We start from the raw sequence: 72,089 nt of genomic DNA on the forward strand, positions 1-72,089 counted from the left end.
TACGTAAGTAATAGTATGCATCTCTTTTAGATTAATATAGTCTACTTATTAACTAGGCTTAGGCAATATACTAAACGCCTAAAATTAAGGGAAGTTGGCTATATACCACTGCCAGTTATCCTTATATTTAAGTTCCTTAAAAAAGTAAAAGCTACTAAACCTAAACTAGGTAGAGGCGTTAGTAAAGAGATAAATGTGGATACGCTTAACATCGTTAAAGAATAATACCCTATTACTTATAGTAAGTAGGTTAAGTTAGATATATAAGTTACTTTATAACTTAGTGCTAAATCGCCTAAGTTTATACTTATTTACTAAAGTCTCTAGCTAAGCAGTAATAAAGATCTAGAGGGATCTAGAGTAAGATTAACTAAGTTTAATTATATAGGCGCATTATATAAGGTAGCCTATAAGCTACTAGGCTTAAAGGAACAATAATAAGCCGTATTAGAGTGTGGTAGTAACTTTCTTAATAGCACGTAATTATTTCTATGGTAATAATCGCGTTTACATTTATATAGTGTTAATAGTATATTCTAGAACTTTAATAATAGTTCCTACTATATCTTTAGAGCTATTTTAAGGGATACTTAGGGAGTTAGTAATAGAGATATAAGTCTAGGTAATAGCCACTAAGTCGTTTAGGTTAGTAAGGATAAAGATAAAGTTATCTAGGTAGTGTTCTACCTTATGAGGTAGTTATAAATAGAGTATCTAGTATAGGCTTTCCGTGAAGAGGTTAAATATAAGCGGCGTAGTTCGAAGACTAAAGGATAGGCAGTATTCTTAGTAGGTAATACCTTCCTAGGAGAAGCCTATTAATGTTCTTACCCTATAAGATAGGGGGACTATACAGAACGCGTCTTTAATATCTCTTTTAAGCAGCAGATATTTATAACCTATAAAAATAACGTAGGCTTAAATAGCGGTAACTGTAGTATATACTAGTGCTCTATATTCTTCTAGGATTATATTATTAACTAAAGATGCTAGTAAAAAGGAGAGATTATAAATTCGGCGGTATCCTCTATCCGATTTTAGCACTAGGCTAAGAGGTAAAACTATAATAGGCCCTATCGCGATTCTAATGTGTCCTTTTTTAAGGTCTAATATTATCTTCTTAGAGATAAGGTCGGTGTTATCCTAAGAGGAGTTATAGTTCCTATAAGATCTTAGGGTAGAAATAGACTTAGCTCCTATCTCGCAGCTATAGGTTAGGATGCCTACTAAGGTGGCTAGTAGATTGCCCGGGTAGTTAAATAAAAGAAAGTGCTACGCTAAGATCCTTAGGGGTAATAGAGAGTAGTAGAGAGCCTTCGCCTTTATAAAGGTAGAAAATAATAGTAATGTATTAGGCCTAGGTCCTAGGCGTATAATTAAAGTTAGTATTATTATTAGGCTAGACCCTACTTTATAAGGTTCGCCTTACTATTCCTAGGCGCAAGCTTTAGATAATATAGTATAATCTTTACTATACTTTAAGCACTTCATCAGGAAATTTTTTTTTTAGGCACGTTGTCGCAAGCGAAAATCGGGGTCTGCAAAACCTGCGTAAGTCGCGATTTTAGCGATTTGCGGTAACTTGCGGCGATTTGCTACAAATACATAGGCTACCCATGTAAATCGCCGCAAATTGCGACTTAAGTAGACCCTAATTTTCGGCTGTAATAAAAACGCAACAAAAATACTATAAAGCTCTACACGAAGCTCTACACAAAGCTCTGCACGAAGCTCTGCACAAAGCTCTACACGAAGCTCTGCACGAAGCTCTGCACGAAGCTCTATACGAAGCTCTGCGTATAGAGGCTCTGTACGAGGCTCTGCACGAAGCTCTACACGAGGCTCTGCACGAAGCTCTACACGAAGCTTTGGCACGAAGCTCTACACGAAGCTTTGCACGAGCTCTACACGAGGCTCTACCACGAAGCTCTACACGAAGCTCTACACGAAGCTCTACACGAAGCTCTACACGAAGCTCTACACGAAGCTCCTACACGAGCTCTACACGAAGCTCTACACGAAGCTCTACACGAAGCTCTACACGAAGCTCTACACGAAGCTCTATACGAAGCTCTACACGAAGCTCTGCATAAAGCTCTACACGAAGCTCTACACGAGGCTCTGCACGAAGCTCTACACGAAGCTCTGCACGAAGCTTTGCATAAAGCTCTACACGAAGCTCTACACGAAGCTCTACACAAAGCTCTGCACGAAGCTTTGCGCCGAGGCTCTACACGAAGCTCTACACGAAGCTTTGCACAAGGCTCTGCATAAGGCTCTACACGAAGCTCTGCACGAAGCTCTGCACGAAGCTCTATACGAAGCTCTGCGTATAGAGGCTCTGTACGAGGCTCTGCACGAAGCTCTACACGAGGCTCTGCACGAAGCTCTACACGAAGCTCTACACGAAGCTCTACACGAAGCTCTGCACGAAGCCTTACACGAAGCTCTGCACGAAGCTCTACACGAAGCTCTGCACAAAGCTTTGCACAAGGCTCTACACGAGGCTCTATACGAAGCTCTGCGTACAGAGGCTCTGTACGAGGCTCTGCACGAAGCTCTACACAAGGCTCTACACGAAGCTCTACACGAAGCTCTGCACGAAGCTCTACACGAAGCTCTACACAAAGCTCTGCACGAAGCTTTGCGCGGAGGCTCTACACGAAGCTCTACACGAAGCTTTGCACAAGGCTCTGCATAAGGCTCTACACGAAGCTCTGCACGAAGCTCTACACAAGGCTCTACACGAAGCTCTACTACATACGGAGGCTCTACACGAAGCTCTGCACGAAGCTCTACACGAAGCTCTACGTACAGAGGCTCTGCACGAGGCTTTGCGCGACATACGGAGGCTCTACACGAAGCTCTGCATCGGGTCCCCGCTATATTCCCGATAGCCTCTACACGTGCCTCTGCCAAGTGTACCCCTTATCTATATACCTAGGTAGCCACCTTATTTTTTACCCTTCCTTCCTTANATCCTCCCTACCTAGGGAGGCACCAGAACGGCAGCCAGCTGAGGACCGTCGCCAGAACNAGACGACCGTCGACCGTCGCCAGAGCCAGACGACCACCGTTCGAATATACAGCCAGCGAACGGCCGTAGAGAACGATTTGAATTAATACGATTAATCGATCAATTAAATCAGGCGGAGCCTTCGATTGGGCCGACCTTTCCCCCAAATTACAGACAGGTAGGCATAGATAGTAGCACAGATAGGAGGCACAGACGGTAGGCACAGACGGTAGGTATAGACAGGTAGGCATAGACAGGTAGCACAGATAGGTAGGTACAGACAGGTAGGCACAGACAGTAGGCACAGACAGGTAGGCACAGATAGTAGGTATAGACAGTAGGCATAGGCAGGTAGGTATAGGCAGGTACAGACAGACAGACAGGTAGGTAGGCAGGCAGGCAGGTAGGCAGGCAGGCACTAGGCCTAGTTAGGAAATTAGTATATAGCTAGCAGATCGTTAGGAATACCGCCAATTAATAATTTAGAGCCTTTGTAAAGGGTATCCCCCTTATCTTAATTACTTAATAAATAGCTCTATATTTTATATAGTTATATAGAAATATAAAATATGTAAAATATAAAATGTATAAAATATGCAAAATGTGTAAAATATATAAAATATATAAAATATACAAAACGTATAAAATATACAGGCTCTACGCGTTTGCTGCGAGTTACTATAAAATACGTAGGCTCTGTGCAGTTTGCTGCAAGTTGCTGCAAAATACGCAGGCTCTATGCAGTATACTATAAAATGTGTAAACCGCACAAGACTATATACGACTGCCGCGACCATACAGTTTGCCGCAAATTGCCGTAAACTGCAATAACGAGCCCGAAAAAAAATTTCCTAATGTTATACGGGTATTTATAAGCTGTATTATTATAGCCTCTACTATTAAACCTGCGGCAGGTATTAGAGGTATAGGAGATATCTAACCTAGGTCTTTTTAAGGCGGTAAAGCTAATAGCACTAGACATTATAAGGTATGGCGCTATATACTAGGCTAGTATTTGCCAATTAGCGGGCTTTAGTTGGCCATTAGTTATTATAAAGGTATAATAGTTAAGTACTAAGTTAAGTATATAACCTATCTAGATATACTAGGTTAATAAGGTACGAATTATATTTATCTAAAGAAGTATGCTAGTAATAAGGTCCAACGGGCATGTATAGAGGGTGCTAGTAATAACTACGTAGTTAGTAAAACCTTTAAACTAGACGCCTTTATCTATAAATAGCTTCCTATCTACCTTTGCCTTCCTTATAACTAAAGTACTATTCTTAATCCATATCTTATTAGCGATCTTAATTTAAGCGGTATAGACTTAAAGATAGGCGAGGTTTACTAGATTAAAGGTACCCTTAAAAATATTTAGGTAATCCCTTTTTATAACGCCAAGAAGGCGGAGTTTAAGTAACTTTATGCTAGGAGGGAGAGGCTTACCAAGGATATTAGCTATAGTAGCTATTATAGTGGCCTATAAGGCCGAAGCGGCCAAGCCTAACTATAATTAAGCCATTTAAGCTAGGTAGTATTTATGCTAGCGAGCTTCCTCCGCTAGGCGGGCTTTACGCTCTTCCTTATACTTCTAAATCTCCCTTTTATCTTAGGCTTATTCCCTTTACTCTTTAGCAATTTCACGCTCTTCTACGGTAGCGGCGTGTATATTAGCCTTAGACGGCATTATAAAACTAGTAAAGGAGAGTATAGCGGTTATAGACGATGGTGTAGTTAAGGTAAATTATCTAGGTGGGTTTACTTATTGGGATTATACACGCGTATAAGTCTCCTAGTTAGTTATAAGTGGTAATAGCGTTATAAAATAATTCTTAAATAAATAGATAATAAATGTATAATAAATATTAATAAGTTTAGCGATATTAAAAGCGAATTAGCTACGTAGTGACTGCGTTTAATATTCGCGAATATTGCGGGAGGTCTCAGCATTATGCGTTGCTGAGGTAGATGCTGCCAAGTAATATATAGACGCTAGTATATATTAGTACAAATTATTTACCGATATCTCGCGATAGCCCGCATTATCCACTACTAACCTATAACTAGATTAGCGTAAGCAGCAACGCAGATATTCTAGTATTTGCCGCTTATACTAAATACTAGATTATAATATAGTATGTTTTTTTTAAGTGTAATTACCCTGCTCCTAACCTTAATCTTAATATAAAGCGGATTATTTTCAGTCTTATTGTCATTAGAGCCTATTTTAGACTTAGGAGTTAATACTAACATTTAGGTCCAGTTTTTAGTACCCTAGAAGTTTCGCCTACAAAAGTTAAACTAGTATAAAAGGTAGGCTAGTACATAAGATTACTAGGTAAAACTAGCATATAAAGCGGACTAGTATTACCTAGCTAGAACTCTAAAACTAGTATAAATAAACTGGTATAGTAAATATACTAGTAAACGAGGTATACTAGTATATAAGGCCCATCACTATATACCGGTCCGCCAATTAGACCATTCCACTTTTTTCTTACCTATATATTAATATATCTTATATACTAGTCCATCTTCCTTATATACCCCTATTCTGGTTTAACGATGCTATAAGTACCGCTCTAACGTTATACACTATCTAATCACTTATTTAATCAATTTCCGGAACTTAGATAAACCGCTTTACTTTTAGAACTACCTCGGTCGCATAATTACCTTAATTACACAATTACCTAACTCGCACGATTTTCTAGCTCGCACGATCGCCTAGCTTGCACGATCGCCTAGCTCGCAAGATCTCCTAGCTTGCACAATTATCTAGCTTATAAGATCTCCTAGCTTATACGATTACCTAGCTTGTAAAATCGCCTAGCTCGCAAGATCTTCTAGCTCGCAAGATCTTTTAGCTCGCATAATCACCTAGCTCGCACGATTTCCTAGCTTGCACGATTTCCTAGCTCGTAAGATCTTCTAGCTCGCACAATTACCTAGCTCGCACGATTTCCTAGCTTGTACGATTTCCTAGCTCGCACGATTTCCTAGCTCGCACGATTTCCTAGCTTACACGATTACTTAGCTCGCATGACCTCTAGCTCGCAAGATCCCAGAGCTCGTACAATCCCTAAACTCGCATAATTGCCTAGTTCGCATAACCCTCCCAGCTCAAACTAGAGCGGAGAATGCTTATTCATATTAGTGCGCAATTAACAATTTATGCCTAGAACGCAATTGGTAAGAAAAATATTAGGAAAATACTAGAATTAGAGAAAGGCGGATTATACCGGAGATGGAGATTCTAAGAAGCCTAAGAAATGAGAAATTTCTTATAAAGAAAGATTTTCGCAACTACGCTTATCTCTTTTGGCATTTATTGAGAATTAAGGCGTTAATTAGGATTTCCTTAGCTTGGTATTTTATTTCTATCTAGTTGCTTCCATATTAAGAATATCTCGTTATTGTTTACGTGTAAAGGAACAAGTTTTCGCATATTAGACTAAAGTTAAGAAACTCGCTTATAGTAAGTTTAATAAGTTCTCCACCTTTATATACTTGGCAGCGATAAGTTAGCTAGCCTATAACTCGTTTAATCCTTTATAAAAAAAACTCGTCGCTTTCTAATCCAGATATCCCAGAATTAGCCTTTATCGGTCTACCCTCTTTAATATAGTTAAAATGTGCTAGCGTCTTCTTAACTAGTATAGGATAGAACTTTTCCTTTAAAAGCAGTTAGTAGTCCTATAGCAATAGAGGGGGGAGGGCCTACTAGGTCTTATAGATTTGGAGGCCATAAAGGTTAATCTATAGACGTATAGGTATAAAATCGACCGTTGTGCCGTATTAGGATATAGCAATCTACGTTATAATCTCGCTTTAATCTATTGGCCTTTTGTAAAAAGGTCTCCTTTTACTTTCAAAAATTCTCATTTATAGCTCGCTTTAACCTTAGTAGTAACCTTTACTTTAGATATATTACTATAATACTAGATAATTAATAGCCTACTGGCGTTTTATAGGGTAACTAAGGTGCGGGTTGACTCTAAATTTCATATTAATAGGGTGGGAATGTTAAGAATAAATAGAGGATCTACCGCTTAATATTGGCTTAAGTTTTAACTAAAAACGAGATCTTGTTCTAAAAACTAGATCTAATTTTAAAAACTATATTCTAATTCTAAAGACTATATCCTAATTCTAGGTTCTAGACGTACCAAACGTGACTAAAAATATATAGTATTGAGCTAAATAGACTATTTTTAGTTCTAGCTTAAATTGTAATCCTAAAAACTAGATCTAGTTTTAGAGACTAGATCTTGATTCCGGTTTTAGAATATAGGCTAATTAACTACTATAAAAAGGGCATAATTCTAAAAACCGGATCTAGTTCTGGGAACTAGATCCAGTTTTCAGGAAACAGGTCAATTAACTGCTGCGAAAAGAGGTTGACTGTATCTGTATTTGCATATTAGGTTTAGCTCGTTTTAGGACTAGCCACGTAATTGTTTATAGGCGCCCCCGCTGCATTAGAGCCTATACGTCGCGGAATAAAGTATAATTAGTTATAGACTAATAAACGCTGCCTACAACTTTCCGATAATACTGGAATCCCACATACATACTGCATTTTTAGCCACGACTAGAGACTATAAACGATATACCCGCACTTTAGGTTATTATAGCTTAGTATTTAACTAAGCCCCGCAAAGCCTCAGTCTAAGCCACATTAGATTAGCTTAACTTTTCCACGCCCAATCCTCCTTACATTCCGCTCGCACCTTACTTCCTTCCTTATACTTTTCTTCCTTATTATTTCCTTATTCCAAAACGCCACCGACGTGTCCTCGGCCTCCCTACACTTATTTACTTCTCTACTATTATACCGTCCGTTATATCCTAGTCTTTAATATCCCCTCCTCGCCTACCTACCTACTTACTACGTCGGCCTTCCCAATATAGCTTTCGGCGCGTTCGCCCGCGATAGTAAATCTCTCTAGATTAGAGACAATTAAAACGAAACCTATTAAAGAGGGACTAAACGGTTTTCGCGATTTATTTAACTTAACTTATAAGGATCTAGGTATCTCTAACTTATTAAACGCGTTGCATTAGATAGGTAATAAAGGTAACTATTAATTTACCTAGTATAAGCTCCATCTAATGCTTGTAGAACTAAAGGATACCTTACTTAATCTAATACTAGCTCTATAAAGCCTTCCCGCTTCTTATTTATTATTATCTAATAGCGGCAACAAAAGCCTCTTTGGTAATCTATTAAGACTTAATTTAGTGGTTAATTCTAACGGCTTTAACATTAAACAATTCATACCTCTTCTAAATACGATCCTTCGGATTGAACCTAACGAGGTTATCTAGAAAAAGGTATACGCTACTATTACAGAGTCCACGCCTCCCCCCCGACCGCTACTATTCTATATTTAAACCCCATATTAACGTAAAATAAGTAGCTTTGCTAACTTGTCTAAATATAGGAAATACGTAGATGATGTTCTAAAGGAGGAGCTAGGCCTTCTTTACGTGGGGATTCCTAGCTTATATAAAGCATTCTTTAGGGAAGTAGAAGGTCTTAAAGAGGCAAGTGCCGCCGTTTTTAAGAAATATAAAGAAGGGGACAATCCACTATACGCTGAGGACGGCTAGCGTGACTGGCCTAAAGGTGTAAAAGAACGTAGAGTCCTAAAGTGGTTTAATAAGCTAATTATATTATTTTTGGACTTTATAAAAAAGTATGGGTTCGTTTTAAAGGCATAATAAAGACTAGTAGAGTATACTTAGTAGCCCTTGTAAGGATCTACGGTCGACTAAAAGCTAGATATTAGCTTTATAGATAATCTAATAGCCGACAAAATACTATGGACTAGAAGTCCTAAAGAAGTCCCTGTCTAGCCACTATTTCTAGCCGCTTAATTACGCCTTCTAAATATTTAACGGCCCCCTATTTTACTATGTTATCTACTAATATTATTTACTATAAGACCTTATTGAGTATAGGCGTGCGATATATCTTAACCAGTACTATATAAAACGGCCCTTAAGTGTAGATAGAGAATACTAGTGGAGTTATAGGGGTAAGGCCTCTAATATAATGGCGCGCTTTTGGAAGGAGAGGCGTGTTAGGCTAGATTATTAAGGCCGTATTAGATTTTAAGAGCATAAGCGCTAAAGACTACGGCTTAATTCTCCGCTTTAAAAATATACTTGCCGGTTATATACGATTTACCTTTAATAACTAAAAACAGGAATAGTATTTAGAGTGCTCTTTAAGTTAGGACGTATATAAAGTTAAACGCTAAAGAATAATAGATTAAGACTATTCGCACTTACTATTTCCTAGCATTTCTTCTTAGTCTTTTAGATGTCTCTTCCTCTATAAAAGAAGTATCGGGGGTAGTATCTTAATTAACAATACCTAACTAACTGTCACGCTCTCCCGGTAAAGATTCTAGCTCCGTAAATAATTGTAAGAGATAATAACTTTTTAGCTTTTGTAATAGTCCGGATTTTAAAAGCTATAAGACTTTAAAGTTAAAATTAGATAGTAAATTATTAATAATAGAGCGAATTCTGTCTAAGTGCTTTGGCATCTATATATTATAGACATTCTTAGTGAATTTATATACCGTCCACTTCTTTTTCCTATTTAGTGCCGTGAAATTAAAGGTGTAGATAGGGTGGTAATAATAGGTAGTATCTTTTCCCTTAATAATAGGGTAGTGGCCGTAGATCCTTACTGTCTGATAATTATAGGAGACTAAGAAGGCTAGGATTTGCCAGTAGAGCTCTTTCTTGCACTTTACGAGCCGGAAAAGCTTAACGATAGCCCTAACTGCGAGAGTTATGCTATAAGCATTCTGCTAATTTATAACGTTAAGTACTATAGTACTGCACTTTACTTTGTATGTTAGGAATGGAAAGTATATATAGTATATAGCTATAAAGAAGGACTGGTTGCTAGCGATAAAGTTACTAATAAAGGGTAATAGCTTGTTAAGCTAATCTTCCGTAAATATAGTTTGTTTAAATCCTATAGTGTAATTAGGCTGTGGATAAGTTCTAATTAGAGGGACGGAGTTATTCTAGCCTTTGTTAACACTTTTAATAAGACATTTAAGTTTGGCGTTATATATAGCTAAAGCCTAAGCTAAAGGAACGAGTAACCAAGCGATATCTTAAATAACTTTCGCTTCGTTCCTACTATCGATTATATTATAAGTCTTATTAAATATATTATTATTAAATAGTAAATCGTTAGGGACTTTTTATTCCGTCTCTAATAGGGTTTAGTAAAGACGCTTACTGTCCTTATTAATGCCCTCCTTATTTATACCTATATATTTATATATAAAACTACCCTTAGTTTTAAGTAGAGTCTTATAACGCGGGTCTTAGTATAGTATACCTTTCTCTTCTCTTGGCTTCTAATCGCTGGGTATAGTAGAGCTAGCTACGAGAAAGCCCGACTCCGATCGTTTATGGCGAAGAAAAGGCGTTAACTTTTTCCTTATAAGCAGGTGACTTATTATATTATCTGGCTTAAAGTATTCCTTAGGCTAAGCTTATTCCTTCTACTAATATTTAATAGGATTAATTAGGGTATTCCTGCCACAAAATGGCACTTCTTAATCAATTAGTCTTTTAATGGCGGGGCTTAGAGGAGATATCCGTGGTCGCTTTTAGAGGGGCGCAGTTAGGATATTATTAAGCGGATTTTTAACTTTACGCGATCGCTTTTAATCCTTAAATAGCAAAGCAGTTAACTTACCCTATAGAAGTTAGCTTCGCTAAATAGCATAGAATAAAGTAGCATACCTCTTTATATAAAGTCTTGTTCGCTAGCAGAGGATATTAGTACTTAATATTTTCGCTATACCTGGGGTTTAGACGTACGCTTCTATAAAGAGGCTTCTACGCTATTACTTTGCTAACACCTTAAGGATGTTTCCCTATTAATAAGTTAGCGGCGGGTATTTAATAGAGTGGAATTAGCAAAAGGTGTACCTTAGTCCTTTAATATAGACCGTTACTATCTATCCTTCTAGGTGACTAACTTTTCGTAATAACGGGCTATATCAATTGGCAGTTGCGGGGGAAGAAGGATATCTTTATATTACTACTGCGTTTGAAGCTAGAAGTAGGATACGCACTAGTGAAATAGGAAGGAAGATAACGGAATATAGGTTTGGGTAATAGACGGTCTTAGCGTAAAGATACTAACCTATATTAGGGATAGTCTGGATAAATTCTTAGCGAGGTTTTGTCCTTTTTGTTAGTCTAACTTTACTACCGCAATAACTTAAGCCTAAAGGTAAGGTTAAGGATTATAGCGCGTTAAGTAGTAGGTTATATAGTCGCGGAAGCGCATGTAATTATCTATAAGGGGATACCCAGAACTAATAATGCAGCTTTGATATATTTAGATTTACGAAATTCCCAACTTTTCCTTATCTTAGGTGCCTTAGCCGCTTCGTAAAGAATTGGCGGTTCTTTCCCACGTCAGCCCTTAAAGAGTTAGCCGTCCACTCACTACTATAGTAAAGTAAGTTTTGTCCTGCATTTTAACACTAGAAAGCCTAACACTATTAGCTACCTTATCTCTTTAATAATAAGCGACTTAGACGCCATAATAAAGGATACCACATTATATTAGATTAAGGTGCGCTCTAAATATTAAATCCTTTACGGGATACCGCTAACAAAGCTAGGATATACCGCTTACTTCCAATCCCAAGGGCTCCGATAAGGCCGTTAACATAGTAGGGCAGGTATACAATAGCTGCTTCCCTATAGTTTTATCCGTTTACTAGCTTATTAGCATAAGTAGGATATTTAGTTAGCACTAGAATATAAGAGTGATTTAGAGAATAATAAGGCCAATACGGAAGGAACTGTAAGGAAATACTTACCCTATACTAATAAGATAAAGAAGTCGTCTTAATATAGTCCACTTGGTAACTCCTTCTAATAAAGCTTATTAACCCCTAGCTTACTCTAGTTAATTAACTCAGCTATAGGCTTAGCCAACTCAATAGGAAAGTTAGTAGCCTTAAAAATAACGACCGCTACATTATAAGTTATCTAGGGAAGGTTGATAATCGGATTAACAGCCTAAGAAGTAACTAGAAAGAAATAAGAAATACTATTAGGCGGTTTTAAAATAAAATCTACACTCTTAAGAGAGGCAGTGATAAAACTTCAAATTATGGAGATAAATGGGTTATAAAGACTGGAAACAATATAACAGTTTACCAGCACTACTAAGATATAAGATCGTCGCCTAAGAGGCTCCGAGATAGGATCGACCCTACCCCTATAAGTCTTAGATATGGTTAAATATTAAGTTATAGACTACGGAGTTCCGGGTCTACTTTTATATATTTAGTTTACTTAATTTCCATAGATTTAGAATTAAGTTGCTTATTTAATTCCCACACTATACTGTTATAAATAAGATTATGGCATTTAAGAGGAAAAGGGCACACTTAGCCTAAGGATGGAGAAGCCTACAGAATTAAGGAGGAAATTTATTGGCTTAAATAGTACGCTCTTTAGTTATTGCTTATTAAAGGAAATTTGTATATTAGATTTAAGCTAGAACTAGCCCTGCCCTTTATAGCGAGTGTTTACCGCATTTATATACTTAATTAGCAATAAGTTAGTAGATTTAACTAAGCTTAGCGTCTAAAGCGAGCAAAACCACGCTCCCCTATTATGTGTTTAAGTCTAGTCGCTCTCTATTAGCGTCTTCTTTTACTAGTAGAGGATAGAATTAGCCTTTGTTAGCCTACCCTCTTTAACCTAGTTAAAATATACTGGCGTCTTCTACTTAGAAATTAAAAGATAATTTAGTTATAGTTATGTTATAGATAGAATAGAGTAAAGTAGAATGAAATAGATGCGATTAATATATTGACATCCGGCTTACACTATACTATCCTATAAGCTACGTGTCAGCTAAGGATTGGTTAAGGTTGTTATAGTAATATAATCCCCTTTTCGTTTCGTTCTATTTTATTCTATCTTTTCTTATCAGCCTTCCAAATGCAAGCTATACGGCAATCTTACAGCTAAGGCGCGCACGTAGACAATATGCCTCATTTCGCTACTACATATCCTATAGCACCCATCTCGCACGCTATACGAATAATATAAACCGGCGATCGGTATATAAGCTGTAAGATACGTCATAGACGAAATAGTATACGCCCCACGACTTAACTCCCTCCTACTTGTTAATATAAGACGTATATCTAGCTCCTATATATAAGTAGGGCCGGAACTAGGCCCTGGCATATAGCCCTATACTTTAAGCCTATCACTTAGCTTGGAGTTAGGAGGATATTAGTATAATCTAGTACTCTAGTACTTGCTAGCTTAGCTATCTAAACGCCTCTATACCTATAGTAGCCTGCTAATAAATTTTTTTGCAGGTAATTAGCGTTTTATTCTTATTTTCTAGGTTGTTTAAAGCCTTCGATTTTAGACCTACGCATACTTTCACACGAATCTCTTCACTCTTTAATATTTTTAGTCTTTTAGTTTGTCCGAGTTAAGGTTAAGGATACAGTATATGGTTAATTAAAGACAATTATACGCTCGGCTTTAAGAACACTCCCCTAGCGTTTCTAACATCCACGAAATCGTGTCCCTAGTAATGTGTTCCGTATATAATATATAGAACGATTGCCAGCCTTTATATATAAGTTTTTATAGCTTTATATATTGCAGCTAATCTAGCTTCTAATGCTAGAATAAAGTGGGATTAGTGACGACTGGAAGAAGGAATTCGAGAGACAACGCGATATTATTTACTCTCATTTTAAAGGCCATAGGTTAATAATGGACAATAAAGAAGATAAGGCTTTCCAAAACCTTATTAATTACTATAACGCTTATAACGATCCAGAGAAAGTTTAATATTTAAAGGAGATACTGCTTAACCTCGTTTAAGGTAAGACCTAATAAGAGATACTTACCGAGAAAATATTATAGGAAGGATAGGAGATATTAAGATATAGAATTTAGATATACTGCAGGCCTTAAAAAGCTCCTAGATGTGACTTAGTAATAGTATAGCGGTGCTTGATAGATTGTCTCCCCCGTTATAGCTAAATGTGCAATATAACTTTTATTCAATTTATTTAAAGGGGTATTATCGCTAGGTATGCCGTGACATTATTACTTTAAATGCTTATTTTCTGTAGCCGGAAAACCCTCCTTTAAAGAGCGACCAAAACCTACCCCTTACTAATTTAGGCATTCTATTTTAGTGGGCAGAACGCCTAAGTGCTAAGACTGGCCCCTAACTATTAGTGCTAATAGGATATTAATAGGCGAGCTAGGCGATTCTATAAGCTAGGTAATCGTACGAGCTAAGTAATTATACGAGCTAGGTAATTGTATAAGCTAGATACTCGTAGGAGCTAGGCAATCCTATAAGCTAGGTGATTGTGCGAGTAGGGTAATTATAGGAGTACGGTGCTTGTAAAAGCTAGACAATTCTACGTTTTAACAGGTAACCTTATAATAAACGAAAAAGACGACAATCCTTCTTAGCCGGCATTCTTAATCGACTTCGATCTTGCGATTAAAGAGTAGCGGGAAGGGCCTTTAAGAGCGCGGGGCAAGACTAGTATAAAAGCGTTTATAGCGATTGGAGTGCTCCTAAGCAAGATATACTCAGCTTGGCATAATTTTAAGTTATTCTTTTAGGTTCTATTTTAGATATACATTTACTATAATAAACCTAATAAAAAAGGCAACGTTGTTAATAGGTTTAATAAGTGGAATTCTATAGATACGGAAGAGCTAGCTGAAATAAAAAAAGGGGCAGTGGCTAATAAAGAGGATTTTCTTAAGACTGTAGGTAATAACTTTTCACTATACTATTAGCCACTAATCTCTTAGGTCAATAGATTGCGGAAGGTGGTATTTCTAGGCGGTAGGAGGCGAAAGAAAAAGGATAAAAAACTTCCTTCTTAAATAAAGGAGGTGCTTTGGGAAACAAGGAAGGATTTAAAGGTACTAGCAGAGTAAATAGAATAATATTTCATTGCTCTTCCACCGCACGAGTGAAGTTTTGCGGAGATTCGGGCGGCTAAGGCCAGGCAGCAGCCTTAGTCGAAATGTATGTAAAATAGCGTAACGTAAGCAACGGGGTTATAACGGTCTATAGGGTTATAACGGTTTTAAACACCAAAATTCTGCCAAATACTTGTTCGCAGGCAAAATATAGGCGGTAAGGCCCCACCGTTATAACCCTATAGACTGTTATAACCCCGTTGCTTATATTAGGGCAAGTCGCCTAGGCTAAATAAACCCAGGAAAGCGGATAACCCAATCTTCCGCTAGATTATTAGGTCCCTACACCCTACCATCCTATATAGGCTTTATATTTCTATAAAACACGCAATCTACTCCCTAGCCTATTAGAAGTAGCCTTATACCGCCTAAATAAAGGCCGTAAGAGAATTAATCCCCTACTTTAACCAATCCCCTATTTAAATAAGTCCCCTACTTAAACAAATCCCCTATAGGAGCCAATGCCTATATATTTCGCCGCCCTATAGGAACCAGTCCCCTACTTTAATAAATCCCCTACGGAATCTAGTCCCCTACTCTAATAAATCCCCTACGCTAACAAATCCCCTACGCTAACGAATCCCCTATTCTAATAAATCCCCTACTCTAACAAATCCCTTACTCTAACGAATCCCCTATAGGTACTAATACCTACGTATTCCGCCGCCCTATAAGAACTAATCCCCTATGGCTTATATTCCCGTACAAGAGATCACCCCTAGAGGTAGCTCCGCGAAGCCTAAAGGAACTCTGCTCCGACGACTATAAACGAAAGGGTTGGTCTAAAATACATCAATGACGCCGAATTTGAAAGTGTAGGTATAATTAAGAGCCCTAGGGTTAAAAAGCCCTAGTTATAGGGCTAGTACTAATCTCTGCGGAAGACCCGCCTATAGAAGCGCCTATACCTTTAATATATATCCGTTGACGAGGATATAGGTTAGGGGTTTCGGTATGGTTTAGTTGACTTAGTAACCGCACTAAGCTAAACGCCGAGCAGCGGAGGCAGTATATTACCGCCATAACGCCACACTTAAGACCGTTTATTCTAACACCAACCACAGTTCCCCTATTTTCTTTATTCTTTAATCCTAAGAAGTAGACCCTTAATAAGGGTCTAGTTAGTGCGGCTTAGCCACCCTCCCTACTAGCGGGGGCGAGCTTAAAGTATTTTACGCTTTAATTATATACTGTAAATACCGCTAATTATATTGCCCGTCCTAATAAGCCTTTATAAATATTTGGCTTAACTTAGCGCTTAAATATGTATTTATGCGGTAAAAACAGTTAGCTAACCTAAGTCCGGAATAATTGCAGGACCGATATATATAGGCAGCAGCTTAATTAAATATAGGTGCTAACCTACAGCTTATATAAAGCCTTCAAAATCCGCTAAAGAGTATTAGAATTTAAGAAAGAGAGGTTTTAGAATAAACTGTTAATAAGAGTATAGTTAGTGAAATCGACAAAGTTTTAGGTCTAATGCACACCTATAGGTAGCTGGCAAGGCGCTAGTAATAGGCGAGCTAATTATAGGGTGGCAGAATATAGCAGAATTTGGCAGGTAACGCGCCCCAGCACCGTTACACGCATGGTGTTTATATACGTAATATAAAAAGGCGCTAAGGACCGGAACTAAGGAGAAAGATTAAGCCGAACCCACTATAGACTCTAGTCCTCAAATCACCTTCTTATTTTTGACAAGCAAAAATTTCGAAGGCACTGCCCCGCCTTTACAGCCCTAGAATTATCCCTTAACCCTAGTATAAAAGCGCAACCAAAGTCAAGAGCTATTAGCGTGGGAGTTAACTTACGCAACTTTATGCAATATATCATTATCTCTATTAGCTACGGTTAAACTTAATCCAATAGGTTAAGATATATGGGAGGATAGATTGTTTACGGTAGGGTTTAACAGCAACAAAACAATATTATTTTAGCTAATAGTGTAGGTATAGAGGGTAAATATTCCTAGAGTATATTCTAAATATTCTACTAACATACTTAGTTATAGGAAGTAAGTAGACCTACAAATACCGAGATATACAGCTACTGCTAACCTTGTCCTGTTTATTAGTGTAGTATATAAGTAGACCTGCAAATACTAAGATATATAGCTACTGCTAACCTTATCCTGTTTATTAGTATAGGTTGTAAGTAGACCTACAAATACTAAGATATACAGCTGCTGCTAATCTTATTCTATTTATTAGTATAAGAGGTAAGTAGACCTATAAATACCAAAATATATAGCTACTGCTAACTTTGTCCTATTTATTAGTGTAGTATATAAGTAGATCTACAAATACTAAGATATATAGCTGCTGCTAACCTTATCCTGTTTATTAGTATAGTATATAAGTAGATCTGCAAATACTAAGATATATAGCTACTACTAACTTTATTCTGTTTGTTAGTATAGGGTGTAAGTAAACCCTGCAAATACTAAGATATATAGCTGCTGCTAACCTTATTCTATTTGTTGGTGTAGTATATAAGTAGACCTACAAATACTAAAATATATAGCTGCTGCTAACCTTATCCTGTTTATTAGTGTAGTATATAAAGTAGACCTGCAAATACTGAGATATACAGCTGCTGCTAACTTTGTTTTATTTATTAGTTATAGTATATAAGTAGACCTACAAATACTAAGATATATAGCTGCTACTAATCTTGTCCTAATTTATTAGTATAGGATATAAGTAGACCTATAAATACTGGAATATACTACTGCTGCTAACCTTATCCTATTTGTTAGTGTAGGAGGTAAGTAAACCTATAAATACTAAGATAATATAGCTGCTGCTAACCTTATCCTATTTATTAGTATAGGATATAAGTAGACCAAAAAATATTAGGATATACAGCTGCTGCTAACCTTGTCCTATTTGTTAGTGTAGGAGGTAAGTAGACCTATAAATACTAAGATATACAGCTATTGCTAATCTTATCCTATTTATTAGTGTAGAATATAAGTAGACCTATAAATACTAAGATATACAGCTGCTGCTAACTTTATCCTATTTATTAGTATAGAATATAAGTAGACCTGTAAATACTAGAATATACTACTACTACTAATCTTGTTCTATTTGTTAGTGTAGGTTATAAGTAGACCTGTAAATACTAAAATATATAGCTACTGCTAACCTTTATCCTATTTGTTGGTAATAGGAGGTAAGTAGACCTATAAATACTAAGATATATAACTACTACTAACCTTATTCTATTTATTAGTGTAAAAGGTAAGTAAACCTACAAATACTAGAATATATAAACTACTGCTAACCTTATCCTATTTATTAGTATAGGAGGTAAGTAGATATATAAATACTAAAATATACAGCTGCTGCTAACCTTATCCTATTTATTAGTATAAAATATAAGTAAACCTGTAAAATACTAAGATATATAGCTGCTGCTAACTTTGTCCTATTTGTTAGTGTAGTATATAAGTAAACCTATAAATACTAAGATATATAGTTACTACTAACCTTATTTTATTTATTAGTATAGGATATAAGTAGACCTATAAATACTAAGATGTACAGCTACTGCTAACTTTATTCTATTTATTAATATAGCTTATAAGTAGACCTATAAATACTAAGATATATAGCTGCTGCTAATCTTATCCTATTTATTAGTATAGCTTATAAGTAGACCTGCAAATACTAAGATATATAGCTGCTGCTAACTTTATCCTGTTTGTTAGTGTAAGTTATAAGTAGACCTATAAATACTAAAATGTATAGCTGCTATTAATCTTGTCCTATTTATTAGTGTAGGAGGTAAGTAAACCTATAAATACTAAGATATACAGCTGCTGCTAACCTTATCCTATTTATTAGTATAGCTTATAAGTAGACCTGCAAATACTAAGATATATAGCTACTACTAATTTTGTCCTATTTGTTAGTATAACTTATAAGTAGACCTGTAAATACTAAGATATATAGCTACTGCTAACCTTGTCCTATTTATTAGTATAGAATGTAAGTAGACCTGCAAATACTAAAATATATAACTGCTGCTAACTTTATCCTATTTATTAGTATAGGAGGTAAGTAAACCTATAAATACTAAAATATATAGCTGCTACTAACCTTATCCTATTTATTAGTGTAGGTTATAAGTAGACCTGCAAATACTAGGATATACAGCTGCTACTAACCTTATTCTATTTATTGGTATAGGTTGTAAATAGACCTGCAAATACCAAAATATACAGCTGCTACTAATCTTGTCCTGTTTATTAGTGTAGGATATAAGTAGACCTGCAAATACTAGGATATATAGCTGCTGCTAACTTTATCCTATTTATTAGTATAGGAGGTAAGTAGACCTGCAAATACTAAGATATATAGCTATTGCTAACCTTATCCTATTTATTAGTATAGGATATAAGTAGACCTACAAATACTAAGATATATAGCTGCTGCTAACCTTGTCCTATTTATTAGTATAGGATATAAGTAGACCTACAAATACTAGAATATACCACTGCTGCTAATTTTGTTCTATTTATTAGTGTAGGTTGTAAGTAAACCTATAAATACTAAGATATACAGCTACTGCTAACCTTGTCCTATTTATTAGTGTAAAATGTAAGTAGACCTATAAATACTAAGATATACAGTTACTGCTAACTTTGTCTTATTTATTAGTATAGTATATAAGTAAACCTATAAATACTAAGATATATAGCTACTACTAATTTTATTCTGTTTATTAGTGTAGGATATAAGTAGATCTGTAAATATTAAGATATACAGCTACTGCTAACCTTATCCTATTTATTAGTATAGGAGGTAAGTAGACCTGCAAATACTAAGATATACAGCTGCTACTAACTTTGTCCTATTTATTAGTGTAGTATATAAATAGACCTACAAATACTAAGATATACAGCTACTACTAACCTTATCCTATTTATTAGTGTAGCTTATAAGTAGACCTATAAATACTAAGATGTATAGCTGCTACTAACCTTATTCTATTTATTGGTGTAGTATATAAGTAGACTTATAAATACTAAGATATACAGCTGCTGCTAACCTTATCCTATTTATTAGTATAGGGTATAAGTAGACCTGCAAATACTAAGATATATAGCTGCTACTAACCTTGTCCTGTTTATTAGTATAGGAGGTAAGTAGACCTACAAATACTAAGATATATAGCTGCTACTAACCTTATCCTGTTTATTAGTATAGCGTATAAGTAGACCTACGAATACTAAGATATATAGCTGCTGCTAACCTTATCGTTATTATTAGACAACTAAAGACTTATTATAGTCCTTTAGGCCCTATCCTAGCGCCTTAGTGGATCCACTAAGGCCTATATAGTACTGAAGCGGTTAGTAAAGGTCACGGACCCCCTACTACTTACAAACGGAACCAACCCTATATTTAATAATTGGAAGCTTTAATTATAGGATAAGCTTAAAGTTAATGCAGACTACTTCCCTAACGCCTAAGCCAGAATGGCCTACGTCTTCGGCCGTACTGGCGGAGACGCCTAGACGCATTTACGCCCGTGATATATAGAAGACTTAGCAAACCCCTTTATCTCTAAAGAAGAAATAATTAAACACTTATCTTTTATTTATAAAGACCCTTTTAAAGTATAAAACGCCTGCCTTAGCTATAAAAGCCTAAATATAAAAATAATGGAGACCTTTTCGGCCTTTTAAACCCGCTTTTTACACCTGGCCGGATAGGCCTAGATCCCCTAGGAAGACCTACTGCTAGACCTCTTTAATAAACTTACCCTGGACCTATAGCGGGCCGTATTACTAGCTTATACTATAGCATAGACGTTAAAGGAACTTATAGACTATTGCCTAGCTATTAACTAAGGCCTTTATTAAATTAAGGCACGCGCCAACTAGCTAAAAACTAGAAACCTTGTAAACTAGGCCGTAAGTACTACGAGTACGGCCCGTAGTGCCCTAGCATGATTGGCAACTCCTATAGCTAACCCGGCAGCTAGCTACGCAGCTACCCCTACTGCGGGCCCGGTATACACCCAGCCTATATATAGCGACCCCCGTATATAGGCCTTTAGCAATTAAGGAGCTTGCTTCTTGTGCGGTTAAATAGGCCACCCTATAAGGAACTGCCTAATAAAGGTAAGGATAAACGAGGTCCTGTTAATTTAGGAGGATAGTATAGAGCTAGAAAAAGAGAAACCCTAGAGAAAGACTCCTCTTTAGGGTTAAAAGGGATTAATATGTTACATATTAATCTAGGTCGGCTAATTAGTAGAAGAAGCTGCACTATCCCTTATACTTTATTTCGTAATAGATATTAAGTTTTAACCTTTACTTTAGCTAACTTAGGAGTAAATGCCTTTACTTTAATTGATATAAAGTGCGCTGTAAAACTGGCTGATTTTTTGAATGCACCCCTTAAAGAACTGCCTAAACTAATCCCTATTTGCGGTTATAACGGACGGATAGGGCCACCTATTATAACTATCTTGCGGATCTACCTCCGTGTTAATAGACGAAGGTAGTATAATATCCCCTTTCTTATTACGGACTTAGGAAGCCACGATATAATCTTAGGAAGAAAATGGCTAGCCTATTTAGGCTTATAGCTTAAAGTACGGAGTAGACGGCTTATCTGGCCTAAAACTCTACCTTTAACCCCTTTCTTTATAAAAGAAATTAGCATTATAATAGAAAACCTTATACGGCCCTAGATTAATACTATTTACTAGGCCGATGCTATACGTAAAGACTAGGCCTTTAAGAAGGACGTACAGCTTAACCCGCAACGGATCCGTATACTACGCCGCCCTTAGACTACCTATGTCACGCTACCCGCACTAGAGACCTAGGAAGTTGGTAGTAACCTAGCTAAGTTCCCTATGGAGAACCCTATAAAGCTATAAAGGAAAGCTAGGGATATTAAACGCCATACTAAACTAATAGATAGAAAGGATAACTTATAGAAAATGGAACGTGAGCTAAGGAAGACTATAAACCCTATACCGCAAACTATAGCCTAATAGACGCCAAAGAAACCTACGGACCTCCCACCAGTTAATGTCTGCTGTATTAGCGCTGTAGGATTCTACTAAAACCTAGTTTAGCCTGATACCGTTGCCTTTACAACTAGCCTATACAAAATTAACTAAATAATTAAGGAAAAGAAAAGCGAGCTTAGTGGATAGGAAAGCGGGCTTACGGATAAAGAACTAGTAGAGTAAAAACTGCCTAATTAATACCGGAAATTCAAGGACGTATTCTCTAAGGCAGTGTCTAATATGCTTCTACCTTACTAACTATATAACTATAAGATTGAGATTGAGCAAGATAAAGGAAGCACCCTTAGCTTTAGCCCTCTCTACCTATAGTCTATTGCCGAATTATAGGCTATAAAGTAGTACCTTATTAATAACCTAAATAAGGGCTTTATTAAGCCTAGCTAAGCCCCTTTTAACTTACCTATTTTCTTTGTTAAAAAGCTAAATAGAGGACTACGCTTCTGTATTGACTACTATAAGCTAAATAATATAACCCGCAAGGACCGCTACCCACTGCCCTTACTTAATGAGACTTTTACCTAAATGAGTAGAGCTAAGGTTTTTATAAAGCTTAATATCCGCTAGGCCTTTTACTGAATTAAAATAAACCCTGGGTTTAAGGATTTTACTATATTCTAGACCTGTTATAGGACGTATAAATATAAGGTACTTCCTTTTAGACTAACTAACGGACTAGTTATATATTAGCGGTATATAAACAATGTACTCTTTAACTACCTTAATGACTTCTATACGGCCTATCTAAATAATATTATAATCTACTTAGAGAATAAACTAGAATACGAGGAGCACGTCTATAAAGTCCTATAACGGCTCCGCAAAGCTAGCCTCTAGGCTAATATTAAGAAGTTAAAATTTAGTATTAAGCGTATAAAGTACTTAGGTTTTATTATTAGCACGGACGGAATTAAGGCCAACCTAGAGAAAACGATTATAATTAACTAGTAGACGCCCCCACGGACCGTAAAGGGGGTATAATCGTTTTTAGGTTTCTGTAACTTCTACTAACACTTTATTAAGAACTATAGTAGGATTACCCGGCCTCTTAACCGCCTTACTAGGAAAGACTAGCCCTTTTACTTTAACGCCATGTATATGCAGGCCTTTAATGAGCTTAAAAAACGGCTAGTATCGGCCCCCCTACTTGCCCACTTTAACCTAGAATGGCCCTTAATGCTAGAAACTAATGCCTTAAATAGCGTAATAGCTAGTATTTTTTCCCAGAAGCAACCGGACGGAGAATGGCACCCTATTGTATACTATTTAAAGACTATAATAGATGCTGAACTGAACTACCATATCTATAATAAAAAAATGCTGGCTATTATCTCTAGCTTTTAGTACTGGCGTATATAGCTAGAGGGGACCCCTAAACCTATTAAAGTAGTGTTAGATTATAAGGCCCTAGAATACTTTATAATAACTAAGGCCCTTACGGCCCAGTAGGCACGCTAGGCGGATATCCTATCTTAGTTTAACTTCTTAATTATATATAGATTAGGCGCTATAAACCGTGCGGATACTCTTACTAGGCGTAAATAAGACCTAGGTAACTATACGGCCGCGAAAATCTTATTATAGACCTAGACGCTACTATAACTAGAGCACCTTAACCCCTAGATATAGGCAGAACTAAGTATAGACTCCTTAGGCGCTGAGATGTATCCTATTAACCCTTTAGGACTTAACTTAATTGATGAATTGCTGTAGATAAACTATACGGCCCCTTCTCTATAGGAGTACCGTAAAAGGGTAAAGAACGTTACTAGCCTATGGTCCCTTAAAAATGGATTACTTAAGCATTAGGAACGGCTGGTAGTAGTAGAGGAACAGAACTTACGGACTCGGCTTATTGCTAAAGTATATACCTAGGTCTCTACGGCCTATCTTAGAAAGAATAAGACCTGTAGGATTATTAGTAACTACTACTACTGGCCCGAAATAGTTATAGATATCAACTGCTATATACGGAACTACAACGACTGCCGTAGGTCTATAATCCCACGAGATAAGACCCTAGGATTATTAAAACCCCTTCTAATACCCGACCGCCCCTAGTAATATATCTCTATAGACTTTTATAAGCTACCTCTAGACCATAATGGATATAATATAGTTATAATCCTAGTTAACTGCTTTAGTAAGCGCCCGTTCTTAATTCCCTGTTATAAGAATATTAATACTAAAGAGGCAGCCTAATTATATATCTACTATGTCTACCGAATTTACGGACTACTAGATACTATTATATCCAACCACAGGCCATAGTTTATATTAGCCTTTTAGAATAAGTTTACCTAGATTTTAGGCATTAAGCTAAAGCTTTTTATAGTATATTACCCCTAGACAAATAGTTAAACGGAGATTGTAAATTAATACTTAGACTAGAGACTCCGGCCTTTCGTTAACTACTTTTAGGATAACTAGGCCGAACTATTGCCTTTAATAAACTACGCCCAAGCAACCCTACCCTACGACTCTACCGGATTTGCCCCTATTTAACTAAAAATAGGTTACCTACCCCGCATAAGCTTTAACTGGGAAAGACTAGAAGGGCCCTAGACTATACGCGAAAAACTATCTTAAGAGGAAGCCTAGCAGTACGCTAAGCGCTTAGAAGAAGCCTAGAAAGTAACCTATATAAACCTAGAAAAGGCCCAGAAGTTAATAAAATGATAGGCAAATAAATATAGGCGCGAGCCTAACTTTACTGTAGGCGACATAGTTTGGGTTATAATAAAGAACTAAAAAACAAAACGGCCTAGCCGTAAGCTGGACTATAAGATAGTAGGACCGTATAAGATTCTTAATAAAGTAGGCAACTTGTATAAGGTTAAGCTTCTAGACTTAATTAAAGTCCACCCTATCTTCTTACTGGATAAGCTACGGAAAGCTGTAAATGACCTACTGCCTAAATAAAAGAATAAACCTCCCCTACTAATTTAAGTTAACGACAATAATAAATAGGAAATTAAAGAAATACTAGCCTATAAACTTATAAAGGGAACGTTAAAGTATCGTATTAGTTAGAAAGGATATAACCTAGACCCTACTTAGTACCCTATATAGAACTTTATAGGTAGCCCCTATAAGCTTTAGGAGTTCTATAGCTATTACCCTAATAAACCTAAACCGCTAAAGTACCTAGATAAGTGGATAAAATACTGGTATAATAAAGATAATAAGCTACCAGAAGAATATAAGGATAAAAACGCCCTAGAAATTTCTTAGTTATGTAAGGTGTTAAGATATCTAGGAACTTCGACCGGCGGTCGAAGTTATTTAATTAGTTAGATTCTTTTGCTAAGACTTTTAGCGGCAAAGCCTAAGGGCAGGCTTTTTTGGAGGGGGGGGTAATGTTACGGCACTGGCAGAACTTGGCAGAACTTGGCAGAACTACGCACCGGCAAGTTGCCACAGATTGCCGTATATTGCGGTTACGTGATGCGAAGATCGTATATAGCTTCGAGCGGCGCTCCCCTTCTTCTCCTTTCCTTTCTTTAGCTTTAGATTCTCGTTTATAGACAATCCAATCGTACAGGCTTGCGCGACCCTTTTGCCGTGCTTATGTCTTGATTGACTGAGTCGCTAACACCACTTAACTTATATTGCTAGTATTTAAAACTATATTATATACTTAATTACTAAGGTTTAATATATAATATCTTAGAGTTTTCTTTCCGCTATAGTCGTTGCCTTTAGGTTTTTAAATATTTGTATAAGTCGTTCTATAAATCCTTCCTAGCTTAAAAATATAAACCGTACTTCTTAGTTTATAGTTATTATTCCGTTTACCTATATTTCTATAAGGTAAGGCTTAAACCATTTAAGTACCCTTTCTGTTAAGAATAGTCCTGCATACACTATTCAATCCATAGGTGTTACTAGCTTTGCTCCCTCCTATACTACCTTAAAGTATATTTACGTAAGGAATCCTTTAAGCTTTAATCTCTCTTCTAAAAATCTTTTAATTAATAGTAACTTAACCTTTACTGCGCCTATCCTATTAATCTTATTTTTAAATGCTACGTTATTTTCTATTAACTAGTTAACTATTTCCTATAATTATTTTACCGTTATAGGTTATTATAAGTTAGTGTCCGCTATACTAGTGTTACCCCCTAACCTTAAAGTAGTTGCCGCCGTTAATGGCGTTATAGTGGCTACTTTTAGTGGCATATTATTTAACTTCCTATATTTAATACTATAACTAGGTAGTAATTATATAACGGAACCTTATAGCAGTAACTATAATGGGTTCTATTAATAGGCTAGGTGTATAGGAAATGCAAAGATAGTAGTTAATAATGTAATAATAACTAGTGGAGTGGTTGCCTAATAGATTAACTCTAATTATATTCTAAGAATTACTATAAGGAAGGAACTATCTAGGTAGGGACTAAGGGTCCTTAAATATATAACCGTACTTCTAAGAAAGTCGTTGCTCTATCTACTCTGCCTACTCTATTTACTCTATTATAGATCTCGCAGATTATACAGATTACATAGATCACATCACGTGACTCTGCTTACCATTTCTCGTTACATGGTTCTACGGGTTTTATCCTAGACCGTGCTTATATTAACTAACTAGCTTCTTCCAACTCCTCTCCAAGTAGTTATAACATCGTACTTAAAGCGTTCGTAACACTAAGTAAATTAGCTAGAGGCTTATAGAGCTTAAATTAACCTATACGGCTTAAATTCTATGGGGAGAATTATATAGCGAGCTTTCTAAAGACGGCCAGGTAATAGAGTTTACTTAAAAAGACGCCAATATAGTACTTTTTATAAGTACTATTAACGACAATAAGCTAAACGCCTCTATAATAAGGCTTAAAAGCTAATAACGTTATATATTACTAGGTTAATAGAAGATTAAGGACTTATAAAAATAATCTACTTTTACCTTTAGTGGCGCCAAATAGACTTAGAAGGTCTTTAGTAATAAGGTATAAAAGTAATTACTTATTTCTACCTTTATTTTCTACTACAATTACTATATATATAGTGTAGATATTACAGATTAATTATAACAGTATTTTATAACATAGAGGATCTATAAGCAGACTTAGAAGCCTTTATTACACTTCCTACTTAATATAATAATTAGAAATTGCTTCCTACTATTTTCCTACTATCCTACTAATTATCGCGAAGGCCGTTATAACGGCTATAAGCAGTTTCAAATTAATCTACGCAACGCCTTATTTAAACGCTCGATTTAGAAGTAAAAGGCTCCTATATATAAATATAAATACCTTTCTTAACGCTTTATAGACGATATTATATAGGTTCCTACATAGCTATACGAGCTAATTAAGATATCTCACAAACCTATTTACTGCTCGGCTTACGTAACGGCTAGTAAATATACTTAGGTAAAGCATATAGGACGTCGAAAAGCTCTATCAGAGCTTTTACCAAATACTATAAGGAAGCCTCGCGATAGTAAGGAATAGAATAGGCGCAGGCGTCTTCTAAGGACGCTTTTTGGCTGTAGTATCTATAAAATACCGTTCTGCAGGAACGACAACTGCTAGAGGCCTTATATACTAGCGTCTATATATTACTTAGCAGCATCTACCTTAGCAACGCACAATGCTAAGACCTTCCGTAATATTCGCGAATATTGAACGCAGTTACTACGTGGCTAATTCGCTTTCAATATCGCTAAACTTATTAATATTTATTATACATTTATTATCCATTTATTTAAGAATTATTTTATAACGCTATTACCGCTTATAACCAACTAGGAGACTTATACGCGTATATAATCCTAACGAGTAAACCTACCTAGATAACCTACCTTAACTACACCATCGTCTATAACCGCTATACCCTCCTCTACTAGTTCTATAATGCTGTCTAAGGCTAATATACGCGCCGCTGCCGTAAAAGAGCGCGAAATTGCTAAAGAGTAAAGGGAACAAGCCCGAGATAAAAGGGAGATTTAGAAGTATAAGGAAGAGCATAAAGCCTGCCTAGTAGAGGAGGCTCGCCAGTATAAATACCACCTAGCTTAAATGGCTTAATTATAGTTAGGCTTAGCCGCTTTAGCCTTATAGGCCACTATAACAGCTACTATAGCTAATGTCCTTAGTAAGCCTCTCCCTCCTAGCGTAAAGTTGCTTAAACTCCGCCTTCCTAGCGTTATAAAAAGGGATTACCTAGATATTTTTAAGGGTACCTTTAATCTAGTAAACCTCGCCCGTCTTTAAGTCTATACTACTTAAATTAAGATTGCTAATAAGATATAGATTAAGAATAGTACTCTAGTTATAAGGAAGGCAAAGGTAAATAGAAAGCTATTTATAGATAAAGGCGTCTAATTTAAAGGTTTTACTAACTACGTAGTTATTACTAGCACCCTCTATATATACCCGCTAGACCTTATTACTAGCATACTTCTTTAGATAAATATAATTCGTACCTTATTAACCTAGTATATCTAGGTAGATTATATACTTAACTTAGTACTTAACTATTATACCTTTATAATAACTAATGGCTAACTAAAGCCTACTAATTAGCAAATACTAGCCTAGTATATAGCGCTATACCTTATAATGTTTAGTGCTATCGGCTTTACCGCCTTAAAGAGACCTAGGTTAGATACCTCCTATACCTCTAATACCTGCCGTAGGTTTAATAGTAGAGGCTATAATAATATAGCTTATAAATACCCGCATAAGTGCTTAAAGTATAGTAAAGATTATACTGTATTATCTAAAGCTTGCGCCTAGAAATAGTAAGGCAAACCTTATAAAGTAGGGTCTAGCCTAATAATAATACTAACTTTAATTATACGCCTAGGACCTAGGCCTAATACATTACTATTATTCTCTACCTTTATAGAGGTAAAGGCTCTCTACTACTCTCTATCACCCCTAAGGATCTTAGCATAGCACTCCCTTTTATTTAACTACCCGGGCAATCTACTAGCCACTTTAATAGGTATCCTAACCTATAGCTACGAGATAGGAGCTAAGTTTATTCCTACCCTAAGATCTTATAGAAACTACAACTCCTTTTAGGATAACGTCGACCTTATCTCTAAGAAGATAATATTAGACCTTAAAAAAGGACATATTAGAATTACAATAGGGCCTATTATAGTCTTACCTCTTAGCCTAGTACTAAAATCGGATAGAGGATACCGCCGAATTTATAATCTCTCCTTTCTATTAGTATCTTTAGTTAATAACGCAATCCTAGAAGAATATGGAGTACTAGTATATACTACAGTTACCGCTATTTAAGCCTACGTTATTTCTATAGGTTGTAGATATCTATTACTTAAAAGAGATATTAAAGACGCGTTCTATATAGTCCCCCTATCTTATAGGGCAAGAATATTAATAGGCTTTTCCTAGAAAGGTATTACCTATTAAAAATACTACCTATCCTTTAATCTTTAAACTACGCCGCTTATATTTAACCTCTTCGCGGAAGGCCTGTACTGGATACTCTATTTATAACTACCTTATAAGGTAAAATACTACCTAAATAACTTTATCTTTATTCTTACTAACCTAAATAACTTAACGGCTATTACCTAGACTTATATCTCTGTTATTAACTCCTTAGATATCCCTTAAAATGGCTCTAAAGATATAGTAGGAACTATTATTAAAGTTTTAGGATATATTATTAACACCATATAAATATAAACGCGATTATTACTACAGAAACAATTATATACTATTAAGAAAGTTACTACTACACTTTAATACGGCTTATTATCGTTCCTTTAAGCCTAGTAGCTTGCGGGCTACCTTATATAGTGCGCCTACGTAATTAGACTTAGTTAATTTTACTCTAAATCTCTTTAGATTTTTATTACTACTTAGCTAGAGACTTTAGTAAATAAGTATAAACCTAGGCGATTTAGTACTAAGTTACGAAGTAACTTATATATCTGGCTTAATCTACTTACTATAAGTAATAGGGTATTGTTCTTTAACGACGTTAAGCGTACCTATATTTATCTCTTTACTAACGCCTCTACCTAGTTTAGGTTTAGCGGCTTTTATTTTTTTAAAGAACTTAAATATAAGGATAACTGGCAGTAGTATATAGCTAACCTCCCTTAATCTTAGGCGTTTAGTATATTACCTAAGCCTAGTTAATAAATAGACCATATTAATCTAAAAGAGATATATGCTATTGCTTATATATTTAATCTATAGTTTACTAACTAGCAGTATAGCGCGCTATCTATTTATACTAATAGCATAGTGGTTTACTAGGGTATTAAGAAGACTATCGTTTATAGTATAGTAAATGAATTACTCCATAAGATTATACTAGCTGCTATAGCTTACGATATTATAATATCCGCGAAGTGGATCCTAGGTAATTTAAATAGCTTAGCTAATATACTATCTTAATTCCAGGCTATAGCTATTTATTAGTTCTGCCTATACTAGGCCCTTAATTTATTACTACTAAAGCTAATAAGTTTTTAATAGGTGCCGTAAACCTAACGGACTACTTATAACCGCCTATAAACTTTAAAGATAACATTAACGCGCTATTTAACCTCTACGCACTCCTTCTCTAAAATGGCCTTACGCTAGTAACCTATAGGAACTATTTCTTAGTAGTTAACAGCTAGGAGTTATACTACGCACTTAAAGGAGTCTCCCCTTACCTAGCTAAGCCGCGTAAACTAGGTAAATAGATTGCCTACTATACGTTTAGTACCTCCTAGCTATAAATAGGTAGGCTTAAAGCCAAAACCTTACGAGCCTATATCTTCGTAATTTGCTTACACTACGTAGATTATGGTATCTTAATTATAGTATTTAAGGATCCTATAGTACACCAATTACTTACTAAAGCAGCCGCTATCTCTCCCTTAGTAAAAAAGGATAAATAACCTATTACTAGGGATATTCTAGCCTAGGTAGTAATACATAGCCTATTGCTACTGGATATTAACACTAATACCGTATTCACCCTTGTATTTACTAGATTTCTATAGATAGGTAAAATTATATATACTATAGCGGAGCTTAAAAACCGAATAACCTTCTTAGTAAAAAAGGTTACTTAATATAATATTACCTTTACGCCTAGTAGAATAATATTCCGCCTTAAATAGAGTAAAGCCGATAAGTAATACTAAGGCATTAACGTCGCTATTGCGGTAGTAGGCGGCCTATTATACCTAGTTGCTACTATAATAAAGCTATTTAATAGGGACCCTTAACTCCTTAACTCTTTCTTATTTAGTCTTAATAGTAAACCCTTTACCTCTTTAGGGGTTCGTAAGATTCTTTCCTCCCATCTAATAGCTGCTAGGATTAACCTAAGTAGTTACTTAAACTACTCCTTCCGCTAGGGCGCTGCCTAGTTTACTAAAGATTTAGGGTATTTATATTAGCAAATTTAGCAGCTAGGTTAGTAGTTATTAAAAGCCTTTCGCCTATATATTAGGACTAAGACTACTAACCTTTATCGCCTTAACTCTTACTTTTAGTATAGTATACCGCTCTTAGCGTAAGGATTATTATATAGTAGGTTAAGATATTAAGAGGGCCGCTAAGGCGCTAGTGGTAAGCGAGCTAATAGCGATTTTCTATACCGGGCATAGAAAATCCTAATTAGTTGGCTTATAACTTAGGGTTAGTAGAATATAATAGAATACGATAATATAGCAGAACTTAGCAGAATGCGATAATGTGGCAGAATTTAGCAGAATGTAATAATGTGGCAGAATTTAGCAGAATGCGACAATATAGCAGAATTTAGTAGAATGCGACAATATGGCAGAATTTGGCAGAATGCGATAAGGTGGTAGAATTTGGCAGAATATAGCAGAATGCGGTAATGTCTTATTAGGCGTAGGAGCTTTACTTAGGGATATCTAGCCGCTTTAGGGCAAATCCTTAGCAGATTTAAGTGCTAGGAACTAGCAAAACTATTAAGAACTAGCCCTAGAGCGACCTTATAGCCCTACGCCTCCTAATTATATAAAAATTAAAATATCCCCTTATATAACTGTAATAGATAGATACTAGCGTCTATATATTACTTAGCAGTATTTACCTTAGCAACGCATAATACTAAAACCTCCCGTAATATTCGCGAATATTAAACGCAGTTACTATATGGCTAATTCGCTTTCCCTACCTACTATCCCTTACACTTAGTATACATTATATATAAATAGCGCTTTAAGGTAATTCTTTAGTAGGTGCTAGGAACTAGCAAAACCACTAAGAGCCAGCCTTAATGCGACCACTATAGTTAGATAGTCTTGCAGCTATAGGCTTNCGGTTAGGGANATCTGGCCGCTTTAGGGCAAATCCTTANNAGATTTAAGTGCTAGGAACTAGCAAAACTGCTAAGAACTAGCCCTAGAGCGACCTTATAGCCCTGCGCCTCCCAATTATACAAAAATTAAAATATCCCCTTACGTGACTGCGATAGATAGATTAAGCGACTTAACTCTAAAGAATAAACTTATATATTAATTTTGTATAAGAATTAAGTAATATTACTAACTTCGTATTCCTGAGCACGGGTCTTAATTCTATTGATTTAATTAGCTGGCCCTTATCAATAACCGTAGGACCCGAATTAACGGGTTAAGGGATAGTAAATCTTAGAATATAATTAGAGTTAATCTATTAGGCAACTACTCCACTAGTTATTATTACGTTATTGACTTCTTGTTTACTTATATACCTAGCCTATTAATAAGTTTACCGTAGTTCCTGCTATAAGGCTTCGTTACACCTTTCCTTATACTAGAGGCTAGAATACTAGTGTAAGTGCGAGCTAATACTAAAACACTAAGAATTAGTATATAAATTAGGTTCTTAATATAAAAAAAAAGCTTTACTAACTTTTAAGTCTGAATAATAGCAGATGTTAAAATCTCTGGTTTTTTGGCGTGTTTTTTTTCGGAGATTCGGGCGCCAATGATTCCATGTGTTTATGCATACGCCAAAGGTATCACTTCTGACACCGTGCGAAGGTTGGGCGCCGACGTCGCCGCCCTAGGACTGCAAATGTAGGAAATTGGGCAGCCAGAATCCACTAGACATGACGATACCAAACGCAGCAACAGTTTCTAGATAAGCAAACGCAAGAAGGATCCCAGCATTTCTTCTTTCGTAGTTAATACTAGAATTGATGTTCAAGGTGGACTTCTCCCCTGCTTCACTTTCTTTTTGGGCTATCACCCTCTTTGCACTTTAGCTGCCCAAGGGCTCAACCTTTACCTTTGGATCACGATGAATCTTCGCAATCTAATTCTCGAATCTTTAGACCCCAGCATAAACATTATTAGCCCATGCTTCTGTAGACTTAGCCTAAATCTTAGCTTAAAGTGCACGAATCAAGACCGCTTGGACGGTTCCCGGCTGGGGCAAACAACGACCGAACCACTCATAAAATTGTTGATTGTAAGGTGAATTAGTTCACGTATGGATGCTGCAAATTATCAGAGACAAATTTGATAACCCTATCAGCGTTTGTATTCCCCGTTTAGCACTTCCATTTCCTAGAAGAAAGGATGGTTAATACCCTCAACCTCAAGCTAAATCAATGGGCCACTAGAATCACAGCTATTTGGACCGGAAGATTATCCGTCCAGACCAAGCGAAACCGTTCCGTGCCTTTATACCGGGGAAATTTTTACAACCATCATCTGTAAATGGCGGCTACTCAATGGGAACAGCCGTTCTGCATCCTGAACGCCTAGGTATGAACGGGCGGATGATAGAGAAATGCATGGTGGGTATTTCCGGATAGCCTGGTTAGGCGTGACGGTTCTTCAACCAATGCATCAGTTTTCCAATAGCTCCCTTATCCAGTTCTTGGTCGCAACTCCTGGTCCCAACATGCTGAAACAGAGCACTTAAATGAGGGAAACCTATGTCGCAGTCAGGGCATTTGAAGGGATGGGGTGTGCAGCTACAACTGTTGTCGTGTTCGCGGGACAACAAGCATATTCGATATTGGTCGTAAATGAAATGCGACCATTGGTAACACATCGCGGCTGACTTGTTCAAGTCTTTGGCATTGATTCCGGAGGGACACGAGCCGCGCTCGAGGTGGATGATCATTCCGGAGAAGGTACTAAACATCCGTTCGCAGCCCCAGCATTCAATATCGGCGGGTAGGTGGACCATCATGCTCGAGGTGGATGATCATTCCGGAGAAGGTACTAAACATCCGTTCGCAGCCCCAGCATTCAATATCGGCGGGTAGGTGGACCATCATGTGCTATGAGAAAATTAGCACAGCTAAATATAATGGATGAGGAATTTAGTGACCTACATGTGCGAGGTTGTTCTCATTCTGTTGGTGACAATGACACTCTGGACATACGTGATGTTCACGGCAATGCTCTGTCCAATGTTCCGACTGGACCCCGAGAAGACATCCTTCGCATACTATTCGATGTCGGGTAGCTCTCCAGTGTTCTAGTAATGCTGCCCGGCTTTTCTCGTGAACATAACACTCATCGCAAGCGTTCTTCTCACGGCAATGCTTCAAGAACTTCTCGGGTGAAGTTCTGTCATGACAGCCCAGGCATAGCATTTCATGACCTGTCTCTTTCCAATGCTGTTCTAAGTCATCATTGCAGGAATGATGCTTATGGCACTTTGCACACGCGTAATTAACTAGTATATGGTTCCACCAGTACGTATCGAAACATCCGCCCAGACAACCTTCACATAGCTTCAGGTGCCTGGTCTCCCTCCAGTGATTAAGCAAAGTCTGGCGATTCGGGTAGTGTATATGGCATTTGGGGCATGCATGAGAGTCACGACAGTGTTTTACCCACTCATCATTCCCCATGCAGTCCGAATGACATGTTTTACATAGCGTAATATGACCAGTGTCTTTCCAATGGTTGAGTATAGCTCCCCGGTGTTTGAAGTGTTTGTGACATTTTCGGCATACATGGGAGCTGCGGCAATGGTTGATAAAATTCTCCTTACTGTACGCATTGAGACATCCTTCGCATACCGTGAAACAGCCGGAATCCCTGTAGTGGTCAAGCAAGTCATTCCGCCCATCGGCATCATACGTTCATGCGGCCACTCTCCAAAGTGAAGTTGTGAGTCTAACCCTACTTTCACTGTTTGTCAAGAGGTCCTTTAGTACAGCGGATACGCAGTCGACAGATGGTGAATGGCCGTCAATGGTCAAGTGAATATTTCTATATGTCGTTTTGTGTCGTCTCTTTCAACACTTCGGACAGCTCTTTCTCTATGTAAATTGCTGAAGGAGAAGCATTGAGAAAGGCTGGTGTTCAAAAGGAAGTGGATGGCCGTAGGAAAGAGGGATCATCTTGGGGAACGCGGTATCCCGTGACTAGAGGGTTCTGGGTCGCATCCCTGTGGCTGAGCGCCACTGGATTACATAGTTGACAATAGGACAAAGTTTCGTATCTCCAACATCACAAACTAAAGCAGACGGATATTATCACGGCACAATTGCCTGGTAATGAGAAGAGCTGGCAGATGATTTACCAGAGTGTTTATTGCATGGACCTTCCTGATGCCGGGGTCGGTCGGGAGGAATAACTCCATTACGAGAGAGCTTTAACGGTAAGTGATGTTATTATGGATGATCCCGGCCCAACGGTTAGGTTCTAGTGCTTGGTAACTTATGGGTTACAGCTTTGCAAATCGTGTTCTTCCAGTGTCGTCGATAGCGAAGGGGATAAAGGCATCTTCATGTCCTATCGCCAGAGCCCTAGAGCGTAAAACAGTCAAACTGCACCTAAAGAAGGGGCAATAGTGCATCATTCTTCCGACTACTACTTCATTCTGAACATCGGGTACTACACTGTCACCTAGAAGATTTCTAAGCGGCTAAGATCCTCCGTCGGATAGTGGTAATATACAAAGACGGATAACTCACGATTTCTTTCTACCTCCGGAGTTTAGGAGTGATGAGAGAGTAATTACGACTCGTGCGACTTCGTCGGCGGGTATTATCGTGATATCGGATTTATCAGGGGCTTTGGCACAATGCCGACGCCCACTAGAGTGCCCCGCTGCGGAGTGAGATCTTTAATTGTCTAGATAAATAGAACAGTTCCCAAAGCCTGCTCGGCTTTTTACTGCACAACCTAGGTGACAACGTTCGAGGTGATACTCTCATCATATAGTCACAGAAGGGTCTCAATACTTCTCAAGAAAAATCTCCCATTCACCCAGCTTTAGATCGATACATCAGCAATTCACCCCGAACAATGACGCGCGTTTTGCTTACCGACGGAAGTGGCTTCATCGCCGCGCATGTGCTTGATCTCCTTAAGTATGGGTATGAACTGGCGAGCTTCGAGGATTTCTGACTTGTGTGTCCACCAACTCAATTGCTAGCCATTCCGTGGTTACAACGGTCAGGAGCCAGGAGAAGGCGGACAAGATCAAAGAAGCCTATCCTGACCTTGGTAAAGACAAGCTAGACTTCGCCATAGTCAGAGACATTGCAAAAGAGAATGCCTTCGATAGGGCTGTGATATCTGACCCTCCACTCGAAGTAGTTCTTCATACCCGAGCCCGTTTCACTTCAGAACCACCGATATTCAGAAAGTATGCTACATTTTGCTATGCTGGACGCTTGAATGGCTGACCGTTAGTAGGACCTCATCGATCCAGCAGTTACTGGCGCACCACCGGAATCCTCAAGGCAATCAAGAGAAGCGAACCGACTGTCAAGAGAGTAGTAAGTGATTTGAGCATCTGCTTTTGTGGGCATCTGGCTGAATAGATAAGTTATCACTTCGTCATTCGCTGCCATAATCAATTCCAACATGGACTTATGGCCAGAGCACACATACTCAGAGAAAGACTTCAATCCCATCACACAGGAGCAGGCGATGGAGAACCCAATGAACGGTTACCGGGGTATGCGCTCCCTTTGCCATTAAGTTAGTACTCGTTTGACCACTAACTGTCTATAGGGCTGGCAAAACATTCGCAGAGAAGGTTGCATAGGATTTCGTTAAGGGGGAGAAGGCGAATTTACTATTTCGACGATAAACCCTCCCATCGTATTCGGTCCCGCTGTATGCCACTCCTCCACTTTCTCTACCCGGACTTCCCTAACACTCCTCTAGGTCAACTGCCTCAACTCTCTCGACAATTTGAACACCTCCAATGAGCGCGTACGCGATACAGCTCTCGGTAAATTCAAGGACGAGATCCCCTATACCGGCGTTCACATTTGGATTGATGTGCGCGGCGTCGCGAGGCCCATGTTAAAGCAATGGAGATTCCAGAGGCGGCAAGCAAGCGATTCTTCGTCACTACAGGTTATTTCTCCAACAAGGAGATCTGTGACATCACCAGAAAGAACTTCCCACAATACAAAGACCTTCCCGGCGAATCGGCACCAGGCGGAGATTTCCCAGAGGGTAGAATGTTCAAGGTCAATAACAAGAATCGGTGGAAGTGCTAGGATTGAAGTTCCGATCGCCCGAGGAATGTGTCATTGATACTGTCAAGTCGCTCCAGTCGGTGGGCTTGTAGGCTTCGCTGGTTGAGGAAGAGTTGCTTAGTAGTTTATACTATTTATTGGAGACTAGGTTTCGCAGTAGAGGATAGACGGCATTCCAATATCACAATACAAAATATGGAGATGATTGTTTGAAAAAGTGTACCTGCATTGCCTAGACTAATAATACTCGAAGTTACCAAAGGTAAGAATAATCAGCTCTCCTCGAGGAGTTCGTGTGTTTTGAAACCGTACAACCAATATAAGCATATTTCCTACCGAGTACACGTAGAGGGACACGTTATACTGTTATTGGAAATCAGTCTCGGCCTTCGGAATAAATCTTAAACTGAAATGTAGGTGGAATGGTAGCATTTCAGACTGTTGAGCTTGAATATTTTAATACGTCATGGATGACTCAGAAATTATCGTTTGAAGAAGTCATCATGCAGATGAAAGCGTTGAAGGATTAGACGAAACGTACCTAGAGTAGTTGAAGCTGCGCTGGCATTGTAGGTCAGCTTGAATGGTTTTAGAAGAGAATACAGCAAGCCATTGGTGATGTGCTTGAATGAATGAACGCATTTACTTGTGCCGTGGCGGTATCAAGAACTCTAGTGAACAATTGTCGAATAGTAGAAGAGAGGAAATTTCGAACCTTCAGGAATTTCGACACTACCAACCGGAGAAACATTGAGGCCGTGAGCCCCCACCAGAAGGCTTCCACTCCACTCTGGGTCTGCCACATCTGCCTGTGCCTGTGTTTATATTCAAACAATCTACAGCGCCAACTTCTCCTACGCCTCAAACCTCCTCGAGATCATATTTCCGGACCTTTAGACCCATATCAGTCATCATGGCAGGTAAGTGTGCCCATCAGTGGCCCGTTTCAGGCCATCTTCTTCCCCGCGCATAGCTAACAACAGTCGCCCACAGACTTTGCCTCGATTGCCCGTAAGTCCTCAGCCCATCCACATTATCGCCGAGACTCTCCGGGGCTCTAGCGCCTCTGACGACTCTTCCAAGAGCCATTCCATCCTTCTGAACCTGACCTGGGAATCTAGAACAATTTGTCCAGTTCTACTACGACACCTTCGATACTAACAGGCAGAACCTCGCAGCACTCTACGTATGTACACAATGAACTTTCGCCACTGTTACCAGATTGTACTGTACTAACTGCGAAAGCCTGCAGCGTGACCACTCCATGCTCACCTTCGAGAACGCTGCCAGCCAAGGAGCCACCTCAATCATTGCGAAGCTTCAAGTACGCGCCCAAGGCGCTAATATTTCCATCAGGCAGCACGGCACTAACACCGTTTGTCAGGAACTTCAGTTTTCCAAAATAAAACACCAGGTCGCGACCCTGGATGCCCAACCATCAAGTGAAGATGGCGGGATATTGGTGTTGGTGACTGGCGCACTCCTCGTAAGCATATTCGGAGCACTGTCTCTACAATTTCCATCCCAAATTCTAACAACTTGGACTAGGTTGAAGAAGAGGGCCGACCGATGAGCTACACCCAAGCCTTCCAACTGCGCCCCGAGGCAGGCAGCTACTACGTCTTCAACGATGTGTTCCGGCTCGTGTATGCCGCCGCATAAATCAGCAACAACGGAGGCCATAATATCCGTAACATTAGGGCGCTAGAGGGCACACCTGTAGGAGGACACCCGAGGAGGTGTATGGAGGGATAACGATTTATGGAAGGAATTGAATCTGGAGGAGGATTGCATCGGCGTGTGCATTTGTCTTGCGGTCTTCGGGCTTTTTTCTGGAAGCGCGAAGGCCGTTTTGTGGTTATTTTGAGGCCCGTTAGAGGATTGATTGAATATATCCAATTTCACCGTCTTAGAGTCGCTTTAGAAATGGTTACCAATGTTCATGCACAAATGCTCCTTCTCTGGGAGTTGCAAAGTCAAGGTCGATTACCATTTAGTATGCTATTGGATGTAGCATGAATTTAGCTTGCCAAATCTCACACTTCGTGTAGATGACTCAGGAAGTGAGCCAAGCCAAGCTAATTATGCGCGAGATCATCATGCATGCATGTTGCTCGTATCAATCGGCTCCTTCAATTTACAATAGTAAAAATAGTCCTTCCGGAATTTTGGCAGTTATTCTACATTCACTGGTCCCAGCGCAGCGAAATTTCCGGTTTCCCACTGGGTGGTTTTTCTCATTGATGAGAGATTAATTAATTTCACATGCTCGTTGTTGATAATAACTTTAGCAGGGTGAAATGCTTTTTAAAGTTTCTGTTTGAGCTATCTGGAGGGTTTGCATGTGCCATCACAGAGCGCGAAAGAATTTATCGTACAGCGAGGATGGGCCGCCTATTAAAAGGGTGTGTTCGAATGTTTACACCTTCTACGATGACCATTTTCTCATATTATTGTTATTGAACTATTACCAAATTCTTAACTGCTTCGGAAGTTTGCTATCATTTGAAGATATTTATTCAGGTTTTTATTCAAAACTTAAGCAGGTGAGACAGCATGGTCGATTAAGCGACCAATGGGCAGACCCTTCTTTATCGGGTTGATTATCCTCATTTTGCGTGTCCAATTCAATCAGTCCACAAGGTTATTCATCTCAATCTGGACTCCAATCGGGCTGAGCAGTTCTAAGAACCCTAAAAAGCGCAAAATAGAGGCGTTTCACGTTTTTGATCCGTGTTGGATCCATGCATTCACTTTTATCCCTAAGCCACCCCTAAGTTATACCCAAAAGGCTTAAAAAACACCACCTATTCGTTGAATAGGGGGTTGGGAGCCCTATCCGCCATCCGTAGGCTTTTACAATCTAATAACGCTGAGGTAAGATCTGGCTCAAATCTCCGAGAGCAAATCCGCAGCATCTGACGGAGAACGTATGCGAGGCCATATTGGAGCATTGTGACTGAAGGATCTCTTTCTATAGAACTATCCAAAACCTAATGATAATGCGTCCCGATCACCTGAGAGAAGCATACCTTGGCGGTACTATTTTATATTAGCGCCAAGAGAACGGAATTAGGATACAAAAGATCTCGCATATGTGGCATTTGGTGGTCAAGTAGATTAAAATATAACAATAATCACAGCAGGGTGTTTTCATCTGTTTCGCACTTGTCATGCTTTAGAGCTAAGGCGTGTAGTGCACTATTCTATATGGGCCTAGAACATGAAACTGCGTCAATTCTGGTCACACGTCAGCGTTGCTCTTGGCTTCAGCTTGATGCATTGCAGCCGCATGAAACCATATAAAAAGTCAAACAACAATCCGGCTGTTTTTCCAAAGCTATCATACAAGTGCCATCATTCCACCTTCCTAGATACGTCGTTCTTGTATTGCACAATATTGGAAACCCGAAGGAGCACGTTGTCATGGCTTCTTTCAAACTTCACACTACTCCGCTATCCTTCAACAGCCTTCGCCCTGAGCTAGTCCTCGCGGAGAAGGGTATCACAGACTACGAAGTTGTAGCCGCCGATTTAGCCACGGGTTCCCACAAGGTCTCACCTCCCCCCTGCCCTCCGCAAATTCAGCCCTACAAGCCCGCGCTAACAATGGAGCAGACTCCCGAATTTATGCAGAAGTCGCCATTCGGACAAGTCCCCCTCCTCGAACTAGACGACACGCCACTCATCGAATCCCGCGCGATTGCCCGAGTCCTGGCCACCAAATACAGCGACGTCCAGCCGTCCCTGATCCCCGACTACGCGAGCGACCCCAAAGCATTCGCGCTTTTCGAGCAGGCGCTCTCGGTCGAGACGATGAAAGTAGACCCCTACGCCGGGCCACTGATCTACCACAAGCTCATTGCGCCGTAAGCTGCCACCGTCACACCCATGCCAGCATTGCCAATCTCCCGCTTCGCCCTTTTTACTGACAGACCGAAAGCGCCACAGGCAACACCCCCGACGAGGTGGTGATTGCGCGCTGTTTGGCCAAGCTGAATGCGCACCTGAACATCATTGACGGGATCCTTGCGAAGCACAAGTTTATGGCTGGGGACGTGTACACGTTGGCAGACATCAACTTCATGCCGACGATGCACGTGTTGTTCCCGATTGGAGAAGGGGAGATGATCACTTCGCGCCCCAATCTGGCGCGCTGGTGGGCCGAGGTGTCAGGCCGCGAGGCGTGGAAGAAGACGGTGGCGCCGATGGACCAGATGTATGCGCAGATTCAGGCGCAGATGAGCCAGAATGGCGGTACGATGAATTGAGCGAGGAAACTGAGGCTGTGGGGTGAAGGTCTAGCCTTTCGGTGTGCGATGCGCCAATACAAGGTTGCAAACACGCGACAGTGGATGATACTCTATTAGCAATCATCTCCTAAGCTGTTCTCTAGCTGGCGAACCCCCGGGGATAATCATGACAAGCCCGGTCTAGGTTCTTTCGTCGTGCATCGTGTATTTCCGTTAAGGTCTGCTCTCGATTTTTCGTGCTCAAGTGTATCCCTGGCCCTCAGGAGGTCTCCGGGCTCTAAGATCTGCGCATGCTGTGAGGGTGCTGTGGCTTTCTTGCCTCTTAAGTTTGCGCGTAGCCGATGCGTGTGCTCGAAGAGGATGTCGGTTCTATGCTCGTCTAGCGTGTGCATGATTATAACGAAACTTTCGTCCGTCTGGAAGGAGACGTGACAATGGACGGTAAAGTGAGGTGAGATATGTAGGTTAAGATAGCGGTCGGTTTGACCGCTTGGAGAATATTTGCTTGGTCGATCTCCCAGTGAGGCTTATGAAATTCCAGCGTATCGGCTGAGAGATATTTTCTATAAACTTTAGTGTAGGTTGGTCCTTCTCTTGCGTGTCTATCGGTGTGCGGCTCGGGCTTTTCGGGGTATACGTCCGCAACTGGACACTTAGAGGGCCATTGAAACTCTTTGGGTTTTGAAGGGTTGTATGAGTGTCCCCGAACAATTGCACGGAGCCATTCGTAAGGAAGGTGGTAGCGTGGAGAGAACCTGAGGCTCGAGTCCCGCTTTTTGAGCTGCGCGAATCTGCCGTTGGTATTGAATCAAATAGAATTATCGGTTATCCGTTCGAAGTCCGCAATGGATATTCGGCTAACGTTAGAAATCTTCACGTAGCCCCTCAATACGTGGAATCCGTTGGACGTCAACCAGCGCAACTGATCACCATTATACGCTATCGATAGAATGACGGTCATGACTGCACAAGCCAGTGGAACAACGATGGCCCAGAAAAGGGACTGATTGTTGCTCATGTTGCTCATATCGTACGTGTTCATCCCAAAGTAGCTTGCCACAAAATTGAATGGTAGGAAAATCATGGTGACACCTATAAACACCAGAAGAATAGCTTTTCCGTGACCCCTTTCGCTAACCCCAACACCTTGCCCGGACCTAACCGCCAGACGCCGGCACGCCCCAACAACATCGACGTACTCTTCATGGTCAATATTGAGGTGCCTGAGAATACTGTCTATGAGGTTCTTTTCGTAGAAACAGATGCAACTACGCCTACCGCTACCCTTGTAGTAGGTTTTCTCATGCGAAATAGGAAAATAATTCTGGATGGCTTTTTTTGCCACTAACAGTATCCAGCGCGCCAAGCTCTTCTTGCAGGAGATTGATGTCTCGTAGGAGGCGTTCTCGTGGGTGAAGATTGACTTAAAATCTCTAGACAGGAGCATAATGCTCAATATATGTGCAGCTGATTTGCAGAACTGGTAGGAGAAAGTTGCAACTGTGAACGCGGGACTTGAAGCGGTGGCGCAGGAATAAAATTATGTTAATAAGCTTGGGGAATTGTTTCAGATGCATTACGTAAATGAAGTGTAAGGTGTACCTACAAGGATAAAACGAAGTAGTACCTGATAAAAGGTATTGTGGTTGAAATGTTCTATCTGCTGGAGGAAGAACTCCGCAGTCCGCATTTGTTGGTGCAGAATTATAGCATTTGTTACATGCTGATACATATCTCGCCAATCAGAGCCTCTACTCTGCATGGCTTTATCAATTTCTAAATCTGATCCAACTCTTAGATCTTTTGACCGGAATGTCATGATTGAATGACCATCTGTGTAGATCCTTGTGTCTGTGAAATGAACTTCGATTTCGTGAAGAATTTAGCCAGGAGCAAACCCCCAAATCTCCGTTCTTAAAAGCCAGTGATCTTGTTGGAGCGGGGTCTATTTGAAGCTCCTGGTTGGATTGAGGCTTTATGTGGATTTGGATTGGAGCTTCTGATTAGTGGATTGGAGTGGATCTGAGAATGATTTGGCTTTTGGAGCTCCGGATCTATACCTAATTCGATCTAAGGCTAAGGAGTTAGTGCACGATATAAATCCAATTAGCAACTATAACGGATCTATCTCTAACTCGTAAGTAGTGTATTAGCAGACGCCCGCTTACTCTCCTACTGCTGCCGTCGCTTCTACTATTACTTATCCACATCTATACTTACCATTATAGTATTATATTTAGCTCCCTCGGGAATAGAATAATATCTATTAGTTTAACTAGCTCTATACTTTAATAAAGTTATTTTTATCCTAAAATTAATTAATCTAAAGTGTCGATCGGTAGTCCGTGCACCGATTGTAAGGAAAGGATGACTCTGTCTATTGAATGGTGGCTCTAGAGCCTCTATATATATATGAGAAAGGTATAGGAAATGAGAACGAGAAGGGGGTAGGGGGGTGGCAATAGAAACAAGGGGTAGGTGACCGAGTCAATGACCGAGTCAATGATTGAGTTAATGACTGAGTCAATGGGAGGTAGCTGAGTCGGTGATAAGATAACCTAATTCAGGTCGACACACCCCCCCCCCCCCCCCAGCTAATTAACTGGTAGGCGATTAGCTGGATATACCTAAATAGGAAATATCCATAGTGTTAAACTAAATAGAAACCATCTAAAAGCAATAACTTAATAAGGAAATTGTGCAAATAGGTTAAACAGTATAGTTAAATCTAACCACAATAGGGTCTTAATATTAATTAGATTTAGTTATTAAATAAAGCTTTTGTACTTCTACCTTAGCAGGGCCTTTATAAGACCGTTAGCCGTTATATTAGTAGTAAGGACCTACTTAATTATAATTAAGCCCTTTTAAACTTCTTGGTGAAGCTAATACTAGTAGATATTTACGTAATAAAGCTTTATATTTAACTAAAGTCTATTCTTAATAAGCAGTTAAATTATCTATAGGTTATTACAGCTAATTATATACTCCTTATTTATATAGAGTTATATAGCTTAAAAGAAGCGCTACTACTAAATTAATTCGGTAGCTGCATTTAATAGAGCCTTAAGTTTAGCTTTAGTGCTTAATATTATAACAGTCTTCTACTTAGTAGAGCGCCAGTTAATTACTCCCCCAAATAGTAAAAATATAAAGCCTTTAGTGCTTTTCTAACTAATAGGATTATTACTAAATGCAGTATTGCTTATATAGACGACGATCTAACTTCTAATATTCCTATTTAAGTATTTAATTACTAGGGTTCTCGTTTAATAGAGGTATATAATTACTTAATTAACTACGGCTTTATATAGGGGCGACGGATTACAGAGAAATTCTATAAGCTTGCTTAAGGTTTAAGTAACGTTAGGTTGTATAATATAGGTAGCGTAAAGTAGTAAGCTAACCTTTCTCTAATATATATAGACCTGCTACTTAAAGGCCTACTCTGGGTTAGGTAAGAGATTATCTATACTTATTAGCGTATATATTAGACGATAATCTTTTAAATAAAAAGTGCTGGCGATTTTATTAATATAGGAATCTTAATAGAGCTAAAGTTTTTATTAATGTTAATTACGGAGGATTCTAATTCCTAAGAACTAGGTTAGTTCTCTTAGGTTCTTAATCTTATACTTCTTTATTAGCTCTTCCTTAAAGAGTTAAAGCTTTAGTAGGTCTTTTATACGGCAGGCTGCTACAATATTATTAATATAAAAGAACATAATTAGCTAGTCGTTATAAAATAGGCACGATTCTCTATTAACTACCGTTAGACCTAGGGTTATTAGGGTAGTTAAGAACTTATTAAGCTAAAGTAGTAGTAATTATTAAAGGCTATATAAAGCTCTTTAAAGAAGCAAATACCTACCCTTCTATTAAAAGCCATCTAGAAACTTAATATAGACTATCTTATTAATAAGGCTATTAGCGAAGGCGTTAACTATGTTGTATTACTAAGTCTCTAGATTATATACGGCGATAATCGCCATTATAGCCCTAAATATTTTTGCTGTAAGAGTTACTACATACACGTCCTTTTTACTAAGTTATTATAAGTCGCCTTATATACAATAACGGGCTTTAAATTTAACTAGATATTTATTAGTGTTAAACTTATAAGTAAACACCTAGGTAACGGGTAAGACGTCAAGCGATACTATCCGTTTAACAGTCTCGAATATCCCTCGCTGCTTAAGATTACTAAATTCCTTATTAGCGGCTTCCGTAAAGCCATCTTTATATAGGTAAGCTTAAAGCTCCTTCTAGCTACGAGGTAGTAATAGAAGCTCGTTATAGTATAATTGCTTTTAGTAATATTTAATTCTAGTAGTAAAAGCTTTATAGAAGGCAAGAAGGGTATCTAATTACTTAATATCTGTAAGGTAAGCTTCTTAACGCATTAAGGGCTTCTTTATTCTTCTGCTTATTATAATATTAATATCACCTATATTGCTATAGATCTCCTATCTTAGATAGGCTTATTCTCTAAAAATAAGTTTAAATTAGGGTTTTTGCTTAATTAAGGCACTTAACAGCTCTATATTAGTAGTATTTAATTAAGGTTCTAGCGTCTTAGCCAGGGTAAAAAGGCCTAGTATAGAGTCGTCCTTAGAGGCTTATAGGCTAATTGCGTTATCGTCCTAATCTGTCGCTTAATCTTAATTTTTATTAGCATCTACTTATTAACTTCCACTAATATCTACTTTATCCTCCTTATCTAACGTCTTATCTAACGTCTTATTAAGCTCTTCCTAAAGCGTCCTATTAATATTTAACACATTAATTACCTTTAAAATTTAATCCACGCGTTTCTAGAGTAGATTTATAAGATTTAGCTAACTGTTATTATAAAGCAATTGCTTATTAAACGTCACGCCTTTTTATTTAAATTAACTTTTTTTTTGCTGGGTATATAGACCCTAAAGATATTCATTAATTAATACCCTACTAGGTATCTAATATAAGCCCTTAGCTTAAGCTTTCGTATATATAGGATATTATATTTAAGCGGGTAAGCTCTATAGCTATATACTTATAGGTAAGCTATATTTAGCTTTAATAGCAAGAGCCTTAGTACTAACTAAAGCTTTTTAAAAGGTGTTATTTAGCTAAGCTAGGCGCTTAGTATCTAATTAATTAAATATATTATAACCCTAGTAATTTCTAGCTAGAGCTCTTCTAGTAATTAAGCTTTAATCTATATATATTAAGACTTAATAAAAATTACCCCCCTAGAACGTTTAGTAAAACCATTCTAAGACTTTATATATGGGGCCGACTGCTCTAGTAATATTCCTTTTTAGGTCCGCTAGGTGTTAAACTCGCTACCTAAAGACATTTCGCTATTAATTTAAATTATTGCGATCTTTAAGTTATATTAACGTTCTACCCTATTTAAGTATTATATAATTGCTTATGTCGTTAACAACTTATAGGCAAAGGTCTTAACCTCGTTTAAATGCAGAAATTTATTATAGAAATATATCGTCCAGATATAACTATTATACGCTACAATCTTTGGAAACAAGTTAATATACACTTAATAGAAAGGTCTAGTTACCTTACTAGTAGGTAGTCTTCTTAATACAATCTTATAAGCCTTGCTAACAGCATAGGTCTTGCAGTTAATTATTGCTAGACTTTAAAGTCTCGCACCACCTACTTCCTAGGGTAAATGCTTAATCGCATTAGGTCCTATATAGCCCAGTTTTTTATACTAAAGTCTACTAGCTACTTCCTAATTAGAAAGGAGGTTTCGCAATTAGATTGCGAATAAGGCCTTACTTAGGGTCCTTAATTATAGCTCGTTGTATTCTAGGGTCGATTAATTATAATAGCGCTCGCAATATGCGAACGTCTTATAATCGTTTTTATACAGTAGGTTCTTTTTATTGTCCCACCATATATCCTTATTATTAAACTTTCTTAGGTAGGCTAAATTTGTATAAAAACCTAGTATATAAGCTGCGTTTGCTGAAAAAATCTTTCTAGGACCTAATAGTATTTAGATAGTAATTACCACCATCTCTATACCCTTAACTAGATCTATACCCGTCCTAGTATATATAAAGTTATTACTTGGGTAGAGCTCGTTAACGAACCTTAATTAATTATTAATAACGTATATAGTGGTTCTATTGTTAAGGATTACGCTATTACGCAGCTTATAGTTAGTGCCTGCTTTATAGGCGCCTATTTAATATACGCAAAAGGTACTATTATCTTCCTTTTTATTTAGGCTCTGTAGAGCTTCCTTTTTTAAAGACTACTTCCTAACCTTTTCTAGTGTTTGCTTATACTATTCTAGGGCGTTAGCAATCTTTTTCTTAACCTTTTTAGCCGTAGCTTTATTTAATTTCCAGTCCTTTAATTAAACCGTCTCGTTAATATAAGGACAATCTTAGAACTAGCAAATAGCTCCATAGTAGCATATTAGAGTATCTTTCTTCCGTGCCGTCCTAGAAGGGGTAGTAGTAGGGGCCTTATCTTTAGGAGCCTCGTCCTTAAAAGCCTTATTAATTGGCTTACCCTAGAAGCTTACTATATTAGCACTAAGCTAAGCTCTATTTTTCTACTAGGTAGTTTTTAGTTATTAATAGTTCTGATATATTTTGACTAGTTAATATATAGATATTACATAGTCCTTAGCCCAGTTATATTTATTAAATTTAACCCTCTATATTAAGGCCTAATTTAATAATACTAGCTTTACCGCTAGCAAGAAGTCTCTAATTACTTAGTCGCCGTCTATATCTAATAATTTAATCTTTTTATAATCGTTATACGTCTTCTCCTACTACTATAACTAGGCCTTAAAGTTCTAATTCTTTAGGCCCTTTTTAACCTTAGCATATTAAGTGGATAGGTAGAGCTAATGTGCAGTATTAGTAGGGGCAACCCTCTCCTTAAGAGTTACTAGTATATTAAGTGGATAGGTAGAGCTAATATGCAGTATTAGTAGGGGTAACCCTCTCCTTAAGAGTTACTAGTATATTGTATACTGAGTTAATACCCAGTATATAGGTATTTAGATATCTAGCTACTACACCAGTGGTATAGCTTTGTAAAAAAGTTAAGGCCACCTTCTACTTCTTATACTCCTTCTTTATTATCTTATACCTCTTATAGAGAATTTAAAGCTCGTCCTTCTTGTTCTTAGAGAGAGCTATATAGGAGGTTATTCCTAACTTTATATTTTAAGGCCTAGGAAAGACAGGTTCAATTAATTAGGGCAACTTATCCCATTTAGTTAAGGGGTTAACATATTCCTATACGTCTCCTATTTGGGCTTAAAGCCTAATAAGGTTAATCCATTTGTCCTAATTAGCTTAGCTCAATAATATCACCGTCGTGGTAATAGCTTGGGTAAGTAGTTAAGAAGTCATTTTAAAAAGGTGCTTATAGAAAGGTTGAAGGATTTAGTAATAAGTAGTAATTTAATAAGGGGTATATTAATTAAATTAAATAGTTAAATAGAGGCAATACGGCAAGCAACCCGGGCTTATAACTGTCGATTAGTAATCCGTGCACCAATTATAAGAAAAGAATAATAACTCTATCTATTAAATGGTGGCTCTAGAGCCTTTATATATATATAAAAAAGGTATAGGAAATAAGAACAAGAAGGGGGTAGGGGGGTGGTAATAGAAACAAGGGGTAGGTGACCGAGTCAATGACTAAGTCAATAGGAGGTAGCTAAGTCGGTAATAAGATAACCTAATTCAGGTCGACATAAAGGCTAACAATATTAAGGAGGTGCTTAAACTTAAGTTATAGGGTTAAAATTATATTCGTTATAACGCCTTAATAAAAAAACTAAAGTATATAAAGAGGCGTATGTCGCTAATATAGCTTTAGAGTAAGAATCTATAGCTAAAGAAAAGTAATGGCTTAACAATATACTACTTCTGTTATTTTTATAAGAAGTTTAATCAGCTGCAAGAGCTTCCTATTATGTTAACTAAAGATCTACCGTATTAGCTTACTTAATTAAGGATTATAATATAGATAAGACTATAGGCCTATTGAAAAAGCAGAGCAATCCTATATAGGATTAGCCGATAATTAAGGATTATCCTACTAAAAGGTAGCTAATTTAGAGTTATAATTTTAACACTTTTAAGCAACTACTTATACGTTAGATTGCCTATTATTATATCACCTTAGAGAGTCTCTAGGTCGAAGCTATAGCTCTATAAGAGATTATATAGGATCTTTATAAGCTAAAGCTCTTTATATCTCTTTAAGGACGTTTAACCTTTTAAGCTTTATTAGTAGGACCCGCTTTAGCGTAGTAAACCACGGTTAGCCTAAAGAGTATTACTAATCTAGCCTCCCTTCTCTAATCCGTGTTCTAATTAACTGTCTATAGTGGGTACGATTTGCTAAGTATATACTATAACGGGACTAACCTAGTTATAGTAGGAATGTCTTAGTAAAACACTCGACAGACAAATTCCGACGCTTTAACTAAATTCTGCCAAATTCTGCTAGCTTAATCGACTTCTACTAAGTTCTACTAGATTAATTAAATTCTACTAAAGTCTATTAAAGACCGCGTGCGTATATACGTATGTATTAACCACTAAGACCCCTAACTATTTAATTATAAGATTCTCTTGTTATTCCTTTCTCTTTTTTATATAATGTCGTATACTATAAGAGCTATATACCCTTAAATTTATATAGAATTTATATTGTTCCTTTAAATCTTTCCTAAAGCCTCTTTACGCCCTTATATTACATTATATTAAAATAACTATTATTAAAATAGCAAATGAACCTAAATCCCTTTTAATAACTATAAGTATTATATCCCTAGTTAGGGAATAATTAACTATAATATAAAAGTCCTTTATAGATGCCTTAGCTTAATAGCGGGCTATACTAGAAGCTTAGTGTTAACAATTAATGGAAGTACTCTACGAAGAACTCCGTAACGCTAAGGCACTTACATTAGAGACCCTAATAGCAATACCCCTAAATAAGATTAAAATAACCGTATTTAAACCTAGTCCGTTAAATATAAATACTAAAACTAGTAATAGTAGCTTAACTTATATATATAATAAACCCAGTACCTATTATAAAAATCTAAAAAGCTCCCTAATCCTCTAATATTTAATAAAAATTAAAATAACTTACGTCCCTTTATAACTAAGCTCTATTTTAAACTTTTAATAAACTATAACTAATACCCTATTAAAGCTAGTAAGGTTAGCTATAGAATATCTTATTTAAATAAGGACGCTATACAAACTATAGATCTATTCTTTTATAATAGCACCTTTATTAATTTTAAAATCTTTATCTCTTTACTAAAATAAACGTGTAATTGTAACGGCTTGTATAAATACCTCTGAACCAAAGCTTGTAGAATGCTATCTTATAAAGATACTAAGCTAAGAAGAGGAGGAGAGGTATATATAGGAGGTGGGGACGTAATATATACGCGTTATAACGCTAAGTCCTTAGCTGAACCCCTAACTAGGCTCCCTGTCCAGGTTACGCGTTATAGTGCCGTAACATTACCCCCCCCCTTTAAAAGAAAGCCTGCTCTTAAGCTTTATTAAAAACAAAGTAGAACTAAAGAAAAAAAGATGTAAGTATATTTAGACTAAGTATATAAGGCAACTATAAGTTACGTAAAAGCGCTAGAGTAAAAAGGGTAGCTGCTAAAACTCTTAATAAGGATCTGGCTAATTAGAGAACTTTTATAACGGGACTAGCCCAGTTACAGTAGGAATGTCTTGGTGAAACACTTGACAGATAAATTCCAACGCTTTAACCAAAATCTACTAGATCAATCAAATTACCGAAGTCCGTCGAAGACCGCGTGCGTATATACGCACGCATTGACCACTAAGCCCCTAACTATTTAATTATATAATTCTCTTATTATTCCTTTCTCTTCTTTACATAACGTCTTATTTTTAGCAAGAGCTATATACCCTTAGATTTAGATAAAATTTATATTATTCCTTCAAATCTTCCTAAAGTCTCTCCACGCCCTTATATTACGTTACGTCTATACTAATACCCTCAAAATAGTAAATAAACTTAAATCTACCACGTCAACTATTATAGCCCTAGTTAGGGAACAAATAACTATAATATAACAGTCCTTTATAGATACCTTAGCCTAGTAACGAACTATACTAGAAGCTTAGTATTAGCAATCGATTAAAGCAATATATAAAGAACTCTACGACGCCAAAGTACTCGCGTTAGAGACCCTAATAGTAATACCTGTAAATAAAATTGAAATAATTATATATAAATCTGACCTATTAAATACAAACCCTAAATTAGTAACGGCAGCTTAACCTATACCTGTAATAAACCCGGTACCTACTATAAAATTTAAAAAGCTCCCTAACCCTTTAATGTTTAATAGAAATCAAAATAACCTACGTCCCTTTATAACTAAGCTCCATCTTAAACTTTTAATAAACTATAATTAATACCCTACTAAAGCTAGTAAGATTAGCTATGGAATATCCCGTTTAAATAAAGACGCTGCATAAACTATAGACCTATTCTTCTATAATAGCACCTTTATTAATTTTAAAATCTTTATCTCTTTACTAAAATTAATGTATAATAACGCCAGCCGTAAATATACAGCTATTACTAAACTTAAAAACCTATAATAACGGAACCGAGACTTTACTAGCTTCTTTTCGGAATTTTTAGGCCTTATTAGTAAACTAGATTAGAATAAAGCCGCTAGAGTTACTGCTCTCCGCCAAGCTATTTTAGATAAAATTAGAGCATAGTTAGTGGGCAGAGAACTGCCAAAGGACTTACCTAAATTTGCTATAATATATTAATAAATTAATAAGGACCTTTAATATAATAAACAGACTCATTTCCTAAAGCCAACTATACCTTATGCTTAAAACTCCACAAAACCGGCATATACCTTAAAGCGCAATCCATCTCTAAGACCTAAAAGCCTTATATACAACCCTATAGACCTTAATACTACCTAATTCTATATACCCTTAGGAACTAATAAATAAAGAATATAAGCCGCAAATAGAGAATGTTTTAAATATGGAAAAAAGGGATATATTTAAAGGGATTGCTAAACTTACCCTTTTAAAAAGGTCCGTCGTAGCTCCTCTTAATCCTTAAGTTATACTTATTCTATAAATTATACTTAGTTGCTATAAAGTATCTTACCTTTAGTTAACTTAAAAAATAAATTGTCCTAGGGCCAAGTTGCGCCTTAGGATAAGAAGTGGAAGAGTATAAGTGTCTAGGCTCTTTTAGCGCTAATATATAATATAACTCCCTTAATATACTTAGCGAAATTTAAATACTTAAAAAATGGAAGAAAATATAAATCCTTATAAATAGCAGAGCTACTAGTATAGGCTTTATTAATATAAACTACGTAAAAACTTAACACTTAAATTTAAAGAAACTTAATAAGCCCTAAGGCTTATAAGGCTTTAATAGCAAGCCTTTAATATACGGTAAACTAATATACTACGCTTTTATAAAGATGTAGATAGGCGAATACCTTAAATACATTTCCCTATTTATAATACCCTTAAAGTATTATAAGGTAATACTTAGATATAGATAGCTAAAATAATATAACCCTTTAATTAGCTGGGTTAAAGAAACACTAAAATTCCGTATAACCTACTGCTGAAGTTATTACTTAAAACACTACTTGCCCTATAAATATATATATAACTATTTAAATTTAATATAATATAAATTACCCTTACTATAAACCTTAAACTAATATAATAAAGTTATAACTATTAATTATAGTAAAGAATGCGAAGATAATATATCGAAACCTCTTAAAATTTGTATAATATAAGCCGTACCCTTTTATTTATTAGTAAGAAAATAAAACTATAAGATCTTTATTATAATACTAGAAGATATTAAGAAGGCGTTAAAACTAAAGCAATATATTAACCCCCGACCTCTTATACCTAAAAAATATTATAATCTAATTAATACGTTTAAGAGATAATTTATAAACTAACTACCCCTATATTAAGATAAGCACGATTTTAAGATAGAACTTAAACCTAGTATAACGCTAAAGTTTGGCCTGTTATACGGTATGTTATAAGAAGAGCTACTTATAATATAATAATACCTTAAAGAGCACCTAAAGAAAGGATTTATTCGCCCTAGTTAATTACTATTCGCCTTACCTATACTATTTATTAAGAAACCTAGAGGAGGCTTAAGATTCTATGTTAATTATTAAGCCCTAAATATAATTATAATTTAAAACCAATATCCAATTCCTCTACTTTAAGAAACGCTTAACTACTTAGCGAAAGTATAATACTTTACGAAGCTTAACGTAGTCGCTACCTTTAATTAAATCCGTGTTCGCGAAGGAGATAAGAAGTATACGGCTTTCTATATATAATAGGGACTTTTTAAATACCTAATAATGCTGTTTAGCGTAAAGAACGGTCTTAGTATGTTTTAGTAATACGTTAATAATATCTTAATCTATTCGTCTTCGCTTTTTAAATATTAGAAGTACATCTAAATAGTCCTTAAACGCCTACAAGACGCAGGCTTATAATGCGACATTAAGAAATATAAGTTCCACACGTCTAAAGTTATATACTTAGGCCTGATTATATCCTATAACGGAATTAAAATAGACCCTAAGAAAATCGCTGCAATTATAAACTAGGAAAGTCCTAGTAGTATATAGGATATCTAAGGATTTCTAGGATTCGCAAATTTCTACCGTTAATTTATTAATCACTTCTTAAAAATTGTTTAGCCATTAATAAACTTAATAAGGAAAAACATAAAATTTAAATAGACTACTAAATGCGAACAAGCTTTTAACGACCTAAAATATCGTTTTATAACTACTCCGATCCTCGCCTACTTTAATCTGGACCTTAAATGCATTATTAAAATAGACTCGTCTAATTATGCACTAGAAGGGGTATTATTACAGTATAATAAGAACGGCGAGCTGCGCCTAGTAGCCTTTCTCTCCCAAAAACTTACCCCTACTAAATTAAACTATAAGATATATAATAAGGAACTGCTTATAATTATTAGATACTTTAAATAATGGCGCCTAGAATTTAAAAGATTATTATTCCTAATACGCGTATTAACGGACTATAAAAACCTATAGTACTTTATAACTATAAAGTAATTAACACAGCGCTAAATTCGTTAGGCTAAATACCTTTTATAATTTAACTTTAAGATTATATATTAACCTAGTAAACTTAACTAAAAGCCTAACTTATTAATATAATAATTATAGAACTTACCTGTAAACGCCTCTAATAAACAGATTATAAATTAATTATAAATTCTACTACCCCCTAAACGCTTTAAGAAACTACGCCCTATATTCCTAGACGCGGAGCTTAATAGAAATAAATTAGAAATTAATAAGTGGGATATAGAAATTAATAAATTAATAGAACACGAATATAAGAATGACCCCTAGATAGTAGATATAATAAAAGCAATTTAAATAGGGAAACGGCAATATAAGGATATTACACTCGCTAAATACGAAATCCGTAATAATCGGTTATACTATTAATAGAAGATAGTAGTCCCAAATTCTAAACCCTTACGATTTAAGATACTTAAATTCGTATATAATTCCCCTATAGTAGGGCATCCTAGCTATATAAAGACCTATAAGATTATCTAACGAGTATACTACTGGCCTATAATATATAACTATATATAAAAATACGTCTAAGTATACAGAATGTGCGTATATAGGAAGACCTCTTATATAAAGAAGTAAGAAGTACTTTAACCGTTGCCAATTTTAATATAAAGATGGCGAGATATCTTAATTAACTTTGTAGTTAACCTACCTAATAGTAATAGGTTTATAAATATTATGGTAGTTATTAACTATTTTATAAAAATGCGATATATGATTCCTATAGACTTAATTAATGCAATATTAGTAGCCGAATGTTTTATTAAGTATATCTTTAAGCTATATAGACTTCCTAATTTAATAATATCTAACCGTAGAAGCTAGTTTATTTTAGACTTCTAGCAAGCCCTATATAAACGATTAAGTATATAAACACGACTCTTAACTATATTTTATCTAGAGATAGATAGTTAAACTAAAATTGCGAACGCGATTATAGAATAATACCTATAAATGTACTGCTCCTACCTATAAGATAACTAGGAGAAATAGCTACTGTTAGCTAAGTTTACTGCGAATAATATAAGAAACGAATTAATAGGCGTGACGCCGTTCTACGCAACCTATAGATAAAACCCTTAACTTAGATTTAAACTATAACCTAAAATTAATATAATAGGACCTATAATTAAGAGGATTTAACTAATTAACGTATATAACTTCGCTAATTAAATAAAGCAATTAACGGAACTATTATAAAGTAAATTAGCGTACACTTAAATAGTATAGGAATAGTATATAAATAAAGGACGAGCTTCCGCGTAGGACTTTAAGGAAGGTAATATAGTTTACCTAAATATATAAAACCTAAAGACTTAACGACCTTTAAAGAAACTAGACTAGAAGTTTATGGGTCTGTACTAAGTTAAGAAGAAACTAAGCCTATACGCTTATAAACTTAAACTGCCGACTAAGATAAAAATATATTTAATGTTTTACGTAAACTTACTGTAACCCTTAAAGGGTAAGCCTATAACTTGCAAAGTACTACTACTACCTCCCGTAATTATTAACAACGGGAACGGTTTTTACTTTATTAACTCGATTAACAATATGCGATAGAAGATATAATCTAAACAATTTAAACTTCTCATTAAATAGGAAGAATATAAAATATAAACTTAGGAAACCTATAACTAGATTAAGACTAATACGCCTTCCTTAGTAAAAGAATTCTACGAGGACTATCCTTCGCGGCCTACTTTAGCTAGATGGACATAATATAAAAGTAAATAATTGCCACCTAATATAAATACATGAAATATAATAGCAGGAAGCTTAAAATTAAAAAAGACTTAAAATACGTCACGACGTTTATAATATAATTACGTGATATATAAGATGTTAAGGAACTTTAACCGCCAATTAAAGTTATCTAATTAGTTAGATTTACCTTACTAAGACCCACTATAAAGATGTTAGTTTTGCTTACCGCCTTAACTAAGCTAATAGCGATTTTCTATCCCGGGGATGGAAAATCCTAATTGGTCCATTTAATAATAGAATTGGTAAAACCCTATACCGCCACCTAACGCAAAAATATAACATACAATAAGTTATAAGTCTTAACTAAAATTAAATTATTTGGACCTTTGGCTAAAAGGGGGGGTACTATAATAGGACTAGCCTAGTTATAGTAGGAATGTCTTAGTGAAACACTTAATAGATAAATTCCAATGCTTTAACCAAAATCTGCTAGATTAATTAAATTACCAAAGTCCGTTAAAGACCGCGTGCGTATATACGCACGTATCGACCACTAAGCCCCTAACTATTTAATTATATAATTCTCTTGTTATTCCTTTCTCTTCTTTATATAATGTCTTGTTCTTAGCAAGAGCTATATACCCTTAGATTTAGATAGAATTTATATCATTCCTTTAAATCTTCCCAAAGTCTCTCCGCGTCCTTATAACTTTAACCAGTGGTTAAAGTTCCTAGATATTTAAAGGCCTTACGTGACACGTAAATCTAGGTGGCCGTATATTATAGTAGGCTTCGTTCCTTAGGCCTTAGGGTATTCTTATCTTTATACTCTTCTAGTAACTTATTATCTTTATTATACTAATATTCTATTTACTTATCTAGGTACCTTAGGGGTCTAGGTAAGTTAGGGTATTAATTATAAAACTTTTTAAGCTTTTAGGGGTAGCCTATAAAGTTCTAAGTGGGGTACTAGGTTAGGCCTAGGTTATCCCATACGCGGCTGAGAAAGGCGCAATAAAAAAAGTGGCCCGTGCGCGAACACCAAAAGTCTCGCGATCGCAAGTGGGCAAGACGACGACGACCTCTAAGGACTTAGTATGGCTGTCCTCTTTGTAAAATACTGCTCTGCAAACATAAGCCTTGCTAGTGGAAGCACCTTAGTCGAATTAAGCCACGATAGAGTTAATATTGGGCTTTAATTTATTAGTACAAGGTTGAATTTCAAGTCTATGCACGGGCCTTCTTATTGCGCCTCAGCCGCGTATAGGATAGCCCTTTTATTAAACACGGTATTTTAGCGCTTCTTACACTAGCTTATATGCTAATATTTCCTTAACTTCCTATTTATTATCGCCACTAACTTAAATTGGTAGGGGAGGCACGTTTTTCTATCTAGGTAATAGATCACTTATAGCTTTCTATAACTTATCTGGTAAGAAAATAGAGTAAACTTTAATTAAATCTAGGAGCTTTATCTTATATAAGTTGCCTACCTTCTCTAGGACCTTGTATGGTCTTGCTATTTAGTAGTCTAGCTTATAGCTAGGCCACTTAGTCCTCTAATTCTTTATTATAACCTAGACCCTATTACTAGGGGTAAAGTTAGGTTCCTAGCGGTGTTTATTTACTTATTATTTTATTAACCTTTAGGCTTTTTCTAAGTTCTTATAGGCTACCGTCTAGGCCTCTTTTAAGCGTTTAGCGTACTGCTAGGCCTTACTATAGAATAGTTTCTCGCGTATAGTTTAGGGTTCTTTNNNTCTTTTCTANTTAAAGCTTATATAGGGTAAGTAGCCTATTTCTAGCTAAATAGGGGCAAACCCTATAGAGTTATAGAGTAGGGTTGCTTAGGTATAGTCTATTAGGGGGAGTAGTTTAGACTAGTTGTTTTAAAAGTAGTTAATAAAGGGCTAGAGTCTCTAGTCTAAATACTAATTTATAATCTCTATCTAACTGTCTGTCTAAGGGTAATACGCTATAGAGAGCTTTAGCTTAATGCCTAAGATCTAAGTAAACTCGTTCTAGAAGGCTAATATAAACTACGGCCCGCGATTAGATATAATAGTATTTAGCGGTCCGTAAATTTAGTAAACGTAGTAGATATATAGCTAGGCCGCCTCTTTAGCATTAATATTTTTATAGTAGAGGATTAAAAATAGGCGCTTGCTAAAGCGGTTAACTAGGATTATAACTATATTATATCTATTACGGTCTATAAGTAGTTTATAAAAGTTTATAAAGATATATTACTAGCGGCGCTCTAGTATTAGGAGCGGTTTTAGTAGTCCTAGGGTCTTATCTTATAGGATTATAGCTCTTTAGCAGTCGTCGCAGTTCTATATATATTAATTAATATCTATAGCTATCCTAGGCTAGTAATAGCGGCCGCTAATAATTTTATAGGTCTTGTTTTTGCCAGGGTATTATGAGGTGAGGATGTGGATAGGGAGTCTAATAATAGAACAATGGGTATATTGTATAGACAGAGACAAATCCTTAAGGGAGAAGGAGGAGTCTAAGGTGCGAGGTAAGGGGTTTCTATAGGCACGTATAGCGCACGTGCCTCACAGGCGAGTCGCCTATGGGTCGCCTGCACCTCGCAGCTATATAGCTATCTACTTAGGTTTCACCTAACAATGCCCCCCCCTTTAAAAAGGGTCGTCCCTAATCCTTTATATGCTTAGGCCTTAATAAAACCCTATAAAAACCTTAATAAGGAAAAAATTGAAAGGGAAAGAGCGTCCTAATTTTGCGTATAGAGAGATAGGTAGTACACTTGCGCGAAGATGTTAAGGAACTTCGACCGCCGGTTAAAGTTGTCTAATTAGTCAGATTTGGCTTACTAAGACTTCCCTGCATTTTACTAAGCTAATAGCGATTTTGCATACCTGGTATAGAAAATCTTAATTAGTCCGTTTAACAGGTAGAGCTAGTAGCTTAATATTATCGCTTAAATTTAGTAGATATAAAATATTCCAAAAGCTCGCTTATATAGGCAGGTCGCTAGTACCTCGCGGGTAGGTCATAGGTTACTTATATGCAGCTAGATTTATAGACGGTAAGGCTATATACCCGTTAAACCCGCCACTAACCCTTGCTTTGGCCTTACGCTATACTAGCGTAGCGCTATATATACTTCGCAGGTAGGTTATAGGTTACTTATATACAGCCAGATTAGGATAGTAAGGCTATATACCTATTAAATCCACCACTGACCCTTACTTTAGCCTTACGTGTTATCTATATAGTATATATATAGAATAGTGTATAAGTTGTCTATATAGGTCACTACTAGTAGGTCACTAGTAGGTCGTAGACCCCGGTTAAAGGACCCTAGTCCTAAATAGGTGTAGGATAATATAAGTCGTTGGTATAGGTCACTACTAGCAGGTTATTAGCGGGTTAAAGACCCTAGTTAAAGAACCTTGGTTATAAACGGACTTATCTAGTATAAGTCGTTAGTATAGGTTACTACTAATAGGTTACTAGCGGGTCGTAAACCCCGGTTAAAGGACCCTAGTTTTAGACGGACCTATTACCTAATATATAAATAGTCTGTAAAGGTAGTATAGAGTGACGGACTAGGTCTAGGCCTAGGAGAGTACTTTTTAATTACTTTAGGGTCACTAGCGGTGCGCCGTAGCCTCGCCTATAAGTCGCCTGCGAGTCGCCGGGTTGCGGTAAAGTGTGGCTTATATAGGATATTGGTAAATTAAGCTTCACCCCATATATATACCGCAACTCTTACTATAAGCGTTAGCTTATTCCTTAATCCCTTAGGATATCCTCTGCCTTTCTTTAATATAGGCTATATCTTAGCAGTAGCAGCGCTTACCTTTCACTTACGCTTTAGCTATAAGGCTGGGTAGTAGTATATTAGCTTTATAAAACGGTCTATAAGGATAATGTTACGGGACACCCCCGTGACACCTTATACACGTCTACCTATTTCCACCAACTCAGTAACTAGAGACTAACCACGAGACGGCAATTTGCGGCAATCTAATGGCAATCTGCCATATTCTGCTATATTCCGCTAAGTTCTACTAAATCCTACCAAGTTCTGCCAGGACTACCACCTAAATCCTATTCTGCTCCGTGTATATATTAACTAAGCAACCAAGCTAACAATATATACCCTTTCTTCCCGTTTCCCTGCCTTCTCTCCTTACGTAATATCTTAACCTTATTATATAGTTTATATATATAGCTTAATAATATCTACTTCGTTATATATTATTACTACTTATACTCACTCCGTGATACTACGTTGCGTTAACTACTTATACTACTACCCGAAATGGAAAACGCACCTAAAGCCCCTATAACGGCCGCCGATATTATATCCATTCTCTAAAAACAAATAGCAAGCATATAGAAGTCCTTTGTAGAGGCCCTTAAACAATAACAAGTTACCCTAACTTAATAATAAGCTAAACAAGAAGTACGGTATTAGAAAACAATAGAAGCCCTCTAAGAAGAAGTTCGTACCCTTAAGATGCCTACGCTAAAACCCTAAGACCGAACACTATCTCCGGAGTTAAATACGCGAAACGCGAGTCCCAAACCTATAGCAGCTATTTATCCTAAACTAACTACCGCACTGTAACGATCTAAGCGGTTACCCAACCCCCTAGTATTCACCAGTAAACAACAAGAGCTTTAATTATTCCTAAGCTAGCTAAAAAATAAGCTAACTGGTAACGCCAACTATTACCTAACTAAAGCTAACCGACTCTGTTACGCCCTAAGTCGACTAAAAGGAGAGGTAGCTAACCTTATTAAACCTCTTTAGCCAACCTTAGTATAAAGCCTAGTTATACTTCTTAAAGCCTTATACAGTGACCTAAACCGCTAAGCTACTACCTAGAAAAAGATAAACCACATGGCTTAAGGAACGAAAAGTTTCCTAGTATACTTTTCCAAATTTAACCATTACATAAGGGAAACAGGCTAGAATAACTCCGCACTAATTAACAGCCTCGTTAAATCTCTAAGCCCCAAACTAAAAACCTCCCTAATAGGCGTAGACCTACTAGGAGCCCTTAATACCTATATAAACGTCGTTAACAAACAGTATAATAATATACTACGCCTAACACTAAAATACGCCCCTTGATACAATACGACAGCCCTATAAATGTCTACTAAGTCGTCTTAGCCTAAGCACCCTAACGCCATGGATATTAACACTGGAACCCTAGAGTACGCCCTACTAGGGTCCCCTAAATAAGAAAGACGTATTAAGCTAGGCCTCTGCTTTAAATGCGGAAGAAAGGATTATATCTTAAAACACTACCTTATCCCCCTACCTACGCACCAAAATAATTTACGAACGGCTAACACTAACAGCCGTTCACCGCATTAATCTTCCGGTTACCGTCCCTAATCTTTATCTAGTTCTAGCCCCACGTCTAGTAAGCACCATTTATAAGGACGAAGCTCTAACTGACGCTCTATAAGAACCCCGCCCTAATTACCTCTAAAAGAAAGGTTCTAGAGCTAAGTCGCTCTCTAGAACGGCTCTGCCTTAGGATCTCATTAAACGCATTTAACGTTACGAACTCCGACTCTTAGGACCGTAGTATAACTATTAACTGCCGTCTTTGGTAGAATAGTTAATAGGCTAACGCTTAAATCCTAATTAATATAGAAGCTAGCGGCATAGGATTTATTAACAAGATCTTTGCGTAAGATAATAGTTTTACCTTAACCCCCCTTAACCGGCATATTAATATATTTGGATTTAACGGCAAACGCACTATCTTAGGCCGTATTACCTATGTGGCAGCCCTAAGACTTTAATACCTAAACCATAAAGAACTAATTAAGCTTTTTGTTACTACCTTAGGTTACCTAGTAATCCTTAAATAACCTTAAATAAAGCTATATAAGGTAACTATTAACTAGGATAACCTTAAGCTTTTATTTACCGCCTCCCGTTGTAAGTAGAAGTGCCTTATAACTTACTGCCCTAACCCTAAACTAAAACCTAGGAAATCTACTAAGATCCACTAGCTTAAGATTTCTACCGATATCTACCCTACGCCTAAGGAATCCACCAGATTCCACCAACCTAAGAATTCTACCAAATTCCACCGATATAAGATTTCCACCAATATCCACTAAAGATCTAGAAATCCCACCGAACCCTACAAACCAACCCCGACTACTACACCACCCCAAACTAAGTAGAAGCTTAAGCTTAGTATATAGGAGTACTAGAAGAACTGGTACCCTATAATAAAAAGAATACTTAAAGAACCCAAACCTAAATCTAATATCGACTCTATACCTAATACTAAACCTAAACCTAAATAAGAGACTATATAAGAGACTATAGACGATCCGAGAGAGCTTAATACCCTAGATATCCGCATAATTAGAGCTACTCCGCTAGCTTAGCTTACTAAGAAGCCTAAACATACGATTTTCGCTATCACGATGGCTGATATTGAGAAAGCCTTGGCACTAAAGAAGCATACCAACCCTATTACGAAGGTACTAGCAGAGTACTATTACCGCTTAGACGCATTTTTACGAAAGGAAGCTAATAAGCTACTAGAATACCGACTATACAACTACAAGATTGTACTTAAAGAAGGAAAGCAGCCCGGATTTAGACCCCTATATAGAATATCCTAAAACGAACTCTAAGTGCTATAAAAGTATCTAGACGAGAACCTAAGTAAAGGATTTATTAGAGCAAGCTCTTTACCTATAGCCGTATTAGTAATCTTTATTAAGAAACCTAGCGGCGGTCTACGCTTCTGCGTAGATTACCGAGCCCTTAACGCTATTACTATTAAGAACCGATATCCGATCCCGTTAATATAAGAGACGCTAAACTAACTAAGCAAGGCTCGCTACTATACGAAGCTTAATATCATCTCTGTATTTAACCGCCTCCGTATAGCAAAGGGAGATAAATGGCTTATCGCATTTTGTACTTAGTATGAATTATTTAAATACTTAGTGACGCTATTTAGCCTCATAAATGCTCCGAGCTCGTTTCAACATTATATAAATAACACCCTACGCCCCTACCTAGACATCTTCTATACTGCTTATATTAACGACATCTTAATATATAGTAATAACCTAACCAAATATCGGAAATACGTTGACCTTATTTTATAAGCCCTGCACGGAGCTAGTCTATAATTAAATGTAAATAAATACGAGTTTTATAAGACGGAAGTCCTATATCTTAGGCTTCTTATTTCTATAGACAGTATATAAATGGACCTAAAGAAAATTAAAGCAATTATAAACTGGTAAGAACCCGAGAACGTTAAGGACGTAAGAGCCTTTATAGGATTTGCCAATTTCTACTAACGGTTTATTAACAACTTCTCCGCCCTAGTTTTACCCCTTATAGCTCTAACCTAAAAGGATAAAGCCTTTATCTTTAACAAGGAATATAAGAAGGCCTTTACTTATCTAAAGGTTATATTTACTACCGCGCCCATACTCTAATACTTCGACCCAAACTAAATAAGTGTTATAGAAGCTGACTTATCCAACTACGTTACTAGAGGCATCCTATCTTAATATAACGAAGAGGGAGTATTACACCCCATAGTATACTACTTAAAATAACTAAGCCTAGCTAAATATAACTATAAGATCTACGACAAGGAACTACTGGCTATTATTAAATGCTTTGAGCAATAGTGACCTAAACTAGAAGGCACTGGATTCCCAATTAAGGTCCTTAGCAATTATAAGAACCTGTAGTACTTTACGACCACGAAACAGCTAAGCTACCGTTAGGCCCGCTGGTTAGAATACCTATCTCATTTCCGATTCTTAATTACGTACTACCTAGGCGTTTAAGGCTAGAAGCCTAATGCCCTAACCTAACGCTCGCAAGACGCGCTAGCACTAGAAGAGGTACGTTTTTACCGAAATTAGACCCTACTTCGCCCTAAACTGTTTAACCCTTCTGCTAAAGATCTTACGGTATAAGTCCTTAAAATAACTAATTAATTAATTGAATAGATTATAACTAATAAATATCTAAATAACGAGTTTATCTAAGAGACGCTTAAGCTAATTTAAGATAGCGTTAGACGCTCTAAGAAGATCTCTCTAAATAAATATAAAGCTTGCGGAAACCGCTTATATTACTAGAACCGTCTAGTTATCCCTAATTATAATAAACTTAAGCTTAAGCTCCTTAAACACGTATATAACCTACTAGTAGCCGGCTACCTAGGCTAAGGAAAAACCCTGGAGCTACTCTAACGGGAGTACTACTGGCTAAATATGCATAATATAACACAAAGGTATGTCTTTAGCTGTTACGTCTGCTAATAAGCTAAAGCTTCGTATAAGATATATAACGGCCTTCTAAAGCCACTGCCTATTCCGGACCGAAGATAAAAGGACATCTTAATTAACTTTATTGTTAACCTCCCTGTAAGTAAGGGCTGCACGAATATTATAGTAGTTATAGACCGACTATCTAAGATAAGACACTTAATCGCCTGCCCTAATATATTAACACCTACTATTGCCTAACTGTTCCTAGACCACGTATAGAAACTCCACGGACTCCCTAAAACAATTATCTCCGATAAAGGCAGCTAGTTTATCTCTATATTTTGGAAAGAACTAACTACCTAACTCTGTATTAAAGCACTATTGTCTATAGTATACTACCCAAAAACGGACGGTTAAACGGAATATATAAACGCTATAATGGAACAGTATATTTGGATATACACGTTATACTTATAAGATAACTGGATTAACTGGCTTATATTCGCCGAGTTTACCGCAAATAATTCCATTTCGGAAACTATAAAGGTCTCCCCATTCCTGGCCAACTACGGCTAGTATCCACGAATGGGTTTTGAACCCTTTAGTAATGTTCCTTACCCTACTCGTTACGCCTTACAAGTTGCGGAAGTAAATAAATTTGTAAAGAAAATGGAGGAACTATAATAGTTCCTTGCTGACGAAATAATATGGGCTTAATCTGTCTATAAAGCCGTAGCGAATAAGAAACAAACCCTAGTACCAGCCTATTAAATTAGTAACTTTGTCTGGCTAGATATAAGAAATCTAAATATAAAACAACCTGCTAAGAAGCTTAATTAGAAGAACGCTGGCCCTTATAAGGTTAAGAAGGTTGTCTTCTCCTACGCCTATTGACTAAAGCTCCCTAATACGGTTAAAATCCACCCCGTATTCTATACGTTAGTCCTCCGCCCCACTGCTCCTATATTAGACGCCCTGCCCAGATAGATATAAGACTTTCCCCTACTAGTTAAAGTGGATAGTAAGAACGAGTACTTTGTTAAAAGAATTAATAATATTAAGTATAATAAACGGAAACGTTAATATATGTATCTTATAAAATGGAGAGGCTTTACTAAGCCCTTATGGGAACCTGTTAACTCTATAGGACTTATATAAGCTGTAGAAGACTTTTACAAACTCTATTTAGAACTACTATAGCCCTATCTTATAGAAGCTTGAGTTTAAAGGGGGGGTACTGTTACGGGACACCCCTGTAATACCTTATACACGTCTACCTGTTTCTACCGACTTAGCAACTAAAGACTAACTATAAGACGGCAATTTGCGGCAATCTAACGGCAATCTGCCATATTCTGCTATATTCCGCTAAGTTCTACCAAATTCTGCTAAGTTCTGCTAGGACTACTACCTAAATCCTATTCTGCTTTGTGTACGTATTAACTAAGCAACTAAGCTAATAATATATACCCTTTCTTCCCGTTTCCCTACCTTCTCTCCTTACGCAACGTCTTGACCTTATCACATAGTTTATGTACATAGCTTAATAATATCTACTTCGTTATATATTATCACCACTTATACTCACTCCGTAACAGATAAGGAGGTGTCTTAGACTTAGGGAGATCCGTAATAGAGTTAAGTAAGTAATACCGCTAGGCTTATATAGGGGCCTTAAGGGCTATAGCTTACTATAAGGTATATAGCGGTGCGATTTAAGTGTTAGTAGGTATTATAGTACCTAGGTATTTACGAAGGTCCTTAGTAAGGCTAGACCTTATTATACCTTAGGAGTCCTTAAGTATTGCTAGCAGGAACTCGCCCTTAGGTAATTGCGTGTAAAGCGTATAAAGGCGTCCCTTATACTCTATAGATGGATTAATAACTTAGGGGTATTCCGTAAGCCGTTTCGGCTAAGGTAGCTACTACTACCACTTGCCGTAGCACGAGGCTCTGCGCAAAGCTAGTACCAGCGAGGTAACTCGTAGGGTTATTGTAGGGGACTGTTACCTAGGCCAAGGGTCTAGCGCTATAGGTTAGTCAAAGTCTTAGTAAGAATAGTAAGACGCTCTAGTCCGCCGGCGCTAGGTTATTAGTATAGTAGCACTAGGGCCGCCTATAAGGCCTATAACCTATAACTTTCTAGTATAGTATAGGCATAGACGTAGTTAGGTTATAATATAACTGTATAAAGTATACGTTTAGGGGTATACAGTGTCCAAGCCTTCTGCCTATACTAATATTAGGTTGCAATGTCCTGCGTATAATATATATTTAGGGTATACGTTATCCTAATCTTATTCTAACGTCAGGTTGCGATATCCTACGTATAATGCGTTTAGGGTATATAGTATCCTAGTTTCGTTCTTTAACATTAGGTCGCGATGTCCTGCGTATAATATATTTAGGGTATATATTATCCTAGTCTTTTTATCTAACGTTAGGTTGTTGTAACGTGGCCCGCCTCCACGTCGCCATACGGCCAAAAAGACTGAGAGTGCTTGCGAACTTGTCGCAAGCGCGGCGGGACCTAATATATATACTCTTACAATTGCCCTCTCCTCTGCGCGCTCGTCCTCGAGCGCTCGCAGGGATTCCTCTATGCGCCCGTTCTCGGGCCTCCACAGGGATCAAACGCCAAGAGTATCACCATATTAGTTAGTCCCCAGTAACGTAAGCGATTGGAATCTCCACCGACGCCTTATTGCATGAATGCGCGTTAGACTGTACCAGAGCGAAGTAACCGATAGAGATCGAACCCACGACACCTGGCCCCAGCAAGTTCGCAAGCACAATTGTAACGTGGCCCGCCTCCACGTTGCCATACGGCCAAAAAGACTAAGAGTGCTTGCGAACTTGTCGTAAGCGCGGCGGGACCTAATATATATACTCTTACAGTTGTAATATCCTGCGTATAATATATATTTAGGGTATACGGTATCCTAGTCTTAGGTGGCTTAGCATTAAGGTTAATTTAGCACCTATTATTATATTAAGTATATAGGCGGACTTCGCTAGGGCGTATCCATCGCAATATATACTATAATGCGTTCCTCTTCTCCCTCTATATTAGGCCCTAGTTACAGCTAAAAGGTATACCGCTAGGGCCTTAGGTTTTCCGAAAGCTGCGTTTATCTAGCAATTTATATTCGCAGCGCCGGCGTTTAGGGGGTCCTTAGAGCCGTCTGGCTATTAAGTAGTCTCCCTTAGAGCTTAGTTAGGAAAGCGTCGCCTTCCTAGGGTTCCGTCCTCTAAACCTAACCCTACGGAGCCTATACTATAACCGCGCTTTAAATATAAGGATCTGCCGCTGCTAGCTACGCGGTCTTCCGCGAGCTTTATAGTGTAGAGCAGTTACTCTATATAGCGGATTTCTGTAAAGAGGTCTTTAGCGGTTTTTACCTATATAGTGAAGTTCTGGCGGAAGAGCTCTGCTTATAGGTAGGTTAGAAGGCATAAGAACTAAAAGTTTACCTCTTAATTAGGGTCGATAAAAGGGGTATATAAGAAGAGGTCCTCTAAGCTATATATACGGGCTAAGAAGGTGTTAAACTTCTAGTTCTCCTTTATTACAGTTATATAGTATATAGTAGCATTTTTAAAGCGTCTTACTATAGGGTTCTTAATCTGGTCTTAGACTATAGTCTTAAGTTCGTCCTATAGTAAAGGACCTTTATCTTTGGCGCCTAGACGGTAATATACTAGTTAGGCAACTATCTTCTCTTTTATAAGACCTTTAATAGCCTAGTGCGTACGTCGCTTGTAGTTGTAGTCAGCGTTATAGATCTTAAATCAATTCTTAATTATAGCAATCCACCGGTCAAACTTCTATTAAGTAGTGCCACTAATATTAGGCAGTAACTTCTTAATCAGGGCGTTGAGATTTGTTTATTATATACGTTCGCTACACAACTTATACTCTTTACTAGAGAGACAACAGAAGGGCTTTATTAAATTAATAATGCTCCGTAAGTTAGCTATTTTATTAGCCAGCTTATCTAGCTCCTTTAGGTCAGCAGTATTTAGTAGGACGCTAATAACCTTACTAAGCTCCTATTAAGCCTAGGTATATAAGTCGAACTAGTCTCTAGCGTTTATAGATGTCTAATCTTAAGATTTAGAAGGTGGCTTAGATTCTACTAGTATGCTACTAGCGTTTTCGTCTGCACTAGATGCTAAGGCGCTTTGCTATTATATTGCGGGCGTATTACCGTTAAGTGTAGGCGTTAATCTTGTCTTCAAAGGCATTATAGATCGTAGAAAATTAAACCAGCTATCCTCCTAAAGGGATTAGTAAGGATTTAAATATAAGGTAAGAATGTAGATAGGGAGTCCAATGATAGAATAATAGGTATATTGTATAGACAGAGACGAATCCTTAAGGGAGAAGGAGGAGTCTAAAGTGCGAGGTAAGGGGTTTCCATAGGCACGTGCAGCGCACGTGCCTCACAGGCGAGTCGCCTGTAGGTCGCCTGTACCTCGCAGCTATATAGCTATCTACTTAGGTTTTACCTAACAGGTATACTATAGAGACTTAGTAATAGGCTTTGCGAATTAGTTTAGTCCGTAAATTATTAATGTTAGGGACTATAAGCTGCTCTTAATATAGGAGTAATCCTTCCTCTATTTTAAAATTGGGGTTTCCTCTTACAGCTTAATTACGGAGGGCCTTTAGGGCGTTAGCCATGCGGTTTATAGTTAAGAGGCGGTTAATTAGCCCTATTAGTTTATTTAAGAACTCCTTTATTAATACTAGCTCGTTTTACTAAAAGTCTAGCTCCTTAAGGATTTATAGGTTAAGCTATTCGGGATAGAGAAGCGTGCGCGTCTAATATTAGGTCTTTAGCTTATTCTAGGGTCCTATATCTTATTCTCTTTAAGTTAAGGTATTAGCCTTAGAGTTTTATTTACTAGAATAATATATAATTATAAAGAAGAATTAGGAGAGTACTTTAGCCTACTAGGCTTACTATTTAGTAAGCTACTTTATAGTTATAAAGTACTCTAAGGCCTTATAATCTATATATATCTTAATCCGAGAGTTTATACCTTTAAGCTCCGCGCGTTATTAAGATAGTAATTAAATAATAGCTAGCATTTCTTTATTATATATTTTATAGTTACACTTAGTGTAACCGACTACCGGTACTATGTCTGTCTCACTAGCGTACTACCCTATTTCAGTTGCCTAGCCCTTGACTCGCTTACCGACTCGGTCTACTTTTATGTATTTATACCACTTGATTTCCATAGATTTATAATTAAGTTGCTCGTTCAATTCCACACACTATAAAGCTTATAGTTATGAGCCCGGCCTACCTACCGTACTGCATCTGATCTGTACATTCAGCGCTTACTAAGCAATTAATCTGCTACCTCGTTTAAGAAGTCACTACTTCTTTCACCTTTATAAGTGTTTCGAGCTTCTTCCGGGTACCTCTATTATACTCATAATTACCTTTATTTACTAAACGGACGATCGAATATCGAACATATCGAATATTGAACATCGATTGAACCGAATCTGACCGTACGAACCCGACCGTACGAACCCCAACCTCCTTTAACCCAGATACACAACTATTCGATAGAGTCGACCTATCCACCACAGCGTAACGACCTCATATGGCGTCCAAGTGAGAGCACAGAGCTAGAGCGAGATGCCAGAGCACGGAGCCAGAGCAGAAGCTAGCTTGGATATACTGATGGTGAGAGACAAGGATATTGGGTAGACACAAGGAAGGCACCAGACCGACGGCAGCAAGAGGACCGTCGCCAAAACCAGACAACCGTTCGAACGACTAGCTAGCGAACACTAGAGCCTCAATATAGGCCTGTCACCAAATCAAATCAAGGCCTCCTGGGGAGGCACCAACACTACAATCAGTCGCAGCTATTACGCTATAGACGCCTTCCGCTACAACCAGTCGCAGCCATCACGCTGTAGACGCCCTTCCGAAACGCCAGCCTATATTGGCACCAGCCTCATCGGCACCAATCTCGACGTCTTAACGTCACCAGATATGATGTCTTAACGTCACCAGAGTCACCAAATGACTACGTCAATCTCCTGCAACAACAGCAGCGTCCTTCCTGCAATAACAGCAGCGTCTAAAGCACATTAATGCAATTGAGCAGCTTTATAAGCACGTTAATGCAATTAAATAGCTTTAAAGATCTACCTTAATTACAGCTTAAATGACTACCTTAAGTTCCACCTTAACTATAGATTAAATGACTACCTTGAATATAGATCAAAATATCTACCTTGGTTACAGATTAAATGACTACCCCGAGTATAGATTAAACGACTACCTTAAATACAGATTAAATGGATATGTCTATGTGGCTAAGCGAGCACTACAGTAGCACCCCTGTATCTTAGCAACACTAACATTATTAATATTTACAAAATTGAGCCTTGCTTGCTTGCTTTCTATATTAGTCTTATTTAAGAGCTAATGCCTTATTTACTTAATTTCTAATAATTAATTGTTGCTGTTGATGACTTAATAACCTATACGCTTATTTAAACCTTCGCGAATTATCCGTGAAAACCTTAAAAACTCAACTAACGACGACACACTCGATGAGCTAAACTTCTTAGAGGTTACCTACTAGTCTCCCTTACCTTCCCCTATACCTTTAGGCGATATGCTAGCGTTACAGTCTCTATCCTCCATAATAGTGCCTCTCTCCGCGGCTTAATGCGAGACTTTAGCCGCTAAAAAAGCCGAAGAACGGCTTTAGTAACTACATAAGGAGGACCTAAGGATTAGAAGAGCTTAGGTAAAGGAGGTTAAGGACTAGGCAACTAACTGGAAAATAAGACTCCTTTAGGAATAGGAGGACCGTACCAAAATGCTACGCGTCTAAAAAGAATAGGAAGATTAGGTGACTGAACTCTATATATTAAGCCTCGCTACGGTAATAGCGAGATTAGCTATAGCAGTGTTATTCTTAACCCTAATTAATAAACTGGGTAAGTTGCTCCTATTTATAGCCAATATCCTAAATACTTTTCTCCCTGGCGTCCTGAATAAAGAGATACTTAAGGTATTTTAGGGTACTTTCTTGCCTAATAACCTCTCTCGCC

The 72,089-nt window shown here is 37.3% G+C and overlaps 5 protein-coding genes across 5 annotated transcripts; 3 read left to right on the forward strand and 2 right to left on the reverse strand.

Moving 5' to 3' along the window:
• Positions 1 to 33,615: 33,615 nt before the first annotated feature.
• K441DRAFT_706563 (uncharacterized protein) lies at positions 33,616 to 35,094 on the reverse strand. The gene is made up of 3 exons (XM_067653671.1): positions 34,828 to 35,094; positions 34,476 to 34,551; positions 33,616 to 34,291 (listed from the first exon to the last, which is right to left on the reverse strand). Exons 1-3 carry the CDS (start codon positions 34,958 to 34,960, stop codon positions 33,913 to 33,915), a joined length of 588 nt encoding a protein of 195 aa, XP_067502090.1. The 5' UTR covers positions 34,961 to 35,094; the 3' UTR covers positions 33,616 to 33,912.
• Positions 35,095 to 36,365: 1,271 nt separating this feature from the next.
• On the forward strand, positions 36,366 to 37,647 carry K441DRAFT_688203 (uncharacterized protein; the record flags this gene model as incomplete). Its single annotated transcript, XM_067652164.1, has 8 exons — positions 36,366 to 36,430; positions 36,496 to 36,708; positions 36,778 to 36,845; positions 36,892 to 37,023; positions 37,135 to 37,184; positions 37,236 to 37,352; positions 37,391 to 37,546; positions 37,585 to 37,647. The coding sequence occupies 8 exons, from the start codon at positions 36,366 to 36,368 to the stop codon at positions 37,645 to 37,647; spliced, it is 864 nt and encodes a 287-aa protein (XP_067502091.1).
• Positions 37,648 to 38,338: 691 nt separating this feature from the next.
• K441DRAFT_662688 (putative nuclear transport factor 2) lies at positions 38,339 to 39,618 on the forward strand. Its single transcript, XM_067649081.1, has 6 exons — positions 38,339 to 38,475; positions 38,549 to 38,566; positions 38,677 to 38,741; positions 38,808 to 38,879; positions 38,940 to 39,041; positions 39,104 to 39,618. Exons 1-6 carry the CDS (start codon positions 38,469 to 38,471, stop codon positions 39,215 to 39,217), a joined length of 378 nt encoding a protein of 125 aa, XP_067502092.1. The 5' UTR covers positions 38,339 to 38,468; the 3' UTR covers positions 39,218 to 39,618.
• Positions 39,619 to 40,946: 1,328 nt separating this feature from the next.
• On the forward strand, positions 40,947 to 42,319 carry K441DRAFT_662689 (glutathione S-transferase III). The gene is made up of 3 exons (XM_067649082.1): positions 40,947 to 41,110; positions 41,174 to 41,424; positions 41,499 to 42,319. The coding sequence occupies exons 1-3, from the start codon at positions 40,982 to 40,984 to the stop codon at positions 41,824 to 41,826; spliced, it is 708 nt and encodes a 235-aa protein (XP_067502093.1). The 5' UTR covers positions 40,947 to 40,981; the 3' UTR covers positions 41,827 to 42,319.
• A 60-nt stretch (positions 42,320 to 42,379) lies between these two features.
• On the reverse strand, positions 42,380 to 43,464 carry K441DRAFT_175287 (uncharacterized protein). The gene has a single exon (XM_067640339.1). It carries the CDS (start codon positions 43,253 to 43,255, stop codon positions 42,617 to 42,619), a length of 639 nt encoding a protein of 212 aa, XP_067502094.1. The 5' UTR covers positions 43,256 to 43,464; the 3' UTR covers positions 42,380 to 42,616.
• Positions 43,465 to 72,089: the final 28,625 nt, after the last annotated feature.

This window comes from Cenococcum geophilum, assembly GCF_001692895.1.
Source record: "Cenococcum geophilum 1.58 unplaced genomic scaffold K441scaffold_31, whole genome shotgun sequence".
Lineage (NCBI taxonomy): Eukaryota > Fungi > Ascomycota > Dothideomycetes > Gloniales > Gloniaceae > Cenococcum > Cenococcum geophilum.

What these genes read in the sequence shown, in the direction of transcription:
- K441DRAFT_662689 (XM_067649082.1), top strand. Translation starts at nt 40,982, where the DNA reads ATGGCTTCTTTCAAACTTCACACTACTCCGCTATCCTTCAACAGCCTT. An exon ending in TAGCCACGGGTTCCCACAAG is followed by an intron (nt 41,111 to 41,173) that starts GTCTCACCTCCC and finishes ACAATGGAGCAG; the next exon opens with ACTCCCGAATTTATGCAGAA. An exon ending in TACCACAAGCTCATTGCGCC is followed by an intron (nt 41,425 to 41,498) that starts GTAAGCTGCCAC and finishes ACAGACCGAAAG; the next exon opens with CGCCACAGGCAACACCCCCG.
- K441DRAFT_662688 (XM_067649081.1), top strand. An exon ending in AGAACCTCGCAGCACTCTAC is followed by an intron (nt 38,742 to 38,807) that starts GTATGTACACAA and finishes GAAAGCCTGCAG; the next exon opens with CGTGACCACTCCATGCTCAC. An exon ending in CAATCATTGCGAAGCTTCAA is followed by an intron (nt 38,880 to 38,939) that starts GTACGCGCCCAA and finishes ACCGTTTGTCAG; the next exon opens with GAACTTCAGTTTTCCAAAAT.
- K441DRAFT_175287 (XM_067640339.1), bottom strand. Translation starts at nt 43,255, where the DNA reads ATGCTCCTGTCTAGAGATTTTAAGTCAATCTTCACCCACGAGAACGCC.
- K441DRAFT_706563 (XM_067653671.1), bottom strand. Translation starts at nt 34,960, where the DNA reads ATGGGGAATGATGAGTGGGTAAAACACTGTCGTGACTCTCATGCATGC. An exon ending in CCTGAAGCTATGTGAAGGTT is followed by an intron (nt 34,552 to 34,827) that starts GTCTGGGCGGAT and finishes GACATCGAATAG; the next exon opens with TATGCGAAGGATGTCTTCTC. An exon ending in GAACATCACGTATGTCCAGA is followed by an intron (nt 34,292 to 34,475) that starts GTGTCATTGTCA and finishes ATCCACCTCGAG; the next exon opens with CATGATGGTCCACCTACCCG.